Source organism: Fringilla coelebs (assembly GCF_963513975.1).
Source record: "Fringilla coelebs genome assembly, chromosome: 2".
NCBI lineage: Eukaryota > Metazoa > Chordata > Aves > Passeriformes > Fringillidae > Fringilla > Fringilla coelebs.
This window is the reverse complement of record NC_140029.1, coordinates 96,465,592-96,537,680: the sequence shown is the minus strand read 5'-3', so window position 1 is coordinate 96,537,680 and position 72,089 is coordinate 96,465,592. Positions and strand designations below refer to the sequence as shown.

Here is a 72,089-nt window from a genome sequence, read left to right as displayed (position 1 = left end):
TGACATTAGCAGAAATCTGAAATGAGTCTATGAAAATGACAAAGGAGGCAAAAGAAAAGGGAGTGATGACTACTCTCACATAGTGTTTCCTAACAGGGATCTTCAAAATGTAAAGATTGTATCATCCTTTAAACTGAAGGAAGGTATTAAAAGGACAGTCAGGAAATGGCATCAAATGCTAGAAAGACTCTGGGCAGTGTACTTATAGATAGAAATGACACTGATGGAAAACTGACTAAACTGGCATCAACGCAGCAGCATTGTACTAAACCCCAGAAATATCACCTGCTTCACTGTCTGCCATTCCATTAGTATGCCCACAGCAGCTCTGCAACATTCCTACTGATCATCTCCTTGGCAAACTGGGAGTGAGGGTCTGTAGTGACACAGAGTCCCCAGGCAGGTGCAAAGGAGAGCCTCTTTATTGCAAAAGCCTGGCTTTTGAAGCAGTCAGGCCTTTATCAGTCGCATAGCTTTAAGCCACAACCAACAGAATTCAACCAAGCACTATACACCACACTGTGAACATGCAATGATTCTAGAACTTGTTGATCTACCTCTAACTCAGCTGCCTCACTTTCCCATAGTCCTTTTCTACTTAGCCAAAGTAACCGGCCTCAGCCATGATTTTACAAGGCCTTCATTTTATAAGCTTCTACCTATATGCAACAGCAAACCACGAGTTTCCTCAGTGCCAAGAGTTTAGGTAGACCATTTACATCTGCCCTTCCAGTGAAACATAATGGGGAGAGAAAATCCTGTTGAAGATGTTCAGTCATTCCATTTTCTCAACAGACCAAATAAAAAGAAAAGCAAGCTATAGGATTGTGTACTTGCTCTTACAAAACACCTGCTGCCATCTGACAATGAACTAGCAGAAAACCAGCAAAATTGAGACTTGAGGCAAACAACCCTTTGAAGGGAATAATGATGTGATAAATAAAGACAATAGATTTCCAGGCTATCGAGATACTTGAAATGTCAGCAAAAGATTGAGAGCAGAGGCTGAACTCACGGGGAAAGATTAAAAGAATCCCAAGAGAAAATAACAAAAATTCTGAAAGATATGAGTAACTGACCTGTTTAAGCCTTCATGAAATCAGTGGCCACTGATTTAGATAGGCCATTCAAGTTAATTTACCAGTGCACCTTCCACTCCTTTTTCACCTGTCAGCAACACAGGGAGAATTGTGACCACAGAGTAATGATTATTTGGATTCTATTCTTAGCTCTAGGAGAGAAGTACAGCAGCTGAAGTACTTGTTACTGATGTGATATCCAGGAACACAGATTTGACACATTTCATTCAAGTCCAACCCCAATTAGCAACGCCAAGAGGATAGGATTGGCCTCTTTTCATGACGCTCTTCTTGTTCTGGCGAAACTTTTTCATTAGCTTCTCTCTAAAAAGGAGAAAGTCCAATTAAATGTCCCTCCCTACTGATGCAGGTTGACCATTTGGTTTGTCGAGCCTAAAAGTGGAATTGGAACTAGCAGGGATTACTGTGTTTTAAGCATCCAGTCCGTTAAGACAATCTCTGTTTGATAAAAGCCTACAGGCTATTGGCTAAAGACTATTCTGTTTCCCCCAAGATCGGATGCATGTAATTTAATCAAACTTTCTGTAAGAAACTCCAGTAATAAAAAATCTAGTAATACAAAAGAGTCACAAATAGCAGGAAGAATTATTTGACCATTTAGGGAAGCAACTTTCTCACCTTCTTTCAGAGTGAGCATAATCTGCTAGCTGAAGTAACAAACTTGAGGACAGAAATCTCCCTACTCCTGAGAAGTTGCTGACACGGGAATCACTTAAGCTCTGTGACTCTTCCCTTTCCATTCATTGGTCAAGCCTAGTAGCCTAAAATTTATGGGGTCAATGAAAGACAGATGCTAATCTAGTCAGAGGTCTATGAAAGGTCCAAAAATAATCCAAGTTCTTCTTAGACAATGGAAATGGAAACAGAGCTACCAATCTATTTCCTTGCAACATATCCCTAAAACTCATTCTCTTCTATTCATAACTAATGTAAAGCCACCAGTACAATCAGGAAAAGATGAAACTTACTGATGTCAGCAAGGGAATGATTTTAAAGAACTATTCCCATTAATTATCATACAGACAGTAACTCTATCATTAAAATTGAAGCCCTTTCAATAAGTATCACTTGTGGGAAATTCAGGACTCCTGGACAACAGATCAAGAGGATTAAGCAGAAGCTGTTTATTGTTTACATGATGCACTTATACAGTCTAACTTTCTGCACACACTAGTCACACATTTCTTATTGATGCCTTTGTCTTGTCCACGTGTTCTGCGTGCACCTCGCAGAAGATGTGTTTGGTTACAGTCCAGGTGCTTTGCTGCCCCCCCATTATCAAGTTCTTGTGGTCTTGGAATTTGGTTTCTCAGTTTCTTCTTTCTTATTTTAGCATGGATTATGTCTTAGTAACCTTGATGAATTCCAGAGGGCCCTCAGAAAATTCTGATAAAAAGAGTTACAAGCTGGATGGCTGGTGCACACTGTAGTCTAAGTGGTTCAGATACATTGCTACAATTCCCCCTTCTTCTTCCTCTTGCACCAGTCAGACCCTTTCCACCATAATTTTTACCAAGCGGCTCACCAATTTCAGGATGCATGGAATAACACAAAACAATATAATAATGACTACTAGTAATAACAAAGTTCCCTTTATGACATCTTTCAACCATCACATTATTCTCTATCCCTCAAACCATTCATCCAAACCCCAGACATTCTCAGTCAATTTCTTCATGTTATCTTGTAGTTGAGTTTCCTGTGAATGGATGCAGAATGGTCAGAGAGGTTCATACAACACATTCCTCAAACTCCTCAACACATTCCTTCAAACTCCTCACACCTGTGCTTATGTGCTAACAACAAAAAATCTATAGCAGCTCTATTTTGCAGTATGCCATGTCTAATAGTATCTACATCAGTGAGCATCTGATTTAAAATAGCTGAAGTCACGTTTAGTTGTTTGACTGGCCAGCATCCCAACTTATTAAGCGCAGCCAAAGCTTGAGAAGCAGCAACACGTGGAGTAAAGAATGATGCTATTATTCATGCTGGAGCACCCCAAAACTCTACATGATTGTCACAATCAGGTCTTAAACTTGTGATTGCTCTTTCAGTTCTCTTGCTATGTCCACTCTCCAAATAGTCTGATTCAGCATTTTGCACATGCTAGCAGCAAACATGGTTAGTTTTCCTAAGTAACAAGGACCACCAAACTAATTACTTGGAATTGCGGGCCATGCCATACCCCCAAAAATTAAAGAGACACTTGGTGGAAGCTTTCTTACAGTCGCATTTGCACCAGCACTTCCAGGATAAGTCCAATTGTGGCAATATTTAGTCACATTCTGATACCATGGAGAACTGGGATTAAGGATGACAGTATTATTTTTGGGTCATGGGACTAGGACATTGCTCATGTAAGTTGATTTTGGGTTTAAAAAGTAGTTTAAAAATCAGCAATAATTTCCAGGTACTGATCCTAACGAATCTAATTCTTGGACTCTAGTCCGCTTTCATTCTGTGACTGGGTTATTATACTTGCTTGGAAGCCCTTGCCGTTTGGCTTAATCCCCAACCTTCAGCATATGTCCAATTTTGTACCACTGCTGGCTATGTTACACCAGTGATTCTTTGTGCTTGGTTTATTTGCTTCCACATATGGTTTTCCTCCAACTCCTATCAATTTTGCAAAACCAGTAAAGTTACTTATTGGGATACCAGTTAAACATGTGCAGAAAGGATCTCCTTGCATGGCTAAGGATAAACAAAAGAAATCCACCCCAGTAGCCCAAGTAAATCACATGCCATCCCAGCATGTTAATGTCTTCCACACTACGGATGTTCATATCACAAGTAACACAGAGAAACATCCAAAAACCTGCACATCTACTCTAAGACTATTCTTCACCCTTAACATTGGCAAAGAACCTTTCACCTATGAGATTAGGGATAAAATCCAAACTGACTGTGCCTCTTGCTCTTTGTGTTGTTTTCCTATTCTGTCTCCTTTGGTTCTTCTCCTCCCACCTTCGCTTCGTTTGTTCGTACTGCTCAGGTCTAACTCCCGACGTCCCAGGAATAAATATTCCTTTTCCCCATTCAATGGCCTTGATCTTATTCTCTCTCTCCTTTTTCTTGAGCTTCTGAAGTTTGCTATGATACCACTGAATAGCCTGTCCCAATTGCTCCCAAGACTCAAACAAATTCAGCGCTTCTTGATAGGTTTCAGGGGAATTACCCGTTATTCCTGTCATTTGGTATAAGACCACCCAGGTATTAAATTTTTTCTGAGTGCTGATGTCTTCACTCTATACACCTGGGGAACTCACACCACCTATATGATCCACACCCCACATATTCTAATCTCACCCAAGGATAACAAAAGCATCCACAGTTCTGAGGGCAACTGATGTTTTCAGGTAGCACTGGTTGTTGGTTCATTGTTGATATTAGGGATCAGAGTGTCCTTCTCAAGCCAGGGATGAACTCAAATTCGCTGGTATCCATTAGGGTTTTTTGTCTGTAATGATACAAACATAACCCCTTCCCCACATCAGTAAATCTGCAGGTCCTTCCCATAGGATTTTTAGAACGAATTTTTGGTCAGTGCTGTACCAATTCATAATCTTGCTGCAAACCTGAGTAATGTGTTGTTACAGGTGGACTCGTGGGTCACTGTAATTACCTACTAACCATAGATGATTCATAACATAGACTGCTTTCAACACTCTGTTCTGTGGGCTCAGCCCATTCTCCCCTGATTTTTGTTTATCCACCAGTCCTTTCAGTACCTGATATGTCCTTTCAATGATAGCTCATCCTGTGGAGTTCCCTGGAATACCTGTGCTATGCTCTACCCTGCAACCAGCTAAGAAATCATGGGTCTGTTGGGCTATATATCCTGATCCATTACCTGTTTTAATTTTCTGAGGCAAACTTATGATAGCAAGCAGCCTTGCAAGTGTCAAATGACAAGATGAAACCCTTCACTTGTCATAGGAGTGGCCCAAACCATAGCAGGAAAGATGTCTATGGTTACACAATTGTGTTTAAAATGACCAAAAGAGGCACAGATAGTTACAGCAATTTGCAAGGGCCCTAGGCCATGAGGGTTGACTCCAGGACCAATCTGAAAATCATACGCTGGCATTGTGGACAGGCATCCTGCAGCAATATTCCCAATTGTTTGGGTAAAACTTTTGCACTTTGGCGAAAAAACTCGTGAGCCCTTCTGGCTTGGCCAAACTTATCAATATTAGGAGAAGCAGAGGCCCAAAGTAGTGCCACTAATTGGTCAGCCTTCTCATTTCCAAGGCCAGGACTTCTGTCAATGAAGAGTGACTCTGTATATGGATAATAAAATAATTCTGTTTGCGAGAATTAAGTAAATGCCATAGTTGCAAAAAGATTTGCCACAACTGACTTGAGCAATGCTTGCTCCATGCACTCAACAATACCTACTACGTAGAGAGAATCAGAAACAATGTTAATGGGATCATTGGGCCGTTTTTCAAACACTAATAACAGTACGTAACTCAAGATGCTCTAAAGAATCTTCTGCTCCCTCAAGCCATTTGCCTCTGTCCTGCCAAGTAAGACCTGCTTTAAAAGTTTTTCAACTGGCATCAGTAAAAACTGTGAGGGCTTCTACAGGTTGTTTTAATAGCCAAGGAAGTTCTTCCACCTGTTGATGCAAAGAAAAAAGCTTATGAGGGGCAAAAAGAGTGCTAATAATACCTGGAAAGTTTAACAATGCTAATTGTAAGGTGTCTGAATGTGTACCGCCACTGGGCTTCTTCTAGCTGGATAGCGAGATGGGTCCAGGGGAGCAGTCTCGGGCTGGGCAGCTCAGCCTTCAGCAGGCCAAGTGTCCAAACCCTAAGTGCCTTATGCCTGGCACCTTAGCAAGCTCAGTGATTCTCAGCTCTTAGTGATTTTCAGCTCTTTTATAATTTCAGCTCTTTGCTTGCTAAGATGCTGGCCTCAGTGGCTTCCACAAAGCAGACAGAGAGAGAGGAGAAGGCAGCCTCGGAGATTCCACGATGGTTTATTTGCAGGGAGTTCACGAAGGGTTCCGACGAGCAGCTCTTCACCCAGAATGGGCCAGGATGGCTACTTAAATAGGGTTAGGGGGGATTGGGAACTGACCAGTTGTAAGGGTTAGGGAAAATGGTCTATAGGGTCACAGAGAGATAAGCTAGGCCAGAGGACCTAAGTGAAGATTCCAGGCTTAGCTATTCTGACTCAGCATTCCTTATCTCAGGCTTACATCCTCCATGGGGCCTTAGCCATCTCAGTGTCTGCTACATCTGAATTCTGCAATGACCATTGTAAAAAGTCTTTTCTTAGTGGAAGAATATTTTGGGGTTCCATTCCTGCAATTTCCAGTGTCTGCTTTCATTCCTTGATCACAATTTTGGCTATAGCTTCCATTCATGTGGTCAAGGATTAATTCAAATTACATGGTAAAAACAGCCATTCTAGGATATTTAGTGGCTGATTAGCCCGGCTATCCCACTGCATTAGGATAGCCATAATGTGCTTTTCTCTATTCAGCATGGCCACTGACAATGGTAAATTAGGGGACCAACAATCTGCAAAGGATTTAACCAATTTAGTGGCAATTTGAGTCAAAGTCTTTTGTTGTTTTTCAGTTAGTTCAGGCAGCAAATTGGTCTGATTTCCCCCTTTCAATAATGGCATTAGGGGCTCACAGTCTTAATTAGTAATGCCACAGGTGCTACAAACCCACTGCATGTCCCCAGTTAAATTTTTGGGGATCATCCATCAAGGTCTGAATTTCTGTACAAATAGTTAATTTTTGAGGCTGAATTTGGGTTTCAGTGATAAGCATACCCAAATATTTCCATAGGGCTTGTTGTTAGACTTTTTCCAGGGCAATCTGAAGGCCTGCCTTCTGGAATTGTTGTAAGGCAGGTAGCAGGGTTGCTGTATCCAGGTGTTCTCCTGCTATAATAATATTAGCCATGTCATGATAGGTAAGATACTGTGAGTACTGTTTTCTCAGCGGGGCTAGTGCCCAGGGAACAAACATACAACTGGCACATCATGGGAGAATTTCGCATCCCTTGTGGCAATACAACCCACTGATTCCTTTTTGCTGCCTCTGCTTTGTTAATGGATGACACTGACAAGGCAAACTTGTCACCGTCATCCTCGTGCAGGGGGATTGTGAAAAAGCAATCTTTTAAATCAATAATCAACAATTGCCAATTGACAGGTAACATTGATGGTGAGGGAAGGCCAGGCTGCAAGGGTCCCATATCCTGCATTACAGCATTAATCAGTCAAAGGTCATGCAATAACCTCCATTTTTCTGATTTTTTAGGAATTGTAAAAATGGGCGTGTTCCAGGGGCTAAGAGAAGGTATGATATGCTCCCTTTCCAAGTACTAATCAACCAGTTCATTAACATGGGCAAGCTTTTCTTTAGACAGCAGCCATTGATCAACCCAGACTGGTGTTTCTGTTAACCATTTTCATTTTATGGTTGGCAGTCCCTCAATGACCACTGCTAAAAACCCTCATTGGTGAGACAGAAACCCATCGGGCTCAATGTGTCTTGTGCCAGCAGCCAGATTGTTGTAGTCATCACATAAGATCTCATCTGAGCCCAAACATATGCATCCCCATCAACCCATACTGTTAAGAGTGTTTTACTGATTTGAGTCATTTGCACACCTCCCACACCCGTAACAGGTGTTCCCAAGGTGTTCAGAGGTCATTTTGCAGGCTATGAAAATGAGGGAACAATGGTGGCATCTGAACCTGTGTCCAGTAATGCAGCTTTTGTCGTGAGAGCTCTTCTATCAGGGTGCTGAAAAGTAATGGGTTTAGTTGGTGTTGCTCCTGATAATGGTAACATAAACATTACCAGAGGGGTTCCTGTTGACCCAAAACCTCCATCCCCTCTATGCATGACACCCTGTTTCAGAACCTTGGCCTCAAATGGAACTAACTAGTGCCTTTTGGCATATGGATAGGTGGCCTCCAAGTCTGCACCATTATCCCAATATTGCCTAAATAATCCCCATCAATCAGTCTAGGGAAAAAAAAAAAAAGCCTTGTTTTTTATATGGATTATCTTCCTATCAGTGGAGCACTAAGTCCATAGCCCAACAGTCCATTTGCTGTTGATGGTATGACCTCTACATAGGTGTTTGTCAAAGTGATGTCTACTGCTGTCTCCACGTCCCCTCCTGCAGATCCTGGTGTTGCTGAGTGGAGGACGTCCAGGCAGCTGCCTGGTGGGGGAGCATTTGTGTCATTGCACATTCCCACTTTGCACTCAGTTTTACATTTCCCAAGGCGGGGGTCCATCTCTCCAAAAATTTTGATTTAAATTCGCTGGTCCGATGCCCAAACTTGTCACATCTGTTGCAGTTTTTTTTCACTTATGGCTAGTGAAGTAATAGAAGAAATACTTAGCTCTAGAAACTGTTACTAATCAACACAGACTGTTGCTCAGCCAAAACTGTGTTCAATTCCTGAAGCCAGAGCAAGAGAACAGAGACTTCATAGAATTAGGAAGAGTTTATTTTTCTTTCTTTTATATAGCAAAAGGAAGAGTGAATATTAGAGTGGGGCATAGAGTAGGCAATTCAGGAAGTCTCTACTGTCTGATTACCTCAGCCAGTGGGGCAAAGAAGAGGGTGATGCAGTGGGAAACCTCAGATAAAAAGGGGGCTGCATCCCCCAACCACTTGAAAGACCCCATGGGAAATGGCCCATGGCCTCTTCCTTTATTCCAATAAAGTTATGGGACTCCTCTGTCTCTTTTTGGACAAAAACCTCTTGCATCAAGGATTAATTTTGCTAAGAAAATGAGCACTCATACGGGGTCCTTCTGCCAACCCATGGCAATGAGTGAGAGCTCAAAGCACCCCTCAGCCAGCTTTGGTGATCAGTTCCCATTGGTGGCAGCTGGCACTGAGCAATTGGTTGACTACCTAATAGTGTCCACTCGAGACAGATGAGTGACTAGAGGGTCTATGAAGAGTCCACAGGGAAGGACCACTGAAAATGTCACCAATCAATGGGATTTTTGGGGAGTAAACCTGAGAGGGCACCCACAGAGGGTAGCACAGGTAAAGCCTGCAACAGGTCTTACAAAAGGGATGATGATCCAGAAAGATCTCCGAAGAATCCCTTGGGAGAATGTTGAGGTAATTAAGGACAATCCATGCCCAAGGAGCAATAAGGGGAGTTGAGAAGGGGTCTCGGCAACAGGGAACAGATGGTGTTGCTATGAAGGGAAAGGATTGGTTGAAGTGGAATGTGGAGGAATATGATTAAGGCAAGTAGCAGCAGAAAGCATTTATCATCAAAATTTGCCAGCTGACTCAGCTGCAGGTTCTTTGTATTGCCAGCTTCCAGGACAGGGAAAACAAGGAAGTCAGGATGAAGGAGTGTTTCTTCATGGTGAGAAGTGGCAGGACCAGGCACAGAAGTGCAGGACTGTGAGCGTGGGCTTGGGGCTTGTGGGAAGGTGCGGGCCCAGGCTGGGGCTGTGGGGCAGCCAGGGCTCAGTGCCAGGCAGTACCTGACCCCACTGCCCTCCCTCGCCCCCCTCCCCCCGGGCAGGGATGGTAGTGGCCCCCGAACCCCATGAGACGCTGCTGCTAGATGTCTGGCCCCCATGAGGCTGCTGGACATCCCAGCTGCCTGTGGTGCTGCTGGCTGTGCCCACTGGGTGTGCCAGCAGGGGCTGCGTTTGGACACTGTGGCAGGATGGGGACTGGCTCTAATATATGGTGTATGGCAAAGAGGGTGAGCACAAACAGGAGGAAATGCAAATTATACATGGTAGGATTAGGATTTTCTTTTAAGGATTTGATTTGGGTCACTGGAGAAACAAATGATTTTGAGCTGTGCGAGAATGAGCACCCACAGGCAGTAGCTGGGGGCAGGGCTGGGGGCTAAAGAAAGGGCAGAATAAAGCTCCTGGATGAACTGGTTAGAAAGATACAGCAAGTGTATGTAAGAAGGGCAGAGGAAAATGTGAAGGTAAAGGCGATGGCAGTTTTCTTACTGCTGCAGAGGGATAAACTGCAGGGCCCAAGGGGGACCCCAGCAGAGAAGGGATGAGTTTGGTCACAAGGACGGGGCAGAGGCATTCCCTCCTCAGCAGGGAAGAGCCCACCCAAAAACACTGAACACAAGATTGCCTGTAGAAACAACTGGATCCTCAGGAGGATCAAGCCCAGTGATGAAAGGAGATGGATTGTTAGGGGTGTCAGAGGTTCCCATTATACCAGGGACCTACTACACTGAAGCCCTTGATAACATTTAGGGTGGGTCCGGAATGGGAGGAGGCGTTTTCATGATAGACACAGGGGCCTCTCAATCCACTCTGAATTTTATGCCTTAAAGGGAAAAATTGTCAAGGAGTTCAGGGAGTAAGTGGAAAAGAAGTGGGAATGTGTTTCTTTCAACCATGTGGGGGTTAGGTTTGAAATGCATTAATTTCTGTTTGTTCCTATTTGTAATTATAAGTTACTGGGAAGGGATTTGCTGGCTACATTTGAAATACAAAATAACACTGTAAAAAGTGATACAGAAACTAACCCTTTTGTACCTTTGTGTCAAATATCTGAAAGTGTCCATGCTGCAGTAAACCCCTAAGTGTGGGCTATAGCTATTTTATAAAAAATCCTTTCCTTAGGATTTTTCCTCCTGAGAAGCTGAGAGGCCTCAAGAACAAAATGTAAACAATGATTGTTTGCTGCTGTGGAATGCAACAGGTGGATCTGTGATTGGTCTCATGTGGTTGTTTCTAATTAATAGTCAATCACAGTCCAGCTGTCCAGACTGTCTCGGTCAGAGACAAACCTTTGTTATTCATTCCTTTTCTATTCTTACCTAAGCCTTCTGATGAAATCCTTCCTTCTATTCTTTTAGTAAAGTTTTTTATATAATATATATATCATAAAATAATAAAGCCTTCTGAACATGGAGTCAACTTTCTTGTCTCTTCCCTCATTCTGAGATCCCTGCAATCACAGTCACAGTGGGCAGACCCAGGGAAATCTGGAAAATTAGCTAGGGGGCCTCTCCAAACTACTTTGAAGCAACCAGGATAACTGGTGTTTCAAAAGCAATACCCTCTTTCCAAAGCAGGGAAAGAAGGGGTTGCAGCCTATTACTGAGTCCCTGTTAAAGGCAGGTCTTTTGAAGCCATACATGTCTCCCTGTCCTGCCAGTTAAGAAACTGCATGAGTGGACACCAGAAGGAATGCACAATTGTAACGTGTTAGGGGAAAAAAAAAAAGGTAGATTAACTGAAGCTTGTGCCCTAGCCCTTCTGGACAGGGAAAAAGAATTTGAATTCTATGTGGATGTCAACAGGACCATAATAAAATAATTTTACTGTGGGAACACTAGATTACACAGCAGCCTGTTGCCTAGTTTTTGAAGATGTTTAAACCCAGAGGCCAGGAGGCTGACCTCATTGTCTGCAGAATTGTGCAGTTATGGCTTTAGTAGTAACCGAAGCCCAAAAACCTATGACAGGAGAATATTTTATGAGCCTTATGAAAGTCTCACATCAAATTAAAGTTTTCTGAAGCAAAAAAGCCTCTAAGTGGATGTCCAGGGCTTGGTTATTACAGTCTAAAACTTATTTAATGGAACAAAAAGTTTTAGGATATAGAAGTGAGGAAGGGTTTAACCCAGCCCTCCTGTTAAACAAGGACTTTGAACAGTCCTGGAGAGGGGCGGGGCTGGGAAGAAACCCATGACTGCATTCAAGTGACAGATCTCCAGATCTGGGTTAGGGAAAATTTAGGAGACCCCCACCGGCTTAAGGGAGGAAATGTGTTCACTAATGAGCCTTCACGGGTAGTAGAAGGGAAGCGAGTTACAGGAGATGCTATTATTAAGGGAAGGGAATCAGAAGAAGGGAGGATGTTGCTGCCCACATAGTCAGCTCAGACTGCAGAGCTGTATGTGCTTTTAAGAGCCTGTGAATTAACATTCATACTGATTCTAAGCATGCATTGAGAGTGGTACACATGTTTAGAAAACTGTGGGAGGAAACAGGTTTATTAACCTGCAGGGAAAAAAAGTTAGCAAATGAGAGCTTAATTACTCCTCTCCTGCAGGTAATGAATTTGCCAAAAAGGGGGGCAATGATGTACATTAGGGGACATCAGGCAGGGTACTTGGAGAAGGCAATAGGCAATTGACTGGCAGATGAAGAAACTCAGAAAGGAATACTTTTGCCAGAACTCTCAAAGAGCCTCCCTTTGCTCTCAGTGACTCAATCACTGCCAGAGAAACTGTCTTTTCCACCAGAAGAGCTGGAGATAATTAAAAATAGTGAGGCAGAGAGAAAAAGGCAGAGAGAACTGGTTTACAAAGGATGGGAAACAATGGAGACCAGAAGCTCGGGCCATAGAAGTATTTAGAACAACTTTGTGAAGGGAATATTTGAGTTCTTGAGGATTGGCAGAAGCCTGCCTCAAGATGTATTTTGCTGTGGATCTTTTTAGTCTGGCAAAAGCAGCTGTTGAAGTTTGCTTGATTTGTGCTTAAGCCAATAAGAGGGTTACAAAGAAAGCTGCCAGGGAAGGGAGGCCTTGGGCTGTATGTCCCTTCTAAAAATGCCAAGTGGATTTTACTGAGATGTCCCAAGTGGGAAGGCTTAAATATCTTCTGGTAATAGTATATCAGCTAACAAGGTGGCCAGAAGCATTGCCAACTGCTTCAGCAGCTACAGCATCACATCATTAAGGTATTTTTGGAACAAATTATTCCAAGATACAGGACTGTAGAAGCAACAGACTTAGGGGAACTCATTTTACAGGAAAGATCCTTCAAGGGGTTACGGCTACTTCAGGAAAACAATGGATCCTCCATACCCCCTGGAACCGCCAGAGCTTGAGTGAGGTAGAGAAAAAATGAAGAGAAAAATAAAGAAACCCCTTTTGAAGCTGGTAATAGCCACCAAGATGCCATGGGTAGGGCTTTTACCATTGGCTTTGGCAAGAATGAAGGCCAGATGTAGAAGAGAGAATGAGTTCTTGTCGCTGTAGGACACGAAAGAACACACGCACACACTGCTCTCCAGGTGAAAGAAAAAGAGGGCCGTTTATTTTCTGACTCTATCATTTATAGTTTTACAAAGGTGACAGTGGATTGGAGGGTGACAGTGCCACCTCTCCACAGACACTGGTTTAACTAACAGTCCATCAACTCTCTCCTCCTCCATAGAAGAATGCAAAAACAATGAGTTGTTTACAGAAAGTGTGTGAGAAAGTTCTTCACAAGAATGTCAATATCAGAAGGCTTAGAAAGTCTCAAAAAACCAAGCTGACAAGTTCTCTTCCTTTGAATTATTGTTTGGAATTCCTCACCCAGGTAATTCTCAACCTAGTGGGATGTAGAGATACATGATGTTTATTTAAAACAATATACATCCAGGATACTGTCTCTTGTGAAATCCCTTCAACAGGAAGCTCAGCTGGCACAGCCCCTGCCTTTGGACTTTGGCTGTTCATAACATCCAAACAGGGGATTTAGTCCTGCTTAAGGAGTGGAAAAATGCACCACTGGTGGCAAAGTGGCGTGGAACTTTCCAAGTGTTACTGACCACAGAAAGAGCTGTCAAAACAGCTGAACACAGGTGGACCCATTGCACTCTAAGGTCAAGGTCTCTAAGGCCCCAGAGATTTGGACATCTCAACTGGAAAAGAAGGACAACAGGCTCTGACTGACAGACCACTCCACAGGAGTGGTCCTGGAGCGGCAGCCAATGCATTGACATCGGGGCAAGCCACATGTACCTACCCATAGACTGTCTGCTGAAATAATCTGTATGGACATCCCTGCTTTAGAATCTCCACTCACTGGGGGGGCTACTACTTGCTGTCATTGTTTTCTTTATCTTACGTGGTTTCTGTGCATTCACTGGCCACAGGTGGTGCAGAAGATGAGATGAGACATTGTGAACTCACACTACATTTACTCATCAAAGCATAATTATGACTGAGTTTTTGTATGAGGCACTGCAGTGCTGGAATTCATATGAAGAAGAGGAAAAAGCACAAGCTTTACTCGGTAACTGGCAATAGCCATGGTCTGGTTGAAGACTGAACCAGCAGCTTCTCCAGCAGTGCAGAAGGTTGGGCTGACTGGGGACAGGGACCAGCCTACCTGCTGCCAGGAAACTGTTGGAGACTGAGCATGATCCCATGTAACTCACAAATAACACTGGCATTTCCAGACTGCAGATGAATTAGATACAAGGTAGGTGTTAACTGCAAACATACTGAGGAATACGTATGCACAATTTATTTAAAATACTTTTTAACATATAAAACCCCCTCAACTATTTATACAGTTTAAGTCCTAGCAATATATACAAATACTGAGCAACTACAATACATGCTGAGGTAAGAACATACATTCTGGGAGAATACTCAAGCCAAACAAGATTGAAATACATTTTATATACATGTCTTCACATATAAGAGACCCATGAAATGTACCTTTGCTTTATTGTACACAGGGAAATTCTAGTCTTAGTGTGCTATGCAATTTAAACCCAACTGTTACATGTTCAAATGTATCTTAGCCCTAGCAGATAACATGTCCAAAGTCTGAAGCAGGAACAAAGCCTGGAACCAAATTCCTTCCAAAAAGGAGCTTTAATTTTAAAAATATCCATTTCTTTAACAGCTTATGCTCCTCAGGTAACAAAATTGCATTATGGTTGCTTAAAAAATAACCCACTGTAGAGAAACTGCATAATTCTTACACTGCCTTAGCCTTGAGCTATCCACAGTTGCACCATTCCTGGTCTGCAGTAAAAATCAAATCCAGGTGTGTTATTTCTACTGATTTGGACACATGCATTTATTTTTATGATACATTGATTTTTCTAAGCCTAAACTGGTACAGGTTGAGAATGGAAAGGATTTTTAACTTGGCTGTAACCGTATTGCCACATCTTAGTGGAAACTAAGAACTTCCCACCCCTTGAAATAAAATCAGCTCAGATAATTTCAGTCATAGTTGCTGCTGATAGCTAGGAACAGTTACTTACCTGTTTAAGCAAAACTACAAAGATTGCAGACTAGTTTTGTCAGTTAGAAAAAGTTGCAGTAACAAAAAAGTACAATCATAGGCAGGAATTTGCTGTTCACAAATGGGTCTTATTTACCATCGTTACATTCACATTTAGGCTTAAGACACTGAGCTCTAAAACAAATAATTTAAAAATGTCATTCTCAATTAATGAGAATGAATGATCAGAAATTGTACAAGTGGGCTTTAAGGTAGCACAGAGAATGTTCATCATCTTTGCTGGTGACAGGGACAATGGGACTGAGCTCACCCTCAGTGAGTTTGCCCACAGCACCAAGCTGTGAGGTGCCATCAACATGCTGGAGGGAAGGGATGCCATCCAGAGGGACCGGACAGCCCTGAGTGGTAGCACCTCCTGGAGTTGAACAAAGTATTGTCCTACACCTGGGTCAGGGCAATCCCAGGCTCATAGACAGGTTGGACAAAGAAGTGACTGAGAGAACCCTGCAGAGAAGGACAGGGGGTGATGGTTGATGAAAAACTCAGCATGAGCCAGCAATGTGCTCTCACAAGCCAGACAGACAATGGGATCTTGGGATGCATCAAGAGGAGCATAGCTGAAGGGTGAGGGATTCTCCTCTTCTCAGGTGAGACCCTACCTGGAATGCTGCATCCAGCTCTGGTGCCCCCCAATATAAGAAGGACATGGAACTGCTAGAGCAAGTCCAGAAGAGGCCACGATGTTGGTAAGAGGACGGGAGCACCTCCCCTGTGGAGACAGACTGGGAAGGTTGGGGCTGTTCAGCCTGGAGGAGATTACAACCTCATTACAACCTTCCAGTACCTGAAGGGACCTATAGGGAAGCCAGAGAGGGACTCCTTGTCAGGAACTGCAGTGGCAGGACAGGGGGAGATGAGTGGAGACTTGAAAGAGGGGAAATTTAGGTTAGATAAAAGGAGAAAATTCTTTACTGTGAGGATGGTGAGACACTGGAACAGGTTGCTCAAAGAAATTATGCATACCCCCATCCCTGGAAGTGTTCAAGGCCAGGTTCAGTGGAGCTCTGATCCTGTGAAAGGTGTCCCTGCCCATGGCAGGGGATTGGAAGTAGATGATCTTTAAGGTCTCCAACCCCAGCCATTCTATGATTCTACATAATATCCTATTTTAGATGCTGAACAGGCCACAAGTGATTTTTGACTCCAGAGTTTATATACAGCCCCTCTACAAACAGATTTTCAGAGGTAAGTGAGGATACTTTACTGGTGATAAGGCATGGTGGCAGCCCTTTGAACAGCATTACAGCTTCCATTCAGATGTTGTCCACAGCATTTAAGGACCTGGGCAGTAAACAAGGCTTTGAATTTCATCACAAATAAACAGTAACACGTGAAGTCCATAAAACTGGGCTACTGTGTAGGGAGGGGGTCCACATGAGTTGATTCAGCATTCTTCCAATAGTGCTGTTAGAATAAAAATACAGCATTTTTATAGTGAGGTTTTCTCCTACTTAGGTGAGAAAGCTGTGGGTTTCTTTTCTAACAAGATAAAAAATGGCAAATATGCCATTCAGATTGTTTTCATTTTGTGATAACCTAGCTAAAATGAGTCTACATTACCCCAGTAAATGACTGACTGCAATGTTTTTCATAGTACAGAACACTGGAACATTCAAAGGATACAAATTCCAATAAATAAGTTTGAAATGGGCACTCTTTGGAATAGTACTCATTCATTTGCAAAGGTTTGGGAATCTTTCATGCTTCTAATAAGAACAATCATAAAAAAAGCCCTAAGGCTAAATTTGGCAATTGTGCTAAAACATCCCATATGTGCTAAATGCATGTCTAACACAAACTGTGCACCATTAGAATATTTGTGTGCTTCCTTAAGCACTCACAAAAGTATGTACAGATCTTTTTTTGTTTAAGCTCACACCTGAACACAGAATAATGGACACTCTGGGGGAGGGCAGGGCAAGCCTTTCTCAGTTCAAATCACCTCCAAGACCTCAATGCTTCTTGCACTGATCATCAAGGAGGTCTAGCTTGGAGGCAGATGATATTCAAGCGGCCCTCACAAGCATAGGGAAAAATGTAAAAGCAGTTCCCAGGTAGTTTGCTTTGTTAGTCTGTGCCTCTTGCATCCCTAGGAAGAAATATGACTGAGAGGCTTAAGGTGAAGAGGCAGAAAAGAGATTATACAAGAAAGCAGCTTCTAGTTTTGGAAAGCTAGCCTAACAAAAAGGCAGGACCCTTCTGAGGAACACACAGCTAGCTGAAAATTGCCAATTCTGTTAAAAAAAGCTGAAATAATGTAATTTAGAATCAAAACTATTATATGCCACGAAACTAAAAGGATTTTTGCCATCACTCCTGATAGCAGCTTGTTAAGTCCAAAGTTGTGCAGACATTTTACAATGAAAAGAGGAATTTTAAAAGCTGTAGTGCTTGCACAGAGCTTTGGGTATTGAGGTGGGTGTCCCCTCCCACCCTCAAAATAGTACCATTAGGAAGAAATAACTGGCTTTTGTACTTAAACTGTTTCTCCTAATTTATCACTCACATCTATGAATTACTGGAGCTAATCATGAAGAGCTCTTCTCTCATGTCTGTCAGACAATTGTACAATAGTAATAAAAAAGCTGACGGTTTTGCAGGAGACAAGCTGTTAATTGTCCATACAGCTTGAGGAAAAGCAGAATTAGAGCTTTCCCAGACATCCCACACCACTTCTTTTGGTTCAATGTTGTATTATTTAAGACTAAAAATAACAAAACAATGGAATTAAAAAAGTGAAATTGTGAGCTTTATGGAGCTGGCTTTTAGAAACAAGCCATCATTCTACCTTACTCATGAGCTAACTTTGTTCATCCTTACTCACAGTGGGATGGGCCACGCTCTGCGGCACCTGGTACATGAGTTGGTTGGCACTGCCTGGCCCCAGCTGCCCCTTTGGTATATCATACAGTGCCTGTGCTGAGGATGCACTGTCTGTCCTGGATAACAGTTTATTGCACATTCCAACCAGCGGAGCAGCTTGATTCCCTGCAGCTTTGAAGGTGGAAATGGAAGGAGCTCCAAGAGGGGTGCTGGGATGGCTGGACATGTCCATGATTATTGGAGTAGCATACTCAGGTCTGGTTACGGGCAGTGGCTCGGCATAGGCGTGGTAAACTTCTTGGATGGGGGAATTGTAAGGGTCCAAGTCAGCGTAAGTGGCTTCTTTTCCTTCCTCCGGTTTGAAGGTTGATCTCTGGTGAAGCGTGCCCACAATTCCCCCTACCAGAGGCTGAGAATATTCTGTGTTGCAAGCCCCAACAAAACAAAACATAAATACACTTAATGGGTTGTTTTACAGTGGCATCACATTAACTACAGCCTGTCAACAGTCTGCCGGAGAACACTATCCTACATCTAACCAGTGTTGACATCCACCAGTGCCAATTGCTTTGGAAAAGGATTCCTTTCCACCCAATAGGTAAAGCCATCAAGATAGCCAAAACCAAAACATCTCCACTTTTCAGGTTTATACTTCTTCCCAAGTGAGCTGTAACCTCCCATGCTGCAAATCTGCCTGAAAACGAAGTTGACTGAAATGTTCTTCTATTTATGTTAGATTTAAATTAAATTGTTCTGCCTGGATCTCAATAAAAAGTGGTCCTTGGGGTGGAGTGTTTGTCCTTTGAGGGGAAGCCTGCATGTAGACTGAGATATTCTAGCTCAACAGATAATCTGAGTTACAAAAGCTGGAGGTGAAAAGCCTGACTAGCTGGGTAAAAACAGACAAGCAGACAAACAAGAAAACTAATTCTGCCCACAGTGAAGCTGTAATTCCTTCACATCTGCCCAATTCTGCCATCAGCAGGTAAGCACAGAACCAAAGGCACAGTCAGTCATCCTCATCCCATGCCTGGCTCACCAGGGAAAGGGCATGTGGAACTATCCATAAATTCTCCTTTTCCAGATCCCAAGTTTGATTTAACCCATACAGTGAAGGTAGAGAATCAAGTGCCATATTTCAAATTTGTGCATAAAAATATTGTGATGAAATTATTTCCAGGGCATAAAAATATAACCAAAAGAATTACTTCACCCTTTATGAGGTTTAAAAACAAGTAAGGAACCTTTCAATTACTGCACTAACTTGGGCAAGTGTCTATCTATAGCATATGAAATGAGAGAACAGACATGAAAAGGCCTGCATTTTAAGAGATATGCTTACCCACAGAACGACTCATTTCTCCTCTGCTCCCCTCCAAAACCAGGAAATAACTAAATGTAGCCAGATTCCTGACATTTTTGGCATGTCATTCATATACACACATACATATATATAAAAAACATGGCCCACAAAGTACCTGCAGACTCTGTTTGCAACCTTGCTGGGACTTCTCTTGGTCTTAGGTGACTGGTTTCACTGCTGCTGTAGCATACAGGAGTTTCTTCATGTTCTGCTGATTTGATTGGGAAAAACTGCTTCATCCCTTTCCACCATCCTTCATATGAATAAAAAAAAAGCCAAAAAAAACACCCAAGATTGCATATATACTGTATTTTAAGCTACTAAAATACTTTTCAGCACAGCTGTATTTTGTTGAAACAGATAAATAACTCAATTATCACTATATTTAGTAATATCCTAAGACATCAGAGCTGTGAGCTATCAGAAACAGGTATGTGGCAAATGAAAGTGATTAAAAAGTTCCTTGTCTAAAGCATCAGACATACTTAAGACTGCCAGTGAGCAGATACACAGGTGTGCAAGTTTTCAACAGAGGCCAGAGAAGCGAAGCACAGTCACACAGCAGTACCAACCCAACTGCTGCAGCTGCCCTTTGCACCTGGAGACAGGTGGTTTCACGACCACTGCAAAGAGCTGTCTGGTGCAATTGTCTGGTATTAAGTTTATGAGGCACAAGACAGCTGGATGGAAGATATACCTAAATCCCAGATGCTTACTAGGGCAATGAAAACAAAATTTTTGACCCAACTTGTACACTAAGATGAAAGATTTTTTTCCCAGGACAAAAAAGTACCAAATAAATGGTTATCAAATGTATAGAGACATTCCTTATAAATTTTCTCCTTGTGTTGTATAATTAAAAGGTTTTCTAATTTGTTCACAAAAAGCCCTGAAGTGATCAGATCTAACCAGATCTAACCAGGAGACATGACGTTTACTATTTCTGAAAAAAAGAAATCAGAGAAAGAAGCAGTACAATTAAGTTGGTCCACAAAAGAAATTCAGTTTGCTATGCCTCCCTCAGTTAGCATTAGAGAAGCTTCTGCTAGTGGAAACTGTAACTGAATCTGAAATAAACATTGAGCAAAAAAAAACTAAGCAAATGGTTTCATAAAACCATTTTGTTACCTGCACGATCCCAGTAAGGTAGATCATACGTGTCCTCAGTTTTTTTCTTGCTGTGAGAAAAAAGGAAAAAAGTCCTATTTCAACTAGTCTGCTTACCAAAAGATGCATTAAGTAATGCTCAGCAACTATCACCTTGGCTGTAACTGGTCTTCAAATTTAATGTATTAGCACCAGTAACCTGGCTTCCCATCACCAGTCTGCTGCTACCAGAGAAACCAGTTTTCAGTCAAAGCACTTCTAATAAAAGCAGTTACAAAAAGCTGTTTTGTCCTCACTAGTCAAGTGATTTTTTTCTCAGAAAGAATGCAATTCTTTCCACAAGTGCAGACCACAGAGTTCCCACAGCAATACATGCAGAATTTCATTCCCACACACCAGGCAAACAGTCATTTAAAGCACCTTCATCCATCTATTCATTTACCGGTTTCTCCAATGCCACGCACAAACTAAGATAAGAATCAGAGTAGTGAAGACCATCACCAGCACTGGAACCAGAACTGCTGCCAATGCCACATCTGAAAGCCATTAAATTAAGTGGTGTCAGACAGAAAGAGCTTCTCATAAATCAGTTTTTGATTTGAAAATTACTTGAGTAAAGCACACAGTTTTCACGTTTAGTGTCTATCACACCAGATCCCCCAGTTAAGCTACTCCACTGGATGCTCCCACAGTGCAACTTCAATTCTCATCTGGCTCTTCTATATGCATGCACAGCACAGGTAGTTTTGTAGGGTTTTTCATCAAAATTAATCAGTTTGTTTTAATATATGGTTTTTCTGTTACAATAATTTATTATATTTATGCAGAAAATCCCTTTATGTCACCATATAAGTTCAAACCTTCTTTAAGAAGTAAATTCTACAGTACCTTAACAGTTAATCCCAATCAGTCAGTGCTGGGTCTGTGTGTGATCCTGCCATCCTGTGTGATCCTGTGTGTCCCCTGCCATCCAAAGGACACTTCAGCAGTGTCCACAACTGCAGTGACTTTGCTCCCTTTTCTGACCATTTTCTTTGGTAAACAAAATGATTATGCCAGGTGACATTTTTCAAATTTCATGTCAAAAAAACTGCTCCAGAGAAGATTTGCTATATCAAAGGTGTTTTGTTCTAAGAAATTATTAAATAAAGCAGCTACACCTGATTAATTCAGAAGGGAAGTCCAAGTTACAACTTTTCCTTCCGACACAGTTTGTTCAGTGATTAAAAGTTGAACACCGTTTGAACAAGCTCTGGAAGATGGAACTATTATATATCTATAAAATATATATTGTATATATATTTACATTATATATATGTTACTTGGCAGATTGGTTTTGTTTCTTCATGCAGCATGCAACTGCACATCTTTTATCATTTGTGTATTTAATAACTGGTAAATAAAGTATCGATAATCTACTGTAATTTGTTAAGTTTTGAGAAAATTTCAATGCAGAAAGCACATTTAATATATGTCAAAGCACTATAAGAATTTCCAAACATTTCTACTGTTTAACAATGGATACCTTTGGTTACACTTGGGGTCACTGTAGTGTTTTTTATTTCAGGTGTGAAAGTTGTTTTATCTATCTGCAGCGAAGTCTTCACTGAATTAATTAAGTCATCCACGAAGTCAGCATTCTTCTCATAATTCTTGTTCTGAGGTGGTGGTGGCAAAGTGATTTTAGGAGCATGACCTTCAGAAGAACAGAATTTATAAGGTAAGTTCTTTGAGGGCTAGTTTTCCATACCTCCTTTTCAAGAGAAGACAGCTGGAACAGTTTGCTATAAAGCTTTTGTTCATGTTATCTAACGAGAAAACTACCCACCAGGAATCAATGACATGGAAAAGCAAGCGATTGGCATCTTTTGACACACTTATTCTATAAATTATCTTGTGTACACCTAAATTCAGTGTTTTCCTGGTTAAGCGTAATAACTTTTAGATAAACTCAGAAATACCAGTTAAAGACAGATTATGCAGCCAAGAAGTACTTCAGACTTACTGAAAATATACCCATGATATAACTTTTAATCTTAGTAATTTCATGTACAACCTTAATAGTTTCACTTCTTGTCTTGCACAGTTGAAAGTTTTCGGTTGTCTTACCTATACTGAACTGACATCCTAGCAATTCTACTTTCATTGCAATTTTCTGGTGCCATTTTAACGGGTTAATCCTAAAAAAACGTGCAATTATAGGTGGAATGAAATTATTGCGAACTTCCTGGTACAATTCAGTATTCCCTTGAAATATCTAGAAAAGAAGGGAAAAAAAGAGAGAAACATTATGTTCTACTAATACAATAGTAATTGAGTATTACCAGTCTTGATGTTTTATTGAGGAAGAATAAACAGTGAAGGATTCAATACACTCTAGAACAGCGCTGCTGCCTGCACTTGTCCACTCTGTTGGCCCCATTACATTTACAACTAAATGAAACAAAGAAAGGTGTGTGCACATGTATGCACACAGCTACACAGTTCAGAGTAAAGGTACCATGGAATATCCTACTGATGCTCCCCAGACACAGCTTACTGTAACACATGTTTATGGCACTGAGTCATTCTAACTCCTTCTTGGTATTTTACACTTAGTCTTCAAATATACATGGATAGCAAGGACTTGAGACACTGTGCAAGCTGGAATTAAATGATGCCTTCACACAGCCCAGCAGTTCAGCATAGCCTGTCTGAGGATGGTATTCCTTAGAAAGCACTGGGAGGCACCCTCAAGTGTGTAACCACACTGTCTTCTCGTGGCTGTTGCCTGTGAGTGCTGAGCCACAAAAAAATAGAAGAATTGGGGTTCAGAATGTGAAAGCTCTCCTCAGTCTCACACTAAGCCATGAGGTTCTGCAAGAAAACAGCGCAGACTTTCCATGAACAATGAACTCAAGCTGGTCCTTCACTGCCATCCTTGCACACAAAGAACTCATCAAAATGTGACACCACACGAGTCTGACTGAAGTTTAAAAGCAGTGAGCGGAGTCCCTGTGAGATGCAATGTAAGCATACTGACAGATTTACAGCCAACCACGGGTTTGTCACTCCCAAGCTGCTTAAAACAATACAGCAGCTTGGTCCAGTACTCCAACCCTCCCCCTCCTTCAGGAAGACTGCTTTGGCACCATTTCTTTTGGTAGAAAGTGAGCTGCCTCTCCATGTTCATGCACAGCAGTGGGGCTTTGGTCCTGCACATGCAACTCTGTGGTGCTGCTGCAACAAAGGTCACCACTGGGATGACAGCAATTGGGTTCTTTCTTTTGAAGCACTGATACAGACATTGCAAATCATGGTGGACACAATGCAAAACACAGTTATGGCACTTGCCTGAAAAAAGTAAGTATTACAAGGAGTTTTCTTCTCACTCACACCACTTGGTAAGGAAAAATCACCCTGCCATTCTTAAAGACAAGCACTGCATTGTACAGCAGATGATGTGTCTGCATAACATGAAGCAGTCAAGAGCTTTTAGCACATCTCTGATCAAAACAAATCACTGCTGTTTCAATCTTAATACCCGAGAGAAGAGATTTCTGTATTGCCCTACTGAGTTTTTGGGAAAAAAATGTCTAGAATATCCCTAGAGGCCTGAAATAATTATTCTAGGAAACTATTCATCAAAACAAATGCCTGCTCTGAATTTAAGCTTCTTGTTCTTAAATATATTCAGTAGCAACAGATGAAGACACAGTAAATGCAGGGGCAAACCTATGATGTTATTTTAGAAATAAATTAGTAACCCCAAGCAGTTGAAGTTCATGTGCCCACAGCAGATGGGCTCCAATTTACAGCCACTTTTCCTTTACCAGTTTGTTTTGGTTTGGTTTTTGATTATTTTTTTATTATGACAGGCTTGTAGCTACAGATCTCACTAAAAATTTTTTTGTTTTGGTAAGGATGCAAGCGAGAAGCAAAATAAGAGAGGTGACTTCCTGATGGGATGCCCGAATTCCTGGACTGTATCCTTGCTTGTGCTGTGCCTGTCAGCACCAAAAGAAGGCACATCTGGCTGCCCAAGCAACATATGCAGATGTTACAGAGCAGGGACACCACTCTCAAAGCTGAATCTCATGTCAGGTTTCTGAGTCTGAGCATGTAACAGCAAGGGCAAAAAGAATCAACACCAACTCTTACCTTCAAGAAAGATTAACAGTAGAGATCTTTACTCCAGGCTTTTATCAGTCAAGCTTTTGACATCCAGTGTTACAGAAGTAACTTAACCTTACATGCAGCTCCGTATTTTTTGTTACCTTAAACTTTGCACTAAAAAATAAATTGCTTCTGAGCTCAATACAGCACTAACTTTTTAATGAGAAATCACTTTCATAGTCTTTTTATTATCAAACTCTTTCCATTTCCCTTTGTCCTGTTAAACAAAGCTTTTCCAACACTGCAACTCTCATTTGTCCTCATGTGTCCCCAATTCAAGCATTTACTCTTTTTTTAATCCATTAAAAATTAAGAAAATTTTTTCTTGAGTACCGCCAAATCTCTAAAATATATTTGCAAAAAAGACTACAGGAAAGGCTTGGAAAAGCTTCTAGTCTCCTGCAAAATTCCAAACATGTTTTAAAAAAACAGGGACTAGCACCTCCCAGCTGGTCTGGCATGCTAAAAGGGAGAAGCCTGCAAGCAGATGCATCCAAAAGCAAATCTGTAACAAGTGAGGTGATGGCAGACAGAGAGAAAATCTGCTATTTTGAAATAGAAAAAACTGAACCATTTTTTTCTTTCATTTAACTAAAGCTGCCAGCTCCTTGGTACATTTGATTCTTCATGCCCTGTCCCTTAAAGACACACAGAGAACAAAGAAAGGTCTGTTGCCTGTAATTTGTTTCATTTCATGAGCATGCAAGAGGGACAATGCACTCAAATTCAAGGCAATAACTGCAAAGTTTTTTAAAGAAAATTGTCCAACTAACACTGAAGCCTAAATCTAGGTAGCCTCCTAACTGAGATCTTATTTTATGGCCAGAAGAGGGCACTCAAAACTAGCAAAATATACTGGTTTTTCCCATTTTTTCTTGAATACATCACACCAATAGTGACTTCAGTTCACATGTAGGCTCAGACCCGAGAGTAAATTCTCCTCCTCTCTTCCAAGAGTCTCCTACTGCAGTTATGTTCAGTGCTCAAAAATCTCTTAATTTAACAAACTTCAGCCAATTACTTCAACAGGATGACACCTTGAAACATTCTTAACCCAGAGTAAGGAGAAGACCAAGGGCAGCCAAAGTGACTGTCCTTAAAACCTGTTTCTAAAAAAACTACCAGACTAGTAATTACAGTTACATGTACTTAATAACACCAGCCTATAGAACTAAGATAAATGACATCCAAGGACTTTAGGAGAAAGAAGGAAAATCTAGCTCCAGTCACATTACTAGGAATCTTGTAATTTCATTAAGAAAATCTGATCAGAACCACTGGGAAGACATGAATTTCCTCATTTTTGCTGTCGATTAAATACTGCAGAGCTGTAAACATGGGGAAAGTAAGATTATCTTGCTGCTAACATTAGGGACTTTTTCTGTGTGGCAAAACATTTGCAATCTGAACATACCCCTCCCTTATATAAGAGAACAGCAAGGGCTGTTCTCTTATATAAGAAACTTAACAGTATTTGCTTAAAAATTAAAATTGACAGAAATGTTAGAAAACATGAAAAAATACACAACCCATTACATTTATTCTGTAACCACAATAGGATAAGAAAGTAAAGTTTAATTTTAAAACATAGAACCTATTTTAAAAGAAATAGAATTATTCTTGAAGAGATGCAGTACCAGAAAACCTACCAGTGGCAACAGAAGTTTCTTGTATAGAATATTCCGACCCCAAACATTGATAAAAATAACATCATGAATTTTAGAACTGTTCAAATCCTTACATATTTGCCTACTGTCATATTTTCTTCTGCTAATCTGCTCTTTATGATTCCAAATAACACTGAAAATAAAAGTTATTTAATTATTCCTCACCATACCAAAATGACTTATATTTACAATTGTGAAATCTCCTTAGAACATACCTAGAAAGTATGTGGTATTTTTACCTTATCTTTATCCATGCCAGGTTCTCTGTACACTGTCCACTTATGTGCATCAACACTGTATAAAATTCTGTAGGCTGAGACATAATAGTAGTGCTCTGCTAAAGTTGATCCAGTAGTTATAATACCTGTAAAAATTGAGGCAGTCAGTTAGGACAAAAAACTGGCACCACTTTGTAAAAATTAACAGAACGGTTTTTGAATCCAGAGCTGTATAGCGGAGAGTCTTAACTGGTCCAGTTAACTTCAAGAAGTTCATCCAAAGCGGCAGGGGGAAGCTTCCGTAGTGACTGAAACTCAGTAAATTCATTTGACTTACTTTAATTTTAATTTTCATGGTACAACCTTGCTAAGCCCTTCTCCCCACACCCCATTTCTTGATGGAGACAGCCCCTTCATTTGACCACAGTTCACTCCTGTCTCCAGCTGGTGACACAGCTTTTCCCTGCTCTTGTACTGCCAACCTAAAGGCCCCATTGAAAGAACTGCAGCTTGCTACAGCTGACACTGCAGAGCTGCAGCACAACTCACACAGCAACACTGTTTTGGAATGGCTTGTTAGCACAAGAATTAGAGGAGTAATGCAAAATCCAAAGAGTCTCCAGGGAGGTAATAACAAAAGCCACTGGTAAATCCAAGTTGCTTAATGACAGCAAGCCATGCTGCTGATAGCAGAGTGTGCAGCTGAGGTTACAGAGACCAACTCAGGCATTTTGTAAAGAGACAAATGCAAATTGATGAGTGGAACATGTTTCACAATAGCCTTAAAGCCCTGGACTCTATGAAGCAATCAACCTAAATCAAATTTAATTTTGATTTACATCAGATGACAAACATGTCCATTAACAACAGCAAATCACGTCTGAAGGATTAAACCAGAAAACACTGACACTGAAGGTACAACTGCTGCACAGCTACCCTGGAGATTAAATCCAAAATGCCAACACCTCAGTGCTGATATTGGATTCACTGTGGCCACTACAGGCACTAGGGAAAATCTAGGAACACAAGTCACTACACCTGCACCAGAGGGATCAGTGGGCTGAGCTGACTGGATTTTGATCTGCATCTCCAAGGAGACAATGAGCAGGAAAAGGGAAGAATCAAGGATCCAATAAAACCACAGGAAACACTTCAACAAATTCTGATGGAAGAGATGTCTTCTACTATGAAACTACACCTCTTAAGCTCCAGGCTCCTCAGTGCATTACCTAGGACATGGAAGCAAATTAAGTGTAATGGTAATTAAGTGCCACCTGAGCTTTATCTAAGGCCCAGCACTAGAAAAAAGGATATCAATAACCAAAAATTTTGAATGCTGCTGAGAAGTCACATCAGATTCATTTACCTGTTATTTTCTTTTCTTTATTCAAGTCAATCTGCAACCACTGGTGTTCATCACTGATAAAAGCAGCCCAAGGAGGTCCAGTTCTTTTTAGTCTGGCATTTTCAGGTTTCCAAATGTTTACTTGTCCTGTTTGGTTAGGCCACTCGAGAATTGATGATGATGTGATGTGGGAATCAGGAATCACCCCAGACTCCATCCCCAGTGTCCCATAGCAACCTGAACAATAGAAAAGACGAGGATTGCAAATGAGAACTGAAGCTATGCTGCTTGGATTTCAAGACTTTACATGCAAATATTAAATTGCCATCTAAATTTATTCCATAGCAACAATACCAATAAAACACACTGTCTTTTGCTTCTATGGGATGCTAGAACCAAACTAGTCACGAGAATGCCACGATTTGTGCGTGTTCCAAGGGTAATGTGGATATTCTCTCAGTCACCACTCACACAAAGCACTCAACGAGAAGCACTGGGGAACCTTCATGGTCTAAGAGTGTCTCTGGTTGCTGCAGGAATGGGAAACAGGCTTCTGGTTCATTAGTTCCTTTCTCATGTCTCTATCACTTCTTGGGTTTTCAAACCAACCCCAGCATCACAGTGTTAAATTGAACAAAACCAAAGCATGTAGGAAGTCATGTCATAATCTTGGCCTTGAGCGCAAACACATCCTTGAAATTAGTTATATCTTTCTGGTTACCATTCTTATTAAGTATTTTTTCCCATGTTGCCTTCTGCTGGTAGCTGAAAAACATTTCCTAAATTAAGGGCTAAATTTCTTTTTCTGTAATACCAATGGTTTTCCTCTCCCATGCACAATCCCCAGAAGTATCAGCAGAGAGCAATCTTTGCCTTCAGTCAGGCAGGCTGAACAACACAGCCTAGCTTCCCTTCTACTATGAACTCCTCTCCACCAAGGAGAGCACTCATCCCTCAAGGAAGGCACAGGTGGCAGAGCCTATATGTGACTGGACCCCAGAGAAAGTCTTGCCCATGTCCTGTGAGATGGCATTAGTAGTTTACTGTCTCTGCTGAATGTACGTCACCTGCCACAGCACAGGATCACTTCACTAAGGGAATTCTTGTCCTCATCTGTCATTTTCCATCTAACATTCTGCCACTTGGCAGCAGAAATGCCTCAGTCTCTAAATACCTGCTACTCTTCAACTCTTTGCTCTGTGATGCTTCAGTTAATTTCTATCGAGTCTCAAAGTCAGGCAGTTTTTCCTGTATAAGTAGTCTCAACTTTCTCTGCACTGACCATGCCTCTAGCATTAATAACACACTCCTCTTCTTCATACCAAGTCATAAAACCAACTGCAAGAGCAGGAACACACTAGGACCTTCACCACAGTCCGATAACCCTCATTTGAGCATACTACAGTGTTTTTTCCCCCCTCACCTAACTCCTAGGCAACCCAACTACAGACATTTTAATCTGGAGCTGCATCTTGTCTCAAGCTTATTCAATAATTTCTCTTGTGTTACTGAAGTTCACAAAGTCTAGATCAGCATTTTTCCCTATCTCTTCCAATTTCCAGGCCATTTAATTACTTTCATATGCACTATCAGATCCCATTGTGAAAGACAAAAAAACCCAGCAAACCCTGTCTGGATCACTGTGTTTAATATTCTTTATGCATAAGGACACTAGACCAGTAATTCCTTCTCTCAGCTCTTGCAGATGCCTGAGAGAGAAATAATTTTAATATTATGTGCACTACATTTTCTAATTTTTGTTTATTTATACATTTCTATCACCAAACACTCCTGCCCATCAGATTCCTGTCCTTATATCCCCATTCACTGTGCCTTTGATTTATGTATTAGGAAAAGCATTTATTTATTTTGAGAAGTATGTGCATGATTCCCCCTCCTTTTCTTTTTTAAACTTTATCTTTATGAAAAATAGATGTGATGGCTTTATGGTTTTTACGTTATTATTAAAACAGTTAAAGAGACTAAGAAAAGGCCACTGTCTACATTATTTCCAACATCCACTCAAAGATGGCATTTAAAGTGACTTACAGAAGAAGTAGCTTCCACTTAGAAAACTACAGCTAATTTATTTAATTAGACTGAAAGAATTTCTTTCTGCACATAAGCAAGGCTTACTCACAAATATTGCTGTACCTTTAAATTAGTGATTATTAATCATCAAGTTGAGATAGTAAAACAATTCAAAAATATACATTATTGAAGAATGCAGTAAAAAGGTCTCACAAATGAGAACAAAAATTAAGAAATAAAATATCTGCACACCTACTTCTATTCACAAAGTTTGTATGAAAGGAGTAACATGTAATACATGGGATAATGCTTACCACTCGTCTTAAAGGTGAAGAGACTTGTAGACAAGGGTCCCCTGCAGAGAACAAAAGATGATGTTTTGCAGTACCCAGTGAGAAAAATTGAAACAAACTGTCTTCAATTTATTTTTCTTGTCTGACTGCTTGCCACTGAAACCAATGCATATGTGCCTGAACAAGCACTTAATGATTAACACATCCTGCCGCCAAGTTGCAGCACTTTCAGTACAAACACCTTCTCAAATGAAATCAAGTCCAGAGATACTGGGTTAAATACTTTAAAGCAAACACCTACCCAGCAAAATGCAAGAGACTTCATTAAAATGCTTTCTTTCCAAATTAAGCTAATCATAGTAACACAAATCAATCTCCTGTGATTGCTTTCATTTGTGGGTCTTGAGATATGATGACAAGCTACACTCCTTTCCTGAAACTGAAAAGCTGCAATTAAATTACTATTTTTCCACAGACCAGTGGGAATTCATAGCCAAGAAAGTAAAAACTCCTTGCAGAATTTGGAAAATGAAAATTTCTGGTCTAGAGATTAAAGATATTTGGTAAAACAATTACGCTACAGCAAAAGTGTGAGAAACTTAGAGAAGAGAACCTGTCCAGGGAACATATAGCTCCACAAGCTGAAATTAATCCCACAATGAGACACTACCAAGACCTAAGGTGCTAAAGATAAGGAAATTATAAGAAATACACTTACACTTTTGAGGTGACATTGTTAGCCAGGGAGCCTTCATAGTACGGAATGCCCTTGCTGATTACAACATTAATTTGACCACCCAGAGTATCTGACACGACACCTGCGTGAACACCGGCCATACAAAGTGATGATGACTTGAAGAAGGAAGGGAAAGAAAAATTTCATACTACTAAGTGAATAAATTAAATATATACACAACATATTGTAAATGCTACACTGTCCAGTTACAGTCTTTGTTATTATTACATTAAAATACTATTCTTAGTTAACTGTTATCTTGGTTATTTAGAAACCATTCATCTTTATTTATTATTGAATTTATAAAAACACAAGAAGGCCTTATTGTGTCCTCACCCAGCTGCATTTAGAACGTAACTGTTGAATTAAATGACCTCAAATCAACACCAAGGTCAATCAGTCTAAAAAAGCCAGACAGCCAAGCTCAGGCTATAATAACTTATATTAGACAAGAAACCATGTAAATACGTAGAAAACTTTTTAATAGCAAGCACATTCAAACATGTTTGTTTATTTTCTCACAATTAAGGGGTGAGGCACTGCAGATTTTGTAGCTTTTAGCCAAGGGGTTTTTTATCATAACTTGTGGTTAAACATGATTTAACCATCCAGCACTGATCCACGTAAAGCCACAGTAATACATGCATACAACTCATCCTAAACAAGTTAATTACCTATATTGTACAAGTCAGTGGAGACCAGTAATAAAAAATGGTTTTGCAGGGTGTTGTGGGTTGACAGGGAAGTGTGTTTTTGACAGGGAGGTTGTGGCTAAACCAATCAGTGGTCAGATTTGAATACTGGCCACCTGGTGTGGCCACTGAAGACATGGACTGCCTCTGAGAACACAGGGGTTAAAGCAGAGCACTCCCAGGGGAATTTTCTCTTCTTGGTTCAGGTGGTGATGTCTCACCTCCCCCCAGCCTGTAGCTGGGTGGGGGAGGGGGAAGCCATGCGGCCTGGCTGAGGGGTGATGATGAACTGAGAGTTGATTATCTGAGGGGTGGTAACTGGATTGAGAATACAAGGTTTTATCTCATTGTGCTGTAGTGGAAACTGAGGGGGAGAGGAGGAATATTTTGGAAAGGTTTTCATTCTAGCTCTGTGTGTGTTCCTTTTCATATATTGCAAGTTATTAAACTTTTTCCCTTTATTCCTAAACTGGAGCCTGCTTTGGTCTATTTCTGGTTACATCTCACAGCAGCCACTGGGGAGACTATGTTTTCATTGGGGCACTGGCATTGTGCCAGCGTCAAACCATGACACAGGGTATCACGTTCTTGCCTTTTCTCCTTGGATGACAGAATCTACTAGCAAATGTCACAGTGAAACTTCCCTGGCTTGCAGGCTACAGGTGGCACAGTGAGCAGCACTCATCACATCGTGAGCAGCACTCATCACACCAAGTCCGTCAGGCTTGCCCAGAGTAAGCTCAGATCCAACAGGTCAGGGATCAACATAGCCCCCCTCTCCATTAAAGTAAGAGCATGGGATTCAGTAGGAGATGCAGCTCTCTCCTCCCTGCTCACCAGATGTCAGCAGTAAGAGCTCTGAGCCCACAAGGATTTTGAACATTAAGGTCACACAGAAAAGAATCAAGATTTTCAGTGTTTTTTAAAGCAGGAAACAGTTCCCATAGATTTGAAAGAGATGCATAAGAAACCTCAAACTGAAACTTGATCTAAAGTGCTGGACAATTTCATTTTTTTCCACACAGCCTGACTTCTGGGAAATTCACAGCCTTTTTTTGTTGCTAAAGTATACAAAAAGAAAGTCACAGGGCATTTACTTCCTTAAGTTTCCTTAGGAAAAGTTTTTGTTTTCCTCCATAGAAAACAATTATTCCAGATTTTGCAAAAAAACTCCCAACAAGCAGAACTCCTACTGATGCTGCAAATTTGTGAGGCAGAGAATCAATTTAATATTGTTACTAGCTACAAAAATTTACACTGCAGCCCCTTAGTGAGGACTCACTGGGGACCAGAACATGTAACACAGTTACACTGTGGTGACATTTTTACATGGGGGTGTTTGTTTAAGCAAGTAACCTGGGATTTACAAATATCTGGGGAACAAAAGAAACAGGCACATTTCAAGTTTGTATTTAGTAATAAAATCTTTGGTTACTAACATTTTTACATTGTCTTACCTCTGTGCTACATCTAAGGGCTTATTAAAAGAGTATTTTAAAATAAAAACCAAGGATTTAATGTAATTTTAGTAGACTGCTAGCGAAATTATAATCACTTAAAATAAACAAAGCAAACATCCTCCCATGCTGTTCATGCCAGCTCCCATGCTGTCAAGTTCATTAATTGACCAGCAAAGGCTTACATTCGAAAAATACTGTATAGGGTTTTGCAGTGTTTTAAGTAAACAATACAGTATTAAAGATGTTCATTACCAATTTATAGAACTATTCCTACAGTATTAAATTTGTTTTGCAAATTATTTTATAGCTGCTGAGCACAAACAGTATTTAATCTCTAAAGTGTAACAAAAATTATTCACCACTAAGACACTGCTGAAAGAGGCACTACATTGTCAAAAATAAGACAACATCATTAAAATAACTGGTTCTTTCATATAAAACTCAATTTCCCAGCCTGAGAAAACCAACTAAAAGAAAAGAGGAAGTAGGAAAAAAACAATCTTTTGATTGATCCACCCTTCTCTGCAGGACTTAGGCAAGTATTTGAGACTCCACTACACTACTCCACTTCTTGGAGATGGCAACATCGGAAGCACCTGTTATTTAGTACCAGTGCTAAAAAACGAGAACCATGTTATTCACTTTTAGGAGATACAAAACCCAGCATAGAGGAAGCACAACTAATGCAAACACCTACAACTGACTTGCATTAGCCACCCTGTGTTTTATGAAAATTCACTTGAGACTACGGTATTTTCACTTACATCTCTGTATCCATGAGGAATAGCACCTGAAATTTCAGCAAAAGGAATCACACATCCAGCTGGACAATACTTACTGAAAGAGAACAAAATATCAAGTCAGGATATGCATGCATGAACAACACTCTTACTATTATAAAAAAGTTATGGTTTTGATTTACAAGACTCTGCTATTCATGTATCACTGTGTAATGATATCTTCTAATTGAAGATCTATCATATCAGACCAAAAATACTCACAAGTACACAACAGAAAGACAGACATTTGAAAATGTTTTAAAATAAGTCTCAGGTGAAAATACAGTTCCAGTCTCAATATGATGAACTAATAAAGCCAGCATTTTATATTATGAATACTATGTTGCTCCTGTAAATTCAAAGTCACATAATTAAAAATATTAAGGAATTTTATTTTATGAACTAGAGACCTTAATATTTATTTGTTTTGCACCCTTAAATAAAGCATCTGAAAAGTAATGCTATTGTGCAACTGCTTTTGGCAATACTTAGATCATAAAAATTGGCCAAATTACCACTAGCTCATAAAAAGCAAGAGGCAAGACATCAGCACCTCTGGAGCAAGCCTGTGTTCATGTTCTAGGACCATTTCATACTGCACACATGAAAATTATTACATCTTCAAGAACTGAAAGTAAAGTGAAGCAAATGCATCAACATTTTCACCACAACTGAGCAACAGCTGAAGCAATGCTGTAGGTTCCATGAAAACAAGGGGATTCATAGACTTTGTCACACATTGACTAATGCCAGAACCTAAAACTAGAGCCCTATTTTGGAACCTGGGAAAAGGAGAAATGCAAAGGTTGCACATTGAAATGTTCCAGGTTGCCACGGCTTAAGTTCTCAAAAAATTAAGCTCTGACACTTCACAGTAGTCTGCAGCTTTAAACATTGGCCTTGCTTTAGATGGAAACGGGGAAGGAGACAACAGGAAAATGACACATTTTCCCCTCCAGAATGCAGAGCATTCTGTGTCACCATGGAACCTCATTAATGAGCACCAAACTGTGAAATGGGTCTGCAATTTCTAACATGTCATCATTTAGTGCTCCTTAGGTAACTGTAATACAAATTTCAGTAATTAAGTTGTGTACCTGTTAAAATATATTTATAAAAGCATTATTCCTTCTATGAAAATGAGATATTAGCTCCTATGTGTTAGTGCAAATTAACGAGGTTCTACTGTATACTGCATGTAAATAACACAAATGGGAGAGACAGGAGGAGTGTCATGGTTTGACCCTGGTGCAACGCTAGTGCCTCCATGAAAATCTTTTCTCCTTGGTGAGATGTGATCAGAAATAGAGCAAAGCAGGCTCCAGCTTAGGAATAAAAGGGGGAAAAAAAACTTTATTAACTTACAACTATACATAAAGAGAAACACACAGAACTCTGAATGAAAACCTTCCAAAAACATTCCTCCTCCCCCCCACCAAATTTCCAATACATCCACCCTCAGATCATCAACTCTCAGAACATCACCACCCTTTAGATAATCAATTCTCAGTTCATCAAGGAGAGAGGAGTCCCTCTTGTACCATAGGCTTCCCCTGGAAATACAGTTGAATCCTCTTGTGTTTCCATGTCACATGTGACACTGCCCGGAGATCATGTGCTATAGTGACATCTTCCTTCCATGCCCAGTGCTCTCACCACTGTGCATGGACCAGAGCTGCTTCTAGGGTTCTACTTTTAAGGATGCTTTGCCCAGTTCTAAAAAAAAGCATAGTTTCTCACTTTTGGGACACCTGTCCCCCCCAAATTTCACCCCCTAGGGCCAAAGGGTCTCGAGAACAGAGATCTTCCTCTTCTTCCCTGAAGATGGAAGGTGGCACCACCACCACCCTCCTCACCCGTCGTCTCTGTTCACGCCACTCCTTCACATAATATCACTGCACTCTCTTCCTTCCAAGCCATTGCCTCCCCCCTACATGCAGTCTCTGTGTCACAGGAAAAATGGTTCTGTCCATGGCTATACAAGAAGAGTCTAGCCAAAGGCCACTCCATCACCTCCTCTCACCTAAGATTCTTCTCAACTTTTCTCGTGGCTCATTTCCACCTATCTCATCTATACTTCTCTTCTCATGCAACTCCAGGAGGATCAGTGTTATAGATATTTGGTTAATTCATGCTATAAGTAAATATGTGTATGTATAAAATATTACACGAATCCACCACATGCCCTTGACCACTCCGGCTGGGAGCATAGTCCTATTCTTATTCAATCAGTTCCCAGACCACGCTAAAGATAATATCAAGTCCTTAGCTTAAGAATGAAGCCTTCCCAGGCCATGAACGTCGTCTTCCTTGATATGATTGAGCCTTTCAGGAGAAACGGCGCCAGGAACAGATTACATCAGTTATCCGAAGCACCGGCACCACCCGAGTACATGTGAAAGACAGCTATACAGACATCGAGGCTTGCCTTTTGCATCCATATGGACTCGGTTATACATATGAAGAAACACAAGGGACATCCTGTTATTCAGGCCTCAGGGAAAATATTGGAGATATAAGTGGACTGTATGAGACGTTGGGGTGAACCTCCGGGGAAATGCTGGCACTCTGTCAGTCGGATCCAGGTTCACCCAGTGCCAAATTCCGGAATTGACGCTGTCTTGGCTGTGGCAGATTTTTGATAATTTGTAATAGATATAATAAATCTTTGTCAAATTTTTTTAATTTTGGTGCGGATTCAATAATTTATAACAATTTGGTGACAACCCGACATGATCTGATAGTGGGGTTTGGGAAACCCTTTTCCCGCCCGGGGGGTGCCCCACTGAATTCAGTGGCCCGAGCGGGAATCGAATTCTGAAACCAATCAGATCCACACAAGAGCCGCAAAAAGCCGCGGATTGTAATTGGAGCTGCATGCTGCAAACAGAGCCACAGCCAAAGGAAATAAAAGGGCCCGATTCTTGGCTCAGGGAAATCTAGGGAACTTTCCAAGACCCGAGGGTTTTCATCCGTAAAAACTCAACGTGCACGAAGAGATCCACACGAGAACAAGAACTGTAAGTATTGTGTGGTTGGGTGGAGCGTGATCGGACGCTTGTGTGAGACATGACATTGTCATGAGGCGAGTGCGGACCCCAAGGCTGCAGTTCCACTAACCCACGAGGAAAGTGGTCAGGCAAGGGGGAAGTGAAAGGCTGGGTTCGAAACACACGAGACCCGGGGCTCGGGAAGGAGTCTAGGGGGAAAGCCGGTCATGTTTGGGATCAGGAGGGGAGAGACAGGCCTGGAAAGTTCCAGGAGCCTGTCCACCTTCTGAAAACAGGAAAACAGGTAAGAGAAAAATAAGAAAGCAGCAAACGGGTCAGCAGGGCGGTTCACTGCTCGACCTGGTCCGGCTGGCAGCTGTTCGCAAGCCAGAGAGTCCAACATTGGAAGGAAAAACAGGACTTGAAATAACCGTCCTAGCAAAGTGAGAAAAGGTAAGAAAAGTCACCACTTTCCTTGAGAAAATGGGATTGGGGAAGAGCAGACAGCAGAGGAAAGTTCAGGAAAAACCTTCCCAAGTCCCCGAGAAAGTCTTACCAGAAATCCCGAGAGAGAGTCCTTTGGGGTGGATGCTGGGACACTGGAACAAAAATACACAAAGGGTGGGAAAGTCCACGGAGAAAATGATCCATTTTTGCATGGAAAAATGGGGAGGGAAAGAGATCGGAAGGTACATGGTCTGGCCGATATTCGGCACGTTCGAAAACTGGACCTGTGAGTCTCTGTTTGACCACGTGGCTGGTAGTAGTCCACTGGATCCAGAGGAACTCAAATACGCAGACGTGGAGATATGTTTACTCTGGTCTATATCCAGTGCGAGCTTGCCGGCATCCTGTGAAAGCGGGGAATGAATGGGAACTACTGGAAAATCTTCCACCTCCTTACCTCATGGCCCCGCAACCCGACCCCGGGCAGGCACAAGCGGCAGCAGGGATGCACCCTGAAGCAGGGGCTCCACAAGCCCAAGTAAACATTCCGCCATCGCCACCGGGTCACACGGTGGCATCCGCCCCTCCACAGGGCTCAGGGGCCGAGGGTCAGATGCAGCCGCAGGAAACACCAAAAACTGAGGAGGAAAAAGTAGACATAAGCGACCCCAGGGATGCATCTCCCCCAGCACATTGAACCAGGTGGCAAACAAGGAGATCGACAGGGGGGGAGAGTGGGGACGAAGGGGAGAAGCCCAGAATCTACCCCTTACGGGAGGTTCCGACAGCCCCAGGGGTGATTGGATACATCCACACCCCAACTGATACCAGTGATGTAAGGACGTTCAAAAAGGAGATGGGAAAATTAATGGATGGTCCTCTGGGGGTGGCAGAGAGTTTGGATGAATTTTTGGAAACCAGCATATACACTTATGAGTGTCGCTGTAGGACACGAAAGAACACACGCACACACTGCTTTTCAGGTGAGAAGGAAAAAGAGAGCGTTTATTCTCTAACTCCATAATTTATAGTTTTACAAAAGTGACAGTAGATTGGAGGGTGACAGTGCCACCTCTCCACAGACACTAGCTTAACCAACAGTCCATCAACAGTGTCCTTTTCCACAAGAATGTAAACTATAAGTTGTTTACAGAAAAGTGTGTGAGAAAGTTCGTTACAAAGAATGTCAATATCAGAAGGCCTTCTAGAAATCTCAAAAACCCAGGGTGACATATGAGGATCTTCACGCGATCTTAAGATCGCTGTTCAAAAACGAGGAAAGGGACATGATCCGGTCCGCCGCGATCAAGGACTGGGAGAGGCGGAACCCAAAACCCGGGGGCCGGGGAGGAGCAGTGGCCAAACCAGAAACCGCCCTGGGAAGCCCAGACGAAGGAGGGGAGGCAAAAGATGATAAATTTGAGAAATATGATTATCCAAGGTATCAGGGAGGGGGTACCAAAGGGCAAAACATGAGCAAAGTGCTCAGGGAATGTCAGGGGAAAGATGAAACCCTGATGGAGTGGTTAGAAAGACTCCAGAAAGGTTTTGAGAATGTACTCCGGCACAGACCCTGATTCTCCGGTGGGGATGGTGTTGCTAAAAACACAGTTTGTGGCAAAATCCTGGGAGGATGTTCGGAGAAAGCTGGAAAAGACAGATGGATGGCAGGAGCAGGGATTGCAAGAACTGTTGTGGGAAGCCCAGAAAGTATTCATGCGCCGGGATGAGAAAAAGCAGAAAATCCAAGCCAAAGTCCTGGTGGCTGCAGTGAGAGAGGCTCAGAAGCAGGAACGGGGGAAAGATACGGTGAAAAAAGCGCCGGCAAAGAAACCGGGTCCGTCTCAAGAGAAGGGCTTGGGTGAACAGAAGCGGGATTTTGAATGTTTTTACTGCAAACAGAAGGGGCGCATTAAAGGTAACTGTCCCAACAGAGCCAAAGACCAGGCAATGTTTCAGGAGGATTAGGGGTGTCAGGGGCTTTTCAGTCTGGGGTTCGGAACATCTAGGGAGCCCTTGATAAAACTAAAGGTGGGACCCTACAAAGAAGAAATATGGTTTATGGTAGATTCGGGGGCAGAATGGACTATGGTGCTAAGGCTACTGAAGGGGTGCTCTCTGAGCGATGACTCCATGGTGGTAACTGGGGCAAAGGGGGATCCTTTTGAGGGTCCAATCATCAAAAACGTAGAAATAAATACGGGAAATAGAAAGCACACTGGCAATGTTTTATTGTCAAAAGACGCTGACTTCAACTTAGTGGGGCGGGATATGATGGTTGCTCTGGGGGTGGGGTTGGCGGTTGAAAAATCTCGCCTCAAAGTCAGGCTTTACAGCCTCACAGGTCTGGATGAGGAAAAGATAGACCCAAGGGTGTGGTATGTCCCTGGGGAAGCGGGGAGGTTGGACATAGAACCAAGCTGGGTGGAAATTGAGAGACCAGAAGACTCCATAAGGGTCAAGCAATATCCCTTCTCCATGGAAGGGAGGAGGGGTTTGAAATTGGTAATCGATGAACTAGTGAAGAAGGGCACATTGGAACCGTGCATGTCGAGGCATAACACCCCAATTTTGGCAGTCAGAAAGCCCGATGGCAGCTTCAGGCTGGTGCAGGATTTGCGGGCTGTGAACCAGAGAACTAAGACTTTGTTCCCCACTGTTTCTAACCCTTAGACATTGCTGAATAATCTCTCTCAGGAGGACACTTGGTACAGTGTAATTGACTTAAAGGACGCTTTTTGGACTTGTCCTCTGGCTGAGGACAGTCGCGATTATTTCGTGTTTCAGTGGGAAGATCCAGAAACAAACAGGAAGCAGCAACTTAGGTGGACGTCTCTGCCGCAGGGCTTTGTCGATTCTCCAAATCTATTCGGACAAGCCCTGGAACAATTTTTAAGTCATTTTACGCCAACCAGGGGGACAAAACTTTTACAATACGTGGATGACTTACTGGTCGCTGGACATGGGGAAGAGGAGGTAAGGGTAAGCACAATAGACCTTCTGAATCTTTTAGGAGAAAAGGGGTTGAAAGTTTCAAAGTCAAAGTTGCAGTTCACGGAACAGGAGGTCAGGTATTTAGGGCATTGGCTAACTAAGGGCAAGAAAAAGCTGGACCCAGAAAGGGCGGCAGGAATTATTGCCCTGCCACCTCCACAGACAAAAAGGGAGGTACGGCAGATTCTGGGGTTGTTAGGATACTGCCGGCAATGGATCGAAAGTTACAGTGAAAAGGTGAAATTTCTCTATGAGAAACTAACCACGGATCAGATAAAATGGACACAAAATGTCAAAGAATTCAGGAAAGTCAAGGAGGTGCTCACAGCAGCTCCAGTGCTGAGCCTCCCGGATGTGAGGAAACCTTTTCAGTTGTTTGTGGACACTAGCAATCACACAGCACACGGAGTTTTGACACAGGACTGGGCCGGAGTGGGAAAACCAGTGGGATACTTATCCCGGCTTTTAGACCTGGTCGGCAGGGGCTGGCCCACGTGTTTGCAGACGACTGTGGCTGTGGCTTTGTTAGTGGAAGAAGCAAAGAAGGTGACCTTCGGGGCACCTCTGGTAGTATTTGCACCTCACAATGTGAGGGGAATACTACAACAAAAGGCGGACAAATGGCTCACAGGTGCAAGGTTGTTAAAATATGAAGCCATTTTGAGTCACTCACAGGACTTGGAATTGAGGACCACGACTGCGCAGAATCCAGTGCAGTTTCTGTTCAGAGAAGCTGCAGAAAAATTAGTTCCCGACTGCACGGAAATTGTTGAATTACAAACCAAAATTAGAGAGGACTTGGAGGAAGAGGAATTAGAGGATGGGGAAAAATGGTTCGTTGATGGGTCAAGCAGAATCATGGAAGGAAAAAGAAAGTCCGGATACGCAGTTGTGCACGGGAAAACGGGGAATGTAATTGAAGCGGGTCCTCTGAATGCAAGTTGGTCAGCACAAGCATGTGAACTATATGCAGTTTTGAGAGCATTGAAGGGATTGAAAGGGAAAAAGGGGACAATTTTCACCAACTCGAGGTATGCCTTTGGGGTGGTTCATGTGTTTGGGAAAATCTGGGAGGAGAGGGGGTTGATCAACACGAGGGGAAAAGAACTGATGCACGGGGAGTTAATTAGGTAGATCTCAGAAGCCTTGAGGGGACCAGAAGAGATTGCAGTGGTCCATGTGAAGGGGCATCAGACAGGGACTCAATTCCGAACCAGGGGAAACAATCTGGCAGATCAGGAGGCCAAAACTGCAGCGTTGATGGTGGTAAGTACCCCTGAGATCGGGAGGGAGGAAACCCCTGACGACCTTCCCCAGCTCTCCCAAAAAGAAATGGAATGTTTTGAAAAGATCGGAGGTGAACTTGAAGGAAGGTAGGTGGAGACTACCTGACGGGAGGGAATTGGTGTCCCAAGGTTTTACCAGGAGAATTTTATGGAGATTGCACCAAAGAACGCACTGGGGGGCACAGGCGTTGGCAGAACAATTCTTGAAATTTTTCAGCTGTAAAGGAATCTATGAAATGGCAAGACAGGAGGTACAGGGATGTTTGGTTTGTCAAAAGATTAACAAATCAAGGGCCAAAAAGGCTGCCCTGGGGAGTCATCCCCTTGCATACCGACCATTTGAAAGAATTCAAGTTGATTTCACGGAACTGACAAAGGTGGGGAGGTTCAAATTTGTACTGGTAGTTGTAGACAAACTGACTCATTGGGTGGAAGCCTTCCCCACCTCACAAGCCACGGCTCAGACAGTGGCCAGAAAATTGTTAGAAGAAATTGTACCCCGATATGGGGTAGTGAACTATGTCGATTCGGATCAGGGAACACATTTTACATCAAAGGCTATTAAGCAGATGGCTGATGCGCTGGGCATCCGATGGGAGTACCACACCCCGTGGCACCCCCAGAGTTCAAGACAGGTGGAAAGGATGAATCAGACTTTGAAGACACAGTTATCTAAATTAATCTTAGAAACAAAGATATCCTGGCTGAAGTGTTTGCCCCTGGCTTTGCTTAATATCTGAACTATGCCTCATTCGGACACGGGGCTCTCACCATTTGAGATGCTGGATGGAATGCCATATAAGCATGGAATGCCGGTGGGACACACCAGGTTTGAGGACGGGCAGATTCAACCACATCTGGTTGCAATCAACAGAAACTTACAGGAACACCGAAAGCAGGGAATAGTAGCCCAGAGTGCTCCTCTGGGGTTCGCTACTCACAAAATCCAACCGGGAGACAAGGTGTTTGTAAAAGTTTGGAAAGAAGTGCCACTCTCTCCTCACTGGGAAGGTCCTTTTCTTGTGCTCCTGACAACAGACATGGCCATTTGGACAGCGGAGAAAGGCTGGACACACGCGTCTAGGGTGAAAAAGGCCGAACTGCAGGAGGAAGCACCCGAATGGAGAGTCACTTCTTCCCCCGGCGACTTGAAAGTCAAACTCCAACGTCCTCATCAATGACAAACAATGAACTGATAAGTTGTATACTGTCAGATTGTGTATGCTATCCGTTTGTACATTTTAAGTGTGAATATTGTCAGGGGGTCTTCATGGTTCATTGCAGGAGGGGGCAAAGACCGAAGGGGTTGTGTACCCAGTGCTTGGAGGAGGAGCTCAAATTGACTGACTGTATCCTAACCTTAGCCACAAATTTAGGTATCATTGAACTCAATTCACAGGAGTGGTTTCAGGGGTTGGGTGGAAAGCTCAGGGCACAAGCCAAGATTTTGGATGTGGTGCCGGAAAACCATCTGAGTCCCGTGCAGTTACGATGCCATCTGGGTATCAAGGTGGGGCACCTTTAAAAGGAGGTATGCATCTAGGTTCGAAGGCGTCTTCCCTAAGAGTACTCCTGCTGCCGCAAAGATGGTCTTCCTCGCCGCTGGTGGCACCCCAGGGGGCGGAGGGAAAGGCAGAGGAGTATGCCTGGTGGGAATCCTGATCAGCCTGAGCCTAGTCATGTGCCAGATGCAGAGTCTGGGCATGGAGATCCAAAAAGGAGGCGGAGGTGAAGGCTCTGCGGAGGAGTGCAGAAAATGCACCCGGGTGGTCCCTGTAACAAGGGACAAGGAACACTCAACATACCAAGCCCCCAAGGAATGTCTCAGAGGAACTGGCAGGTACTGTTGGATGAATGGCACAAGGGTGAAATTGTGTGAATTGGAAATCGGGACTTGGTGTGTAGATCCCGAGGCCGGGCTGAGGAATGGACAGTCAATTGCTCACATAAATCCGAGGCAGAAACGAGAGGTAGGACAGGAACTGAACCCCATTTGTAATCAGTGCAATCGAACGTGGGTCGGGGGTAAGGCTGAATCAATGTTCATAGCTTACCACCAGGTAAATCCATTGTGTTATGACAACACAAGGGTGGGAACATGTGTGATGAATGGGAGAATGTATTGGGAAGCCGAAAATACGAAATTTAACAGTAAGGTTTCTTGGGGAAAAGACCTGCTCATACTGGATCTGGCCTCAGTAAATGAGGAAAACGTATGCCCACAGTACGACAAGGTGGTCTGTTTCATGAGAAACAAAAATAATGAGGATCCTGAGGAGAAAATGAAAGATATAACTCAAGAAATGAAGCGGAAGGATTCAGAGTTAAGGAGGCAGAAAATCAAAGAGGAAAGGCTAAAAACCTCGAGCAAGCAGTATGAGGTACTGGAACGACAATATGCTCAGGGAGAGTTACCCTCTCCGGACAGAAATTTGTTCATTGATTTGGTGCAAGAAATAGCAACAGAACTAGGTTTGTCAAATTGTTGGATTTGCAGGGGACTGAAATCGGCAGAGACGTGGCCTTGGAAAGGGGAAGATTTGGCTCCGGAGCAACTCTTGAAGTGGGATAACCCGAGGCTCTCAAGATTGGCACAGAGACCTGAGGGATGGATTTTGGAACAGAGGGTGATCAGCACAATTTGTGGGAAGGGAAGGAATACACCGAGATGGTGGGATATACTCCATGTATATCTACCCTGACGTTGAATTCAGACTCATAAAGCAAAGCATGGCATCCAACCCCTGCCCTGGGGTACTGGAGCCTCAAAAACAATACCAATTGCGAATGGGATGAGAAAATGAGATTGTGCTGGGTCAAAAGTCCCGGAGCCAACCCCTTCCAATCCCTGGAAAACGTGAGAAAATACTGGGAGGACCCAGGGAAAATAAATAAGAGCTGGAAAGCCCCAGATGGAATTTATTGGATATGTGGTAAAAAAGCTTACAGAGAATTACCTTCGAGGTGGAAAGGGTCATGCACCCTGGGCATGATCCGACCTGTTTTCTTTACTCTCCCCAGAACAAAAAGTAACCTGTTAGGGGCTCCATTGTACGAGACCTTGAGAAGGGAGAGGATAGGTCTGAAGAAAATCATACCGGTGATAAGTGGGAAACAAACCTGGGGGGAGGAGGAATGGCCAGCAGCACAAATAATTGATTATTATGGGCCAGCCACATGGGCCCAGGATGGAAGCTATGGGTATAGGACTCCAATTTACTTACTGAACAGACTGATCAGATTACAAGCGGTGATGGAAATTGTTTCGAACCACACCTCCGAAGCCCTGGATCTATTAAGTCGGCAGCACACCCAGGCACGGGCTTTTGTGTACCAGAACCGGATCGCGTTAGACTACTTGCTGGCCAAGGAGAGGGGAAAATTCAATGAATAAGAATGGTGTATTGAGATTGATGATTATGGGGAGACCATAAGAGGTCTAGCAGCCGAGATCAAAAAGGTGTCCCATGTCCCCGTCCAGAAGTGGAATTCTGTATTACAGTCCTCATGGATTCGATGGAGCATGGTGGAACAAAATAATATTTCTTGTGCTCTGTTCAGCAGCTGGAGTCCTATTCCTCCCTTGCCTGATACCCTGTTTTATCAGGCTGATTCACTCAGTGGTCAAGGGAATGCAAATTGCAATAGTTCCCATGACTCGGAGAGAGCTTCTGGAGGCGACACATCCAAAATCATGTGACTGGGAGGAAAAAAATATGCCACCACTGCAGCAGAGGCATTGGTAAAATTTGAAGAACAAACCAAGAAGGGGTCAAATTATGTGGTATATCAGGGTATCCCACAAGGGGAATATCGGATAATGTAAATGGTGCTTCGTTTGTGGGAAACCCTTACTGGTGGTGGGTAGATGTAGGAATTAAAAATTTGACAAAAGAGTAGCATGAATTAAATGGGTGAAATAAGAGGAGAGGGATTATTATAGATGTATGGTTAATTCATGCTATAAGTAAATATGTGTATGTATAAAATATTACACGAATCCACCACATGCCCTTGACCACTCCGTCTGGGAGCATAGTCCTATTCTTATTCAATCAGTTCCCAGACCACGCTAAAGATAATCCCAAGTCCTTAGCTTAAGAATGAAGCCTTCCCAGGCCATGAACGTCTCTTCCTTGAGATGATTAAGCCAGGAACAGATTACATCAGTTATCCGAAGCACGGGCACCACCCGAGTACATGTGAAAGACAGCTATACAGACATCGAGGCTTGCCTTTGCATGTGAAGAAACACAAGGGACATCCTGTTATTCAGGCCTCAGGGAAAATATTTGGGATATAAGCGGACTGTAGGAGACAGTCAGGGTGAACTACCGGGGAAACACTGGCACTCTGTCAGTTGGATCCAGATTCACCCAGCACGAAGTTCCGGAATTGATGCTGTCTTGGTTGTGGCGGATTTTTGATAATTTGTAATAGATATAATAAATCTTTGTCAATTTTTTTAAATTTGGCTGTGGATTCAATCATTTATAACAATCAGCATTTTGTAATGCTTCCATCATCCAAGAAAAGGGTTAAAATCTCAGGCTCTGCCTGTCCAGAACTCCCACTGCTGCCCCTCTCCTGGGTGGGGGGCTGCCGAATGTCTCTCAGGGTTCTTCCACCCTTCCATGGTGCAGGGGCCTTCACCTCCCTTCTCTGTCCAAGGCCCGGCCTACGGCCACACGGCTTCCCCTCCCCTGATGAGCCTGCAGCTGGGCAGGGGAGGTCTGACCTCGTTCATGGAGGGAACCCAAAAAAGCTTCCCCCTGGGAGTTCTCAGCTTTTAACCCCCCTGTGTTCTCAGAGGCTTTATGAGTAAAAAAAAAAAAGAGTAACTATTTTTTTAAAGTTGCAGAGTTTAAATTAAGCTGGGAGCTGATGCTGACTGGGAGAGTTCTTTTGTTAGCTGCATGTTGTAACCACCTGTTAAGAGTTGTCATTAACCCTCCATTGTAGAGAATTCTCCTTTTCAGTACCACCGGTGCCTGCTGCCAGGAAGATGACAACCCACTTCCCCCAGACAGTGGGAAGGGAGGCAACCTCAGCAGACATGTAAATGAACCCCGGACCCAGGATGCAATGGGGTAAAACCCCCCAAACTCATCAAATAAACGCCCAAAAGCAACGAGCCAAACTAAAATTGAGAGATCGGGGTGGAGTCTAGATGTCAGGGACAGAGTTCTGAGCCTGCAGAAATGCTGAAAACCTCGGTCGCCCCTCGCCCCAGCCACAGAAGACGTCAGTCAGAGTGAGGACCCCTGGACTGGCAAGCCCAATAGAACACAGGATGTACCCGATTGACTTTGGGAGGATAGTGTTCCCAGCTCTGCTTCCTAAGGGACGGAGCTGCTGCACTTCTCTCCTCCTCCGAATCGCTCTGCGGACCTGTCAACTTCCCCCTTCCTGATCTGATTGCTTTTGATAAAGGCATTCAAAAGATAAAGATCTCCTGCCCTATTTATTTCAAGAGGCGTATCAATGTCCTCAGTGGCAACACCAGGTGCCAATATTCAAATCTGAGCACCCATTGGTTTGACCACAGCATCCCAAAAAAATCACTTCCTCTCAAACCAGGACATGGAGGAAGGAGGAGTGCAAATGTCAAAATTCTTCACCTCTAACCCTAATTAGAGTCTCAAGTTCTCTGGATGGAGAATTTTCAAGCTGCATCAGAATATGTAACAAAGCAAAGTAGAAACACTAAAATTACTTCATTAAGGAGACTGGGAGGAAAACAGGTAAAAATCAGTCTTACTTGAGTTCTTGTTCAGAAAAGTGACTTGCATTGTCTAAACAGGTAATTAAGTCTGGAAAGAAAAAAATGTAGGTCAAAAGGATGAAAAAGACAAAAGGTTGAATATGCTTTTTAAAGTGCGCGAATACATACATTTGAGCCTCTGAGGCTTAACAAAAAGTCTCAGAATGAAAAAACCACATTCCTACTAAATTTTCTTGCAACAGATTTTGTATCACAGTAGAACCTTGCTAATTGAATAACTGGGAAATCTACTGAGAATATGACACTAGATAATACTACAAAATTTTTTTTTTGTGCAGCTTAATTTTAATTTATAGCTATATTTCAGAGTGAAATCAGAAACAGAAACATATGCTCTTTTCACAAAATTAAATTAATAAGATAAAGAGGCCTGTATTTTCACCATTTAATGGTTCTGCAGTGCTGAACACAAGCACCACAGAGAGCAAATGTTAGAATGCTGTGTTATTGGCATCCATGACTGATACCACAAATTTCTTGTTTGTGTCTGCTGTGTATCAACACATACAGTCCAAAATACAGAGAGGAACGCATCAAATACTTTAGAAAATTAAAAACTTAGACTCTTTATCTGCTCTTTTTAGAATAACTTCTAGGTAGGGCTTTTTGCCTTCTGAGGCAGTTGCTGCTGCTCCTTCATTTCCTTGCAGACCTCATGTTATCACTCACCTTTACAATGAGTGGGAGGAGATGCAAAACAAATACAGCAACCTCCTTCAGAGGCTTAAAAGGACCAAAACCAGGGGGGAAAAAACCCACGAAAAGGACAAAAAACCAGTCCACAGATTATGACATTAAAGTTAAATGAGTACAGGATGCTGCTACTGAAATAAAAATTTTCATGAGGTTAGTCTGTGTAAAATATATACAGTTTGATAAGAAAACTTGTTAGCTATCTGCCACCTTAACTACTCTACCCAAAAAAATGCATTTTGTCCTCAATCTGAAGCAGTCCTCTCATTCATAACAGACAACTGACATTTTTCCTCTGCTACTCAAGGTAAGCTTTGATACCATTTCTTTAGAACTACAGCAACTTTTAGGTAGGCAGTCAAAATTTCCTACACAGAAATATCATGAAGAGTGTACTAAAGTTTTAGAAGTTAATTCGTAAGAATGTGAGAGTAAATGAACTGGTTTTGTTTTTACTAGACAGCTCTAATTCTGCCAGAAGAGAAAAATCACCAAAAAATTATAAATACCTGATTTGTCAGTAGTTGAATAAGCTGCCAGAAATCCACGTCCAGAAGTGTGAATTCCACTCATGAACTGTACTGTGACTTCATTACTTTTTGATGTAATTAAACCATCAATTTGAAAGCCAAACCCACAGTATTTTCCTGTGGAGAGAAGGAGGAGAACAAATATTGACCCAAAATAACACATGTAATAAACATCTTATTCAATTTCCAGACTCTTATTTCATCTTCATAGGCTCACATTAGTTCTGGTGGATACTCAAAAGCAAATACATGAGAATGACACTAAATAATGCTTAGTGGTCATTTAAAGCAAATGGCAGACTGTGAGTTCCCCATTTGTTTTGTCACTGTCAAAGGTCTTGCATACCCCAACACCTTGCAGATAAATGTGACCTTATCCCATTCATCTCTAGCCATGCAAACCTCCACACTCAGCTTCAAAGAACATGAGGAATCTCACAAGGAAAAGGATCAAGTTAGGACAATGAGAAGCATCGACAGAAGCAAATGAGAAAAAAGCCCTCCTTTTCCCAAAGCTGCTGAAGCACTTCCTCCTCATAGATTCTTTCATGATTTCTGTCACGTATTTTCCCTAATTCTGGACAGCAGCAGGCACAGCTTACTGCATTTCAGCAGTATTATACATATCATATCACAGGTAAGCACCATTAAGATAAATTACCAGTTAGTTCACTTTCTATTTTGTCACACCTAAAAAACATAACTGTGGTATTCACATATTCTTTGAACAGAGAGAGACATAATTCTCTCTCCCAGGATTTTCCTGGGAAGCTGAAAGTCTGTGAGAAAGCTCAGACAAAGAAGAAAAACAATTCTTATCTTCACTTGCTGCATCTGTTGTATGGTACATGGGGAATGTGTTATGGAGATTGTTTACCAAAAGGGATTTGTCAATTGGACACTGGTGATGGTGTTTTGGATTGATTGACCAGTTAGGTGAAAGCTGCATCATGACTGTCTGTAAAGGTCATGGGTTTTTCTTTAGTATAGTATAATATAATATTAGTGTAGTATGTAGTATAATATAGTATAGCTTAATAAAGCATTTGTTCAGCCTTCTGCAATCATGGAGTCAATGCACGTTACTCCTCGGTCACAGATCCACCTGAAACAATATATAACAAAGGTTCTGTACCTGAGTGCTTCTCTTGCCATAGAAAATGAACAAAAATAACACAATTTCAACTGCTGGAGTCCACAGATATTGACAGTATTTGCCCTATGAAGTTCTAGAATTGATACCACATTAATGGATGAATGGTTGTTAAACAGGCCTCAGTCAATATGGAATTCTCCAGCCCTACTAACAAGAAGCATTAGTAAAGATACTGATCAGTTAATTAACTTGTTTAGAAAAAATAATCTTCTGTTCTACAGGCTACCATGATCATTCGATATCATAGAAACCATCTATAACCCTATTTGAGATTCTGCAGTGGATAAGCAAAGTGGATAATCACCAGCAGTAAATGACACTGCCTCTGTTTCAGCTCATCATTCCACTTGCTTTCCTCATAATGAATATGTTATTATATAGCAGAAATAGCAGAAAAAGAGGCAAGACTCCTTTCTCAAATAAAGGCAAATTATCATACTAATGTAGAGGAAGTGGAGTAGCACAGTCCTGCAGGAATAGTTCCTAACAAATATAATACAAAATAAATATAATATGTACATCAATTTCCTTTAAAAAGTGAACTGCACTCCCAAACACTATCAAAATAATTAAAAAAAAAATTAAAAAATGAAAATAGAAATTCCTGTCATTATTCAGAGCTTTCTAGATGTTGCTTATTCAGATTTTTTTTTTAACAAAGCAAGGCTATCTTCTAATAAAAAAACAGAAAAGTTTTTTTTTTAATTTTGTTTTCAGCCACTGGATCTTGTTACCTGAGTGACCATCATGAGACTCCTCTTAAAACACCATTTATCTTCAGGCAAATACATAGTGCAAGCCATTTAAATCCAGCTTGGATAAACTCTCCAGTGCTGCTTGTCCCATGGACATATGGCCTCTGACAAACTGTGTCACAAGAGTGATGCACTTCATGATTCATAGTAAGGCATACTTTTGAGACTATAAATAATTTTTCTAACTCTTCCCTGGCCTCTTGCCTGATTTTTGACAATCTTTTAAAAGGCAAGCACTAGGAATGGACAAAGCATGACAGCAACAACACCTCTGTCAGAAAGTGTGTGCAGAAGATGTAATATTGGTATTTTGTCTGTACTTATGCATTGAAGGATCCCGAGTGCTTTTGTACAGCTACAATACAGCAGGAGAGGGAACTCTCATGTCTTAAATAAGTACATCTGACTGCAGATGCACAGTGATTTATTTGACTGTACTGAAATCCTATAAACTCCTCTAGATCTGTCTCACACTAGAGACAAACCTAACACTGAGCATTTGAATCTTCTTTTGATTTCTTCATAAATACTCAATAGGCTTGGAATAAGCACTAGCCCTTAAAAGCTTCAGTAGAAACCCTCTCTGTTTATCAATGAACTCACTAACAATTTATTTTTTAATCTAACCAGCCAACTTTTAAGTCATTTTGGGTTAAAAAAGGTATGACTGAATTTCAGATTTTATGTAAAACAAGTATTTTAATGGTAGACCATGTCAGTAGTCTTGAATGGAAAAATTTAGCATAAGTCCATAATTTTCCCAAGAAAATTCAAGCCACTGTTTAATCTCTCCAGCGTCTGTTGCTTCAAACACTAAAAAAAAACCCCAAACCCTGCCTCATCTGTATTTACCACTTTTAACATCACGGTCCTGTAATTTAATTTATTAAAAGCAGAACAACACACACGGTGTTCCCCAACATACTGTGCTGCTACATCAGCAGGCCACAGCTGAAAAGCAAGGGAAAAAAATGAAGCAGGAATTTACTTAAACCCATGAAGTCCCTTGTAAAAGTGAGTAATAGACTTATCAGAACATGACATTCCTTGCCATTTAAGGTATTCAGTGTTTCCTATTTTAGACCAAGTCTGGCTCAACAGCTCCAAGCACATACTTATTTTCACACACACTTACCTAGGTAACAGTTGGAAAAGAGGGTTAATAAACCTAACACTCCACTAGCCTCTTTAGAAAAAGACTCAATTTAGCGGGATCAGCATTTGAATTGCACAAAAACAGCCTCAGTGAAGTAAATATTTTTCTTCCTCTCCAAATTGAAGCTTTAGGAAAGAAAATAAAGTTCATCTGCATAATAGCTAATTTTAGAAAAAGAAGAACGACAATTCATTTTGAGTTTTATGCAATGTAACTGTTAGAGTCTAGACACCCTACACACACCTTGATGTAGATGAGAACATCACAATGCTATTTGAAAAAAAACCACTGATTCTAGTGGTGAAATTATCCTGAAGAGAATGAAAACGAAAGACATTATCGGAGGATATTTGGACTATATGCCTTTTGAAGCCTGTCATCCTTTAACACTAACAAAATGAACAGCTCAAATCAGAGTAAATCCATATAAAAAGAAAGGCATTTCAGGTAAGATAAAGACAGACAGACAGACAGACAGATAGATAGATAGATAGATATTTACACTTTTTTTTTTAAATGAAGATGCTTCTAGTTTTACAGTTCCCTCTTCACGCCTTCAAGAACTTTGCAAGCTACTAGGAAATGTCAGAGAAAAAAAAAATCACATTGCAGTGGAACTTCCTTTGAGAATCTCAAGAATCTAAGATTATTACAGGATCTGTGTTGCATTTATGATGCAGCTGCTGCTAAAAAGTGCTGTTAAAAAGTAAAAAAAGTACCAACAGTACACCTGAATTCTATACAAGACAACAGTTCTCAAATAGTGACAATTAAAGCTCCTACCTATTTCTGTCCTGTTGGGGCCAACGCCATTATGAACTCTCAGGTAACTGGAATGACAGGAATCAGAGTCATCAATATCAAAATCACCAAACTTGAGCTGAACTCGCTGCCCAGGCTTCACACGGATTTCCCACTCACACACAGTGCTATTGGGAGAGGTCCAGGGATAGTTTATGGAGGCCAGGGTCCCGCTCTCAGGGCCCAGCACAGTATGTCCACACCCGTCACCTAGGAAAGAACAGACAGAATTCAGCTCCCACGTTCATCTTCAAAGCCTCATATCACACCATATAAACCGCATTGTGAGAAAACTCCAAGGTAACTCACATGCAAATGACACAGCAATGGTGACAAATACCACTCAACTACCACTGCATTTTGCTTAGCTTATCATCACAGGCAACAAGAGTCCTGCTACAACTTCTTCAGTGAGATGCAAAGTGATCCATAATGACTTAAAAAACTGCATGGAAAGTACAGGAAGTGTCCCTGCTATTTCGTATTTCCTCAATACCTCAGTACAGAAGGAAACAGGTGCTGAAAAGGACAGAGACACCTGACAATAAAACAAGAGCACATTGGTTTTCCTGAGTTACTGTACTCACAACACAATGAAAAAGAAGTACAAAGTCATTGGAGAACAAATAAAATACAGCATATTAAATAAAGCTCTGACCACTACCAAACTGCAAGTACCTTGTTTTCTGTAGCACTATTTTAATCCTGCAATTCATTCCTATTCGGAGGACATACAAAATTTTTCGGAATTCTCCTGTGACTCCAACCTGGACCCTTCTATCTACTACCTGACTATTAATTTTAAACAGCAATAACAGTACTAAAACATTTGTTTAACAAATGAAAAATAATACCACAAACTGTGTATTGTCAATACCTAATTATAAAGAGCAAACTGATAAATTTGATTACTCAACTGCTAGACATGCATTTCACCCAGTATGTAGCATAAAAAGTGCAAGAATTTTTGTGCTGGTTTAGAAATGTGAATGTTCTTAGAGTAAAGTTCACAATGATCACCATGATTCCTATTGACAGAAATCTGTTTTCACAGTTAAAAGTGTTTCATATTACACAATAATACGTGTAGTTCCTCTACTGAATATGAAAAGGTAAGCTGAGCTTTAGGTACAAAAACTGCATACATACTTAAGAAATTTAACTAAATTTCAAAATTCTTAAATGTATTACACATAAGACTGAGTGGAAAAGTCCAATGCACTGATGCAATGTCGAAAAAACAACTCCCTGTGATTAAGTTAACTAGGTCTGATTAACCTGTTTGTAAACACAACTAATTTTTGCTAACAAAAACTATTCTCCTTATGATCTGAGAACATTCAAAGATAGCTGCATGTTACAAAAGCTAAAGTACTGCTAGTATACACACAATCATAAATGGATGCAGATACAAACTGCAGCTGTTTATCTTGCTAGCAGTCGAATGAAAATGATACATCCTTGGAAAAGTTAACTGGAATATCTGCTTAGTAAAATCAAAACTTGCATTTGTGAAGCTGTTTTTCAGCCATATTTTCATTAATGCAATTTGCTTTATAACACTTTGTTCTATCTCATGGCAAATATTATTTCTGTTTGGATGACAGCTGATCAATTACTCTTCTAAGTTAGAGTTTTTCTAACACAAGACACCATTGTTCAACATTACAAAGAGGTAACCTAACTTGCATGTTTTATATATCACTATAATCCTGGTTTATTTCAAAAGGTATGTTATAAACCAAAGAAAAGTGAAAGCTTTATTATGCAGAGTCTATTTGGCCTTGGTTTATTAGCTACTATGCATTCAAATGTCAGATTTCTAATTAGCCTTAATATGCTAACACTTAACAATAAAAGACTCCTTTTCTAGTAAAATGGCTTTTCACAAGCAAATACACACACTACAAAATGCATGGAATTTATTACATTAACAACAAAAAACAACAAATATATTCATGGTGATACATGGAGTTAGCATTTCAAAACTCTTTATATTGCAGATATAAAAATAATTATCAACACAAGCAGCAGTCAGTTTTAGGCTATGTCCTAAACAAAAGCAATGAGCCATTAACCAGTTCTGTACTTTTCCTTTCCTTTGATGGGATAAGCAATTGCTTATTCATTCACAGATTGAAAATACTCTGCAAATAAACTGACACAGTGGCCTTTTAGTGGCCTTTTGAATATGAAATTATACTAGCATTCACCTGTATGGGCAGATACACCATTCTGAATGCATTTTAAGGAAAATAAAAATCCTTGCATGAACTATAATGCTCGGAAGTTAATTATTTCTCATTTCAATAGGCCAGTTACTGCAATGCAGTCACCACACAAATAGTATTTCTTGAAACCAGGAATACCAATAATGCACATGATTCTGTATCTTTGATTCTTCCCCACCTTCTTGCATCTTAAGCCTATGCTGCTGGAAATCAAAGACAAAGGAAAGCCTGTGTCTCCTCTTTGACCCAAAATGTATTTAAGCTGTAAATTTGTCTCAAGCATGAAACAATACCTGCACTGTGCACGATAAACATCACAGAGCTTTCTGATGAGAAAAGCGAAAGAACTCCAAAACAACTAAACACATTTAGGTGAGAAAATGCAAATAAAATATTTCAAGTTTTAAAAATTGGGACTTTTCTTTTAAAGACACATCATTAAAAAATGACATTACCTCTTGTAGTTTGAAACAATGTCTTGTTTCCCATGGCTAGAGAAAAAAACTTTCTTATTTCCTTCACACAATTTAATGGAAACGTCAATCTCAAACCTCCCTTTTGTTGCAAGCTTTCTTAAAAACATGAAAGGAAAAATACTCCTCTATGCATATTAAAGAACCTGCTGTCCAATCACACTAGAAGGCAGGGAAAGGAAAAACAGTTGGGCCAAACAGCAGCATCTTGTTCTGAAGTCAATTTAAAAAGTAGCTTCTTTTGAATGGACACTTTAGATCTTTTTATTGTATTTCACTTAAGTTAGTCATAATAGAAATGCCAGACACTTCATGCCTGAAGAATCTGAAGATTACCATGGCATATACAGTCTCCCAAGGGCAGCAGCATCACTGATAAGCTATTTGGAAAATTCTAAAAATCACATTTTCAGTGAAACTTGCAGATCCATGAACCCACATCTTGCTGTATTGGTACTATAAAAGGGCAGTTCTTGAGCCTCTCTATGTAATGTGGAGCTTCATCATTTCTACCACACTTCTTTGAATACCACTGATGAATTCCAGAGACACATACACACATCCAGCATCAAGGGAGCAATATGCAATACTCAGCAATTTCTCCAAGAAAAAATGCAATTCTTTTCACTACAGCAACATATATAGGACAGTAGTCACTTCGTTCATTTGCAAGTCATTAATGCCAGAGAATCTTTTGCCTCTGTTAACCTGTGAGATTAGAATATCTAAGAAAACACAGAAGACAGACATCAATCCCCTAATCAATTATTCCTTGATTGGCTGACAACCTCTGTTGTCAGTAGACAGCTGAACAAGTCTCCTGCTTTCTTTCAGACTTCTCTGTCACACCACAGGTCTCCCACACTTGCAGGATAGATAAAGCCCTTTGTAGAAGCACCAGGTCACTGGTGTGCACACATGACACCTGACATGCGGAGGGGCTGCAGATATGCATCCAATGTCACATGTCCTCGGGACACGTTCACAGCAAAGAGGAAAAATTCAGCTTGTCACCAAAACTTGTGTTAGAAACATGGGCATCTCTTAAGCAGCTGGCAGAGGAAGGGCTGGCAGACTGCTGCCATTAGGAAAAGGACCCATCTTCTCTGCAGGCACCTCTGAATGCAGTGTGGATGAACCCACCTGACAGAGTTCATACGAGCCCTGGGTGATGGCACACTGATGTCTGATGCAATCATGATGATGACTGAAAACAATTTCTTAGAGCCAAGTTCTTTACATCAACAAAATACAGGACTCACACCAACACAAACAAACCAAACCCTAAGGATTTTGATACTTGAAGAAAATGTGGAATTTAATAAAATGAAAGAATACTGCAAATGCAGGAGTGGATGCTAAGTTATTAATACCCACCAAAAAAAAACCAAAAAAAAAACTATACTTTGTAGTTGCAGAAGTCAATCAGAGCTTTTCCCCTTGGAAAACAGTTGCTGTTAGTGACCCCTAAACTTGTTCTCAGTATCAAAATATGTTTAAAATAACTTTTTAGGCCAGTGAATACTTTCTCTTTCCTTACTTGGAGAAGAGTGAATGATAAAGACATTAGACAGTTCAATATTATAACCTGTAAAGCAGAGCTGATTGCATAGCAAAACACCAATCTCAATTTTAACACATGGCACTGCCTTTTGAACAGACTCAATTTAACCAGTGGGTTTCCTGAGAAGATTTTACATATATAAGCTATTATCTTCTGTATGTTTGTGACTAAATATTGGATGTAATTGAAACTTTTTAACTAAACAAAGGTAGAACCAAATCTATTAGAGTCATGTAAGCAAAAAAGGGTATTTAAAAACATTCATTTTAACTTCAAATACACAACTCTTTCTGATTCAATGCATTACTAAAATGTCTCCTCTTCTGTTCAGCTCCTGTGCTCTGCATTTCCTTACTTTTACTCAGCATACCACTAAAAGACACCACATCTGCTTTTCGCTTTTCTCAGTGTGAGCAATAAAGTTTGTACAAAAAACAAAAGAGTTCCATGAATAAGAAACAGTGAGGAATTAAATCACAGAGACATCAAATTCTAAATAGCTTTTCCAAGTATTTTCAAATGCCCTTATTTGTGTCCTCCAAAGTCATTGCTGTTTCCATCAAATTCCACAGAGTGATGTTCTTCAGGAAGGAATCTGTTCCACTGTCAGAATTAATTTTCTTAACAAGCCAGCACACACACAGTCCACTTTGATCTTAATGCTATTTATTTGCCTCAGTAACACACTGGTTTGGGCATTTCATCCCACTGCAGACATTTCACAACATAAAATACCCCACACTGCCACAAGCAAGGCCACAGCTCAATAAACACTTGAAGGCACTTTAAATTAGCCACAGACAAAAGCAAGCCTTGTCTGCCTCTCACTTTTGGCCACATGTTCTCACACCCTTCCTGGTACTGGAGGCAAATGTTTATGAAACCACACGGCCAACCAGACCAGGGACTTGGCATAAAAATAGCTGTTGGTGTTAACCTACAGCAATCCCCAAATTTGAGTATGCATATGCTGCAGTGCCTTCCTTGACAGAGGGATAAGACAGTAGAACACCAGCAACTGCTTCTTTCATCAGCACTGCCAACCCTTGTTTGTGTTTTAAACAATCTTGAATGCCATCCAGAGAGATAGAAACCATCCCAACCCTGAGAAGAGCAGTCACACATGAGTGGTGCACTGGCTTGAGGAACAAGCTGGCTGCAGGGCATCCCCCAACCCACTGCCACCACACAGTGCTGGGTTGCATCAACCCAGCTCTCTGAGGCAGCTCCTGGGGCGACTGCTGAAGGCAGGGCAAGGAGTGGGGGGCAGGTGGGATTATGACTCCCTCATCTTCAATTGATTTACCTGCTGTAGGGCACCCTTAGACAGTTAATGAAATTATGGGATGAGGTTTAACAAAGACAGGAACAGGACAAAAGCACAGTAAGCATTTTGCTTTTTAAAATGTTGGCAGCTTGGTGGAGTGACAGGAGAGGGGGAGAAGAGACAGAGGCTGATTCTTGTTCTTACAGCAAAAGTACAAAATTTAATATGCCATTACAACAAAATTTTACTGTTTTTATTTACAATAGAGGCCATGTGCTGGGCTAGTGATAATTAGCACTTTATTATTTTAATCTGTACATGCAGCTTTACAATTATCTCTGGAACTCCAGTCTTATCTTTCAGCCACTGAATTTTACACAAAAGAGTAACAATTGGGAATCCTAAATTTAGCATCCAAAATATGATACTATTTTAAAATAATGATCTAAAATTATTAAGTTGTCAGAGGAGGTAAGATATGTGCTTCCTGTGCTGTACTAACTAAACTGACTACTACTGAAAGAACAGAAGAGACATCAGCTGTGTAAGACTGCACTGTAAGGCTTTCACTTACTGATGCCATGGAAACTATGTGAGTAAGTCCCTGGGGACAGCTATGATTTGCCTAAATAGTATGCTGGCAAAAGGAGCCTATAAGGACAGGCTAGGCATGGTGAAAAGTGATTTACATGAGGAGTCTGCAAGAGGACTGTGTGCTCAGTGGTACATAATGCAGAAGCCCCTCTGATCTGCTGGCTAGGCTGACTCACAGTGACAGCTCATGCTCTGTGTCTTCGTTTGGGTCGCACATGCAGCTTGCCCACTTCCCAAGACACAGCATTTACTTTACAATCTGCACCAACAAGTCCTTAAAAATAAAGCACTGAAGCACAACAGTGTTTAAGTGCTACACAACAGAAACACAGATGATGAATAAATGAAAAATAACACACAGCCAGTCATGCAAAACACTATGACAATAAGCAACGGTCATGGTCAGAATGGGCTTCAAACTTCCTGGAACTTCTTCAAACTCCTCCCCACACTAGGACCCCATGAAATTTTACAAGCCTCACATATGTCAACTAAGAGGCAAAAAAGATGTCCAATCCTATCAATAATTCACATGCTAAATTAACACTACACTCAACACTTCCCCCTTCCTTTTCCAGTTCATAAATGAGACTGCACAGCCTAACCTGCAGATCCATGGTGGCAGCACCATATTGCCTCTCAGGAGCAGCTGCCCCTTCCCTGCCCCACCCACTGCCAGTGCCCACTGTACCCCTGTCGGGCTGCAGCCCAGTTCTCAGGCCAGGTTCCCATCCCAGCAGCCCATTGCTGGGTGAAGGATGGGCATGGCCCACCAGACAGTGGAGCTGAGCAATGCAGAGGATGCAAGGTAGGGACAGGGTGGAGACAGCACCAGCCACAGGTAAGAATAGTTTTTGGTACCATGGAATCAACAGAAGCTGTCAGGGAGGAAGCTCCTGGTTTGGGTACCTAAACAAAAACAAAAACCCAAACAAACAAACACAAACATACAAACAAACCACAAAACCAACAAAACAAACAAACAATCAAAAACAACAAAAAAAAAATCTGAAAACACAGTTGTCACTGAAAACCTCAGAACACAGTTCATTATTTGCCCCCCACAGCTGCACTAGGAAAAGAGACTTTACATATATTTCTAATCCTCTTTAAAGGTTGTCATCCAACTGATGAAATAGTCCCAATCTACATCTGTGTACCAGCAGCTCCTTCTCCTGGTGTAGGTGGCATACAGTATCATCTTGATTTCTAACATTCATTTTCTAATCTAATTTCAAAATTACAACAGGGACTATTTGGAGTTTCCCTATTTTAAATGACCTGGCTTCATTCTAGCATCACAAAATTTAATACACAATCTGTTCTAAAAGGCCTTTCATTCCTAATTTTGCCCTGTAGGTATTCCCTTTAAACAAAGATGTTGCCAGACTTTTGACCCTCTATGAATACAACCAATAAAATAAGCATTATGTATTACTGAATAACAAGATGATGAACTAGGAAGACAACAGTAAATTTAAATGTTTAAGTCACCATTTTTAAGTCACAAATTTATCATAAGAAGTATAGTGAGAGCATGTAGGAAGTTGTGTGAAAACTCAGTCAGTAAAAATTATCTGTGAACTTTAAGCTTGTCCATCAGCTTTGCTGTACCTTTTTCGTAGCAAGAAGGAAATTATGCCTTATGTAGGAGGACTGGAGAACTTGAAAACATCTCTTTAAAAATGAAGATATAAAGTAACAGAAATGCTTTATTTGAAATTTTCAAATATACTTAGGAAAAAGACAAAAACCGGTCATCACTAGAAATAGTACAAAAGTGTTCAAAAGCATTCAATTTAATGCATTCCTCTTTCTACCCTTGTGATAATGAGATGTACTTTGACACCTGTACACAATTGCATAAAAATAGAATTGAACAAGAGTGTGGTTTAAGGCTTCTTGGTTTATCACAAAACTCACAGATTTGCAAAAGAAAAATTAAGCACCAGCCGCTTCTTTCCACCACTGAATAAGGCAAGATGTTTTTCTTCATATCTTAACCACTCTGGAGACAAGTTAAAATAACCAGATATGGGCTTTAGCTGGCTACAGTCCTGCTGAAGATGCAGCAGCTGCCAGTTGTGAAACCCTGTGTGGTCCTGAAGGCAATCATACATGCACAACATACTCAGCACACATGCTATAGCTCTGTAGTGCACTATCCTTTCAGAGGCTAAAGCTCTGAACTCTGAGGAGTCACCATGCAAAATTGCACCACTACTTCGTCTTTCCACTCAAGATCCTGAGGATCTTCCACCTGCCTCATTCCTGTGAGGTTTCTCTCCAGAAAAACCTCCATGTTTACATGCAAGTAGCTGTACAAGTGGCTTGTCTTGCCAAGTCTAATTAAAACACTTGACACATTCTATTTTTGCATTTTTAATTTTGTATTGGGGTAAAACTAAAGAGGGCTGTGGCACAACTGCTAAAACAGTTCATTGTTATCTTTCAACACCGAAAGCATCGACTGGGCACTGAAACAGGTACTCCTACTCCAAATTGCAAAAATTTGCAATTAAGAGACCTGAAAATATTTCCTCTTCACAGTTAAGCAACATTTGAGGTCTCATGATGGCCCGATCTAAGTATAGGAAAATCACTGAAGAGGAGGAGAGAAGGGTACTTAGGATGAAAAATAATTATACACAAATCTTGATTAAATGCCACATCACAATAAACAGTATTAGTGTGATGACTGACAGCATCACTCTGAGAAGCGTTTACACCATTCTCCTGTTTAGAAACCATGACAGAAGAATTATCTGCTCACAACCATTCTCAGAAGCATGCCAAGCTTTTCAAGTTCCCTTTTCCACCATTAGCAGTATTCATAAGAATGCATCAAATTATCACCTCTGACAGCAATTAAAGTAAAGAAACAAGAAAATGAGAGGGGTTGCTTTTAAGAAGTGGTTCTAGCAGAAAAACCATTTTCGGGGAAAAAAATTTAAAAGAGAATCCATGTGACCTCATGCACAATCCATCAAATTCCAGCAAGACTGACAATCCAAAGAGGAGTAGCTGACAAGGATTGTCATTCTGATGGATAATATTCCAATCCTAGATAACAAAACCTCTTCCTTGAGCTAAAAGTATATTTAGAAAACTTGAACATCTAGGAGGAAGATTTAGAGGGGGGATTAACTAGTGAAGAAGTGAAGTGGGAAAGGGAGTATTTAATAAAGCATATAGATGGTCTGACCATTGATTTTATTTCCACTTTTCAGCTCATAAATGATGCATGATTTATGGAATATGGTTAATAAGGCAATCTCCTGTGATTAGCTGAATTGAGTTTTCACATAATGAAGGATGTTAAAACATTATATACTAATTTAAAACTTTTACTGAACTAACAAATGGAATTTTCCCACACAGAAAATAAAAAACCTTTGTTTTTTTTCTTTAATATTACAATTAACAAAACCACTGTAATACAGTTTTGCCTATGAAAGAGAAATTCTGGCATAAAGAAAATGCCAGAGAAATATTTTTTAAAAAAGTATTGAAAAACTACACAAATAAAGAACCTCTAGACATTCTCAAAAAGAAAAAAGTGTCAAGTTTGAGTCATTTTACACAATGATGGTTTCACAGTGTACTGAAGTGCAAAAAGGCTCTTGAAAGTATGATTTCTTGTACACCTTGACTACTTAGAGTTGGCTAGTCACTAAGTTCTAACTAAGGGGAATTCAGGAAGTTGCATTAAATTTCTTTCCAGAAAGTTTTCACACTTGAGCAAAGGCATCCTGAAAGAGACTTTTTAACTATTTCTAAAGCTACCATGCTTTAAAAACCTGGAGAAGAAAATAAAATACAAAAACAACCCCCCATCCCCACCCCATCTGTTTCTAAGACATTCTTAAAAACACATCAACTGGTATTGCCAGGAATGACAGACCTGAGTTCACCAACTTGGTTTAGCTTCCATGACATTTTCTAACACAATAGCAATGTATGCAACCATCGCAGCCGTGGTGCAGAATTAGGACCTCCTAACTGTGACACGACTCAAAAACAAGAGGGGTTGGATACTCACAGGACAAAAGTTAGCATTTTCAGTGAGATACTGAGAACACTGTGTATATATACATCTATATATCTTAAGATAGCATATATTACAGAGTATATATATATACACAGAGTATATATATATTAATATCAGCAATCAATTAACTGTAGGGAAATAATGACTACCTGAGTCACAATGCACAACATCTCTCGTACAGAGACCAGTGACCAGGCCAACGCATCCTCATGTCAGCAAACACCAAAAACAAGCGTACCTGATATGCACATAATCAGCCCTCATTTACACATTTTCTACTTCCAGCAATCCATTTCTTCTAAAGAATGTACTTTTTTAGAAGCAACTGCCAAAGGCTGCTAAGAATCCTTGCACTTCTAATGGTTCATGGACTCGCATTTCACATTGCTACTAAAAATATATTCCAGTTGTTTTATAGCTAGAGAGGTCACGTGCGAATTTTTCAGGACCCAGGGTCACCAATTGTGGTAGTGTTCACAGGAGTCCCAGGATGAGGGAAGAGACAAGAATGTTGACTCCATGTATCAGAAGGCTTGATTTATTATTTTATGATATATATTATATTAAAACTATACTAAAAGAATAGAAGAAAGGATTTCATCAGAAGGTTTGCATGCAAGGAGAAAGAAAAGGAATGAATAACAAAATCCTGTGTCTGACCAGAGAGAGACACAGCTGGACTGTGATTGGCCATTAATTAGAAACAACCACATGAGAACAATCACAGATCCACCTGTTGCATTTCACAGCAGCAGATAATAATTGTTTACATTTTGTTCCTGAGGCCTCTCAGCTTCTCAGGAGAAAAATCCTAGCAAAGGGATTTTTCAGAAAATATCATGGCTATGTTATAGATGTATGGTTAATTCATGCTATAAGTAACAGCATACAAGCTTCTGAAAGAATACTTACACTGCTTTTTTAACACCAGCTCAGATGCTTGATTTTTATAGCCACAGGCGTATACTTATATATAAAACCTTCATGCACTGTACTGCTTATATCCAAACTGCTCTCATGAGCATGAGAGCTACAAAGGGTATTTACACAAAAGGGCGATTCCTGCATTCTTTACAGGAACAGACGAGGCTAGCACGACCTCAACAGGTTCCCAGATGAACTGTGCTGAACCAAGCCAGCATTGGGAGGCACCCTCCCAGAAAGGATGCTCTGCAGAACACAGAGTTGTACATTTTGCCCACCAGATTCCCACACCCACTTCAAATAAAGCTCATTAACTGGAGAGGAAAAAATAACATTGCTGAGATTCTTGTTTTCAAAAGCAAAGAATATTCACTCTTGTTACCAGCTCACTTTCCTTCAGGAACAGCATTCCTCCACAAAATTCTTTATGGCGCTGTTCCTCCTCTCTAAATCCATCTTCAAGGTGCAATGCTGGGAAGTTAAAAAGAGCATCAGAAAACCTGAAAAAGCCTATTGTAACTTTGAGCCCTGGTCTTAAAAAATTCTTCCATACTTCTCAATGCAGGGATGAAAGGGATTTGGCTCAGCAGTCCTGCCTAAATGGTACCAATCCCTGAATCCTCAAGCTGTACAACTGCATCTTCAAAACATTTTGCACTCTTAAGTAAAACTGCCCCATTAAAAAAGCAAAACAGTTCATTAGAGCACTGCCCTCCTCTGTGGGAATCCATAAAATCAGAGAGTTTTAGGAAGGTGGTAAAAAGACAGGCCTCAGATACAGCAAAATTGTGAAGTGCTAAAACAGCAGAAAGAATATCTAAGTGGTAGCGAAGACATGGGAGATAGAACAATAGAGCTGTGTAGTTTGGCTTTCTAAGTTGCAAAAAGTTTATTTTAAGTAAATATTTAGAAGGTTAAGTATGAATAGTGCTCTGTGCTTTATAAGTCTCTTATAAACAAGCCATTGTCTTCAAGAATAGGCCACCATTGTTTTAACCAAAGCTACAGGTGCTTAAGGTGATTGGATAGAACTACTGTCAGTATACTTTTGCTCTATGTAATTGGCTAGGATGGCTTTATGATATGTTGTAAGATTAAGTTTCTTTGGCCTGCTGCCTGAACAGCGAGCTGTTAGCATCTCTCCATTGTCATAATCATGTAATGAGACTGATGCTGAAAACTAAATAGCTCAAGATGCTTGTCACAGTAGCCCCATCCCATTCGTGTCTGTATATAAACTACCAGCAATATTCCTCCTCATAAAACACTTAATCTGATGTTAATTTGAGGGACAAAAAATGTCTCATGCAAACATCTGAGGGTCTTTTTAATCAAAATAATTCTTTTTGGGTTCGGCTCTGACTCCCTTTCTTCCAGATGAGCCCAGCCAAGGACAACAGATACAAAGAGCAGTGAGACACCACCGAATCTAATTTAGCAAGAATAGAAACTGGCACTTGTGTGCAAGGCAGCACATGGCAATCGCTCATGTGACAAACAGCTTTGTGGCAGTGCTTTGTATTCACATGCTCAGAGCTCTCTGCAGCAGAAAAAGACACACCTGCAATGGGCTACCCCAGCAGCTGGAACCCTTGTCAGCCCCTGGCATAGCAGGAGATCATCTCTTCCAGGACCCTGAGGGAGAAGCTGCAGTCTCCCTCCATCTTGCTCAGTCACTGGATATGTAGCTAGAGCCATCTTCTCTTTGCCTGATTCCTTTGCCCCAAACTACAGCTGACGGATCAGCACCTGCCCGGTTCTGGACTGGCCACAGCCAGAGCCACCACTGCCTACTCCCTGTGGGAGGGACAAGTAGAGGTGAGATCAGGAACGCTGTGGAGAGGAGACCACACCAAGGAACTGATGAGAAACAAGGAAAACACAAATGATGCACAAATACTGTGGCTGAGTCCCTGAATACAAGCCCATGGAAAATAATTTCATGAGCTCAATGTGCGCACGGACATTAGTTCTTCCACTTCATTTTTCAGATGACGGTAACTCAGCACCAGACATTCAGAAATTATTTTTCTCTGCTACACCACAGCAAACATTTTTAAGCTATAGGTGTGAATCAGTTCTTTGCACTTTCTTCAACAAGGCTTGAGGATATAACAACATCCTGATGGGCTGCTATTTGTTTAGAACAAAATATGGGAATCTCATTCAAAAACAAGCATCCAATGCTATTTTTTTTTTTTAAACCTGCAAATAAATCTGCTTCAAGTCACTGGGGAATCAGCTTCAGAATAAAAAGTTCCTTTTAACTTCAGGCACTTTTTCCCAGTTTTACAGGTACATTGGTATCCACTAGGAATCCCAGCAGGTGGCTACCAAACTAGTTTGTGTGGTAACAAAGTTCTTACTCTACAGACCCTACAAGCTTCACACCTTCAGAATTAGTGACACGTTATTCAACTTCTACTTTGATGAAAGCTAAGCAACAATTCCTCCTCTAGCTGTGTTTTTCTAAATGAAAAAAAAAAAGTTAATGAACAAACCATACCAAATTCATGTCAATACCTAAACATCTGCTAAGAATGCTGTTTCTCAAAATTCAATCCACAAAGAGCAGCAAGCTTAGCTGCTGACTTGCTTTTATTCACACCTGCTTAATTACAAGAAAAACCAAAAAAATACTCTTAAGTACTTTTCAAATATCAATTTCCTTGCAACTAGGATCTAGAATCACTACACAACTGTTTCAAAAATCACAAGAGCTGACTTGCACAGCCATCAGCTGGATAAGCCCAAGGCACTTCTGAAGGTGTTAGAGCTAGTACAAAATGCTCAGTTTTCAAACACAGCAACACACTCAAGTTCAAGTCCTTGAACAAGGAATTCTGAATTACATACACTGAATGATTTTAAATATGATAGACTGAAAAAAATTTCACTTGAATCCTACAAGATAATACAGTGGGCTACTGTGAAAATATATTCACCACAGCAATACCTGCACTTTTTCATTTTTCAGTTTGCTGCTGTCTGGAAGGAGAGGAGCACCATTTGACCCAATACTAAAAACAAGCTTCATGTTGACCAAAATTATGCAATTTTTAAATCAGTTCATACCAGTAAGGTGCTCTACAGAAAAGCATGTGAGAAATGAAAACACTATCTTCAGATAAAGATTTAAATACCATGTTTAATGTGAGGCTTAGAGCTGCTGAACAGTAGAAAATAAAATTAACAATTACTTAGTAACAGAGGATCAGCCTCTCTAAGGTAATGAATGAGGCTAGGTTCCTATATAGTATCACTCACTGTACTTTTATAAAAGAGCTTAAAAGCAACTTTAATTGTGGAATTCCCCAAGACTTGGTTAATTTCATTGTCAATCAAGATATTCTCTTAGAAGCCTGATCACATATTTAATGTCCCAATTGAGTAGTTACTTTGTGCAGACCTTCAAGAGCTAGACAGCAGCTTTATTTTTATATGGGATTCCTCACCCAAATTGGAATTACGCCAGCATTTAGAGATACAGGACATGGGCTCCCCAACCTTCTCTAGAATAAGATAAATGAAAATATTTTGGCAAGGAAACAGTCCCTCACTAGCAGAACTCTTCTTAGAAGATCTAGCAGTTTCTCATACTGAAGCATTATATTCAACAATACCAGAGTCCCCCACCTTACAACAAGGTCTGCTTTTGTTAGCAAATAAAATGAAGCTTGTCAATAGAAAGATTCCCCTCCTGCCCAAAAAGTGAAACTTCTGAGCTAACTTTAAGCATTAACACTGCAAATTGAAATTCTGGGTAGAAGCTCTTCAGCAGTTAACCAAAGCACAGAAAGATGAAGTTTGACACATACGTAAAAGCCTGCTATCCTCACAAGCTCCTCTTCTTGCTGCATGGGCCCACCACCTCTAACACACCCCTGACTACTCAGCGAACCAGTTTGACTCAATCACCTGCACATAAATTATGACTCTTCCCTACCCCCACAGTTATTTCAGTCTTCTTCTAGAATAACAAACTCAGTCTGCTCACCAAAAGGTCACACAAATGTCAGGTCAGCACAAGTATAATGCTCCTACAGCATGAACTAACACCTTGCTGCTGCCTGTCTCATCCAGCAGCTACCTTCAAAAGACAGGCTATTAAAACAGCCCAATTTCCTCTCAAAAGCAAATGGGTCTTCCCCAGCTCCATGATAAATTACAAGAAAACAAATCCAGCTGTGTCAAATCCTTATTAGCATTTGTTTTGTAGGTGTATAGGAACATAAATGTAATTAGCTGGAAATAAGAGGGAAAGGTCAACACAACTACTGTGCTCTATAGATGCAACACTGAGCTTTTCCCATTCAATTAATTAATTTTAATTAATTAAATGTTTAATTTAGATGCATAAACAGTAAAGTGCATATAGTTCCTATTTCCATTGGGCATTTAAATGCAGCATTTCTAAAATTCAACCATATTTCCATCTCTGAGATAGAAAGAAAAAGTTATGTGACAACTTAAAACAGTTTATGAGGAGAACCGTTTCTGAACCGATGCAAGACCAGTGCAAGAAGTGGAATTGAAAACCACAAAATTAATCTTCCCAAACCCAGAAGTGAGTTTCATGATGCTGTTAAAACTCTCACTTCCACCACTTTGTCCCAAGCACATTATCAAAGTAACATTCACAGTGGTATCCTTTGATCTTCTGCCATGAAGTGACCAAACTTCGCCTTGTAATTTTCACAGTGCTAAAGCCTGCTCATTAATTCCAACTGAGGAGAAATCTCATCGATTTCTCCAAACAAAAAAACCCCAAATCAAACCAAAAACACACAACCACCCTCAAACATAAAACGAAACCCAAAAAACCCCACAAAAACCCCACAAAGCTCCCACAAAAACAAAACAAACAAAAAAACCCCACAAAACAAACAAACAAAAACAACCAAAAAACCCTCCAAAACACCAAACCCCAACAACGCCTACTACTGTGTCTATCACACGTTCCAGACTCTCACCCCCATACACTACATACTTTCGGGCGAGTGTAAAAGTTTATTTTCACACCAAGCAGAATCTCCCCTTTATCCGACTCCTGGCTCACACAGAACACTTCACAGGCTGCAGAGGGAGTCACCCGCGGGCCGGGCATGCCGAACGCCACACAACCCCTGCCCTGCCCCAGTGCCCCGAGCTGCCTCCACAGCCCCGGCTCCCCGCCGAGCCGCCGTCGCGCCCCGCCCGGCTGAAGCCCTCCCGCCGCCAGCTCCCCGTGGGAGCGCGCAGGAAAAAAATGTTTCTTGTTTAGTTTTTAGGGGTTTTTTTTGTTGTTGTTGTTTTTTTCCAAAACGGGGCTCTTCTCTCACCCCTCGAGGGCCAGGCCGGGGACAGGTTCGGCGTGAAGGGCCATATGCCAAGGGGCGCCCCCTCCCAGCAGCAGAGCCCCGGAGGGTTGGTTTCCCTTTCCCGGCCGCCGGGGCTGAGGGGCTCGCCCGCCGCCGCTCTCGCACCCACCTTTCTGCGCCTCGGTGCCCCGCAGCAGCAGCAGGAGAAGGAGGAGACTGGGGCGGAGCAGCGAGGCCGCCCGCCGGGTCCCCGCAGGGAGCGGCCGCCCCGGGCTCCTCATGCCCCGCGGCGTGGCCGGCGCGCCCGGCGGTCCCCGGGCATCGCGGGCTGCGGGGCGGCCGCGCTGGGCCGCGTCTGAACGCTGCGCCCCCGCCAGCCCGCCCGTCCCCCGCGGCCGCCTAGCCGCTTCCGGGGGCGCGCGGGGCCCTCCCGCTTCCTGTCGCCCCCTCCGCCCCTTACGGTCGGCCCCAGGCGCCGCGGAGTCCCGGGCGGCGGCGGCTCCGGCGCGGCCCCGCCGAGCGTGGGGCCCGCTCCGCTCCCGCCCCGAGCCGCGCCCTCCCGGGCCGTCTGCGCGGGGCTCACGGCCCCAGACTGAGTCCCCGGGACCCAGCGCCTGAATTCCCTCTCTCTTCCACCTCCAACCTCCTCTGCGAGCTGGCTACGAATATTTCACTTTTTTGAGCTTTTTTCCTCTCTCATAGTAGAGATTAAGACAAAATTTCTGGGGAAAACTCAAACAAAAGCCCTTGGAAACAGGAGTATTGATGTTGTTAATAGAAAGGATAATCTGGTGTCATAGTGCTCCACGTGCAAATGTGAATTCAGCTCTAGATGTGAGAGGGCTTGGCTATGAGGTCCCAAGCTATTGCAGCATTAGCCCTAGTCCCCCAGCTTTTGAACATGCACTATGTGTGATTGGAGAGCTTTCCAGTGGTTGCACTGTAAAACTTGTCTTTAGGAAGAAATTATTCTCCCAAACAGCTCTACATCACAGATCCTGGTTCCTGGCCAGGAGTGTCCAGTGCTGGCCCCACCAAAATGGCAGGAAAACCGTCTCAGGAGCCTGTCTTACCCAATCCACAGAGTTGCTTGAAGAAGTATTTAGATTATATTTAGTAATTGTTTTAACATTACTATTCCTTATTAAGATGCTGAAAACTGAACTATGTCAAATTCAATGCCTATAGCTTTTTTAGGGCTTTGTATAAGGGCTATTATAGCCTGTCAACAAAGAAACATGGAGGGCATTACCTTTCCTTCCTTGAGCATATCATCCATACCATTTGTGCCAAATCACAGAAGATTCCAGAATAGATATGGATGCTCAGACTAAAGACAGAAGAACTTTGTTACACATAATTTGTTTGGCCCATACTTGTGCCACAGCTACTAGAAAGTGGCTTCTCATATAATTAGGGAATGATAAACATGAGCATTTTAGAACATTTCATATTTTTCTCCTTTTGAAACCTTTTAATGACATGGGAATGAAAGCAGATTCAAGGAAGTGTATTACAGATGGATCTTTTTAGTCATCTTGTAAGATGTAATAGCCGCCAAGACATCCTGCAACAAATAATGGAAGGTGAATCAAAAATAATTTACATGTCACTTTGTCTTCCATTCACCAGACACAGAAGTTCATGCCATAGGTCACGTGAAGGTTATATGACTATAATAACATCCTTTCTGTACTACAGGGACCACATTCCTAAGATCACCAGTCATTGGTATTTGCTGTGTACTGGAAGAATCACTCCTTGAATAATTTTCAGTTTAATGGTGCCATGCATTAAGAGGAGCATCTGAACATGCTACATGTAATTCAGTAACAGTTTCTGGTGGACCTGACAGAGGTTTCCTCCTGTGTTATGTTCTGTTGTCAAGGTATTTTGTGAACTTGATTTAACTATTCTAAATTTAGGCCTAATTTTCTAAATTTTCTAAATTTTCCTAATCATTCTTAAAAGTTTATCCCAAAGCTACATTGCCTGACTACAAATGGTTTTTGTGGACCCTAGTTTACATGCTTTGCAAAGGGAGCACCACCATCCTGACAGAAGCAATGATAAACTATTAAAGGTTACACACCTTAAAAGATTCAAAGATTTACAGAATCTACAGGGCCCAAGGATTACCAATGCAACGGTTTGAAATACTTGTCTTAATACATGGTTTTCATGTAATAGAGCATTCTGAAGAATTAGATAAATCCAGATGGTAACTACAGCTTTCAGAATCTTCCTTCTGAGAAGATTCCAGCACAAAATGAATTTAGGTACACTAGCTGCAGAGAAATGCATATTTTGGTCTGTGAGAGTTCCCAGGCAGCTCCTCTGGGGCAAAAAATTGTGTAAGATAGACTCAATTTTAGTTTGTGACTTAGAACTGTCACTGCCACCAAATCAAAATGGATAAAAAATTAAAATGTTGTGGGAAGCAAACACAAATATAATGACATATGATACCAATCTCATAAGGCAAATTGCCAATGCCTCTTACAAAATCAGCACAAATACTGTTTTTTAATATGGTAATACAGAAGACCAAACCAACTTCTTAGTGCTGATAAAGGAATGTTTCGCCAACTAAGCATTTCTGTAATGTTTCCTTCCCATTCTGAGTAACTTCTAGAGATAACTGAAAGTATCATCTCCATCTGGTTCTCTCATTTCCCTCGAGAAATTTCTGAGTGCTGGGCTTTTTTCCCACCATAGCTCTATGGATTTTACATTCTTTTGTTGCATTTCAGAAGTTGAATTCAGCTGGAGGGCAGGGCTGCTATTCAGAGAGAGCTCCACCCGAGCAATTCCAAGGTCTTACATCTGGGAAGGAATGGCCCCATGAAGTAGTACAGGCTGGGAGCTGTTTGGAAGCAGAAGCAGCTCCGCGGTGTCCTAGAGGACAGTTTGAATGTGTCAGCACTGTGCCCTTGCAGCCAAGGTGGCCAACAGTGTCTTGAGCTGTATTAACAAGAGGGCCAGGGTAATGATCTTTCACAACACCTCATCTCATTACTGTCCCTGGTTTGAGGCTCCCTCCAGTACAAGAGCAATATTGATACATGGAAGAGAGTCAATCAAAAGGCCTTCAAAACAGTCAGGGGCTGGAGAACATGATGCATGTGTAGAGGCTGATAGAGCTGGGTATTTTCAGCTTGGAGAAAGGGAGACCTTCTTGCTTCTTACCTGACTGCAGGACAGGACTGGAAGATGGAACCAGCCTCTTCTCTTAGGTGCACCATGATGGCACAAGAGCCAACAGACACAA

General features: G+C 41.4%; 1 protein-coding gene across 2 annotated transcripts; it reads right to left on the bottom strand.

Moving 5' to 3' along the window:
- Positions 1-13,129: 13,129 nt before the first annotated feature.
- On the bottom strand, positions 13,130-69,204 carry DCBLD2 (discoidin, CUB and LCCL domain containing 2). Of its 2 annotated transcripts, XM_084201155.1 has the most exons (16): positions 68,988-69,005; positions 52,535-52,624; positions 52,397-52,443; positions 48,526-48,663; positions 47,300-47,351; positions 33,807-33,879; positions 30,873-31,006; positions 30,176-30,216; positions 27,852-28,067; positions 26,507-26,631; positions 22,555-22,702; positions 21,971-22,141; positions 20,888-20,981; positions 20,467-20,516; positions 19,454-19,591; positions 13,130-18,395 (listed from the first exon to the last, which is right to left on the bottom strand). In XM_084201155.1, exons 4-16 carry the CDS (start codon positions 48,587-48,589, stop codon positions 17,953-17,955), a joined length of 1,749 nt encoding a protein of 582 aa, XP_084057281.1. In that variant the 5' UTR covers positions 48,590-48,663; positions 52,397-52,443; positions 52,535-52,624; positions 68,988-69,005; the 3' UTR covers positions 13,130-17,952. The 2 variants fall into 2 exon arrangements, with proteins under 2 accessions (XP_084057281.1, XP_084057280.1); XM_084201154.1 differs by having other exon boundaries at positions 52,397-52,624; positions 68,988-69,204.
- Positions 69,205-72,089: the final 2,885 nt, after the last annotated feature.

Excerpts from the sequence above, each read along its gene's own strand:
- DCBLD2 (XM_084201154.1), bottom strand. The coding sequence starts at position 69,099 with ATGAGGAGCCCGGGGCGGCCGCTCCCTGCGGGGACCCGGCGGGCGGCC. Across the intron at positions 28,068-30,175 it reads CTTCACCTTTAAGACGAGTG|GTTGCTATGGGACACTGGGG; the intron begins GTAAGCATTATC and ends TCTATTGTTCAG. Across the intron at positions 20,982-21,970 it reads GACCCCAAGTGTAACCAAAG|ATGTGGCATTGGCAGCAGTT; the intron begins GTATCCATTGTT and ends AATGGCTTTCAG.